This window comes from Aulonocara sp. 'chitande type north' Nkhata Bay, linkage group LG16, assembly GCF_057382095.1.
Source record: "Aulonocara sp. 'chitande type north' Nkhata Bay isolate Kocher_YH1m ecotype deep benthic linkage group LG16, A_spYH_male_GT1.1, whole genome shotgun sequence".
Classification (NCBI taxonomy): domain Eukaryota; kingdom Metazoa; phylum Chordata; class Actinopteri; order Cichliformes; family Cichlidae; genus Aulonocara; species Aulonocara sp. 'chitande type north' Nkhata Bay.
Window position 1 is genome coordinate 27613877 of NC_141359.1, and position 71911 is coordinate 27685787.

At 39.2% G+C, this 71911-nt stretch overlaps 3 protein-coding genes and 1 non-coding gene across 9 annotated transcripts; all 4 read right to left on the reverse strand.

Moving 5' to 3' along the window:
- Positions 1 to 6034: 6034 nt before the first annotated feature.
- On the reverse strand, positions 6035 to 6107 carry trnar-acg (transfer RNA arginine (anticodon ACG)). The gene has a single exon. It is a non-coding gene; the product is annotated as a tRNA-Arg (tRNA).
- A 6664-nt stretch (positions 6108 to 12771) lies between these two features.
- On the reverse strand, positions 12772 to 24124 carry arsh (arylsulfatase H). Of its 2 annotated transcripts, XM_086265499.1 has the most exons (11): positions 24010 to 24124; positions 23300 to 23452; positions 21430 to 21551; positions 21197 to 21319; positions 20717 to 20919; positions 19368 to 19588; positions 16337 to 16473; positions 15952 to 16089; positions 15613 to 15772; positions 15334 to 15455; positions 12773 to 14260 (listed from the first exon to the last, which is right to left on the reverse strand). In XM_086265499.1, the coding sequence occupies exons 1-11, from the start codon at positions 24012 to 24014 to the stop codon at positions 13851 to 13853; spliced, it is 1794 nt and encodes a 597-aa protein (XP_086121625.1). In that variant the 5' UTR covers positions 24015 to 24124; the 3' UTR covers positions 12773 to 13850. The 2 variants fall into 2 exon arrangements, with proteins under 2 accessions (XP_086121624.1, XP_086121625.1); XM_086265498.1 differs by lacking the exon at positions 24010 to 24124 and having other exon boundaries at positions 12772 to 14260; positions 23300 to 23478.
- A 2402-nt stretch (positions 24125 to 26526) lies between these two features.
- On the reverse strand, positions 26527 to 46475 carry LOC147311743 (uncharacterized). 4 transcript variants are annotated; one of them, XM_086265501.1, is made up of 14 exons: positions 46186 to 46475; positions 40513 to 40619; positions 40209 to 40392; positions 39623 to 39723; positions 39350 to 39476; positions 37398 to 37448; positions 36950 to 37003; positions 36376 to 36432; positions 35423 to 35458; positions 34540 to 34569; positions 34138 to 34155; positions 31329 to 31445; positions 29832 to 29888; positions 26527 to 29704 (listed from the first exon to the last, which is right to left on the reverse strand). In XM_086265501.1, exons 1-14 carry the CDS (start codon positions 46247 to 46249, stop codon positions 29676 to 29678), a joined length of 1032 nt encoding a protein of 343 aa, XP_086121627.1. In that variant the 5' UTR covers positions 46250 to 46475; the 3' UTR covers positions 26527 to 29675. The 4 variants fall into 4 exon arrangements, with proteins under 4 accessions (XP_086121627.1, XP_086121626.1, XP_086121628.1 ...); XM_086265500.1 differs by having other exon boundaries at positions 29832 to 29891; positions 46186 to 46474; XM_086265502.1 differs by lacking the exon at positions 36376 to 36432 and having other exon boundaries at positions 29832 to 29891; positions 46186 to 46473.
- Positions 46476 to 48643: 2168 nt separating this feature from the next.
- snx4 (sorting nexin 4) lies at positions 48644 to 56501 on the reverse strand. Of its 2 annotated transcripts, none has more exons than XM_086267098.1 (14): positions 56406 to 56501; positions 55545 to 55669; positions 55049 to 55184; positions 54731 to 54880; positions 54393 to 54440; positions 53655 to 53710; positions 53230 to 53302; positions 52786 to 52847; positions 52313 to 52378; positions 52126 to 52215; positions 51273 to 51372; positions 50949 to 51094; positions 50342 to 50456; positions 48644 to 50180 (listed from the first exon to the last, which is right to left on the reverse strand). In XM_086267098.1, exons 1-14 carry the CDS (start codon positions 56415 to 56417, stop codon positions 50133 to 50135), a joined length of 1227 nt encoding a protein of 408 aa, XP_086123224.1. In that variant the 5' UTR covers positions 56418 to 56501; the 3' UTR covers positions 48644 to 50132. The 2 variants fall into 2 exon arrangements, with proteins under 2 accessions (XP_086123224.1, XP_086123223.1); XM_086267097.1 differs by having other exon boundaries at positions 56328 to 56483.
- Between the last annotated feature and the right edge of the window lie 15410 nt (positions 56502 to 71911).

Sequence of the window (71911 nt, forward strand, 5' to 3'; positions counted from 1 at the left end):
AGTCTATCAGATTGTCAATTGTGGCCTGTGGAACGTTGGTCCACTCCACTTCAATGGCTGTGCGAGGTTGTTGGATATTCGTGGGAACTGGTACACGCTGTCGTATACGCCGGTCAAGCACATCCCGAACATGCTCAATGGGTGACATGTCCGGTGAGTATGCTGGCCATGCAAGAACTGGGACATTCTCAGCTGCCATCTGCCCTGAACAATGTGAACCATGATTCATCCGTGAAGCGCACACCTCTCCAACGTGCCAGACGCCATCGAATGTGAGCATTTGCCCACACAAGTCTGTTACGGCGACGAGCTGGAGTCAGGTGAAGACCCCGATGAGGACGATGGGCATGCAGTTGAGCGTCCCTGAGACGGTTTCTGACAGTTTGTGCAGAAATTGTTTGGTTGTGCAAACCAATTGTTCCAGCAGCTGTCTGGGTGGCTGGTCTCAGACGATCTTGGAGGTGAACCTGGATGTGGAGGTCCTGGGCTGGTGTGGTTACACAAGGTCTGCGGTTGTGAGGCCGGTTGGATGTGCTGCCATATTCTCTGAAACGCCTGTGGAGACAGCTTATGGTTGAGAAATGAACATTCAATGCACGGGCGACAGATCTGGTTGACATTCCTGCTGTCAGCATGCCAATTGCACGCTCCCTCATTGCTTGTGGCATCTGTGGCATTTTGCTGTGAGACAAAACTGCACATTCCAGGGTGGCCTTTTGTTGTGGGCAGTCTGAGGTACACCTGTGCACTACTCATGATGTCAGATCAGCATCCTGATGTGGCACACCTGTGAGGTGGGATGGATTATCTCAATATAGCAGATGTGCCCACTACCACACATTTAGACTGATTTGTGACCACTGTTTGGGAGGGATGGTTATATTGTGTATCTGGAATGAATTTTAGGTCTCTACGTCCATCCCATGGGGAATGGGAGCAGTAACAAAGGTGTTGCGTTTATATTTTTGTTGAGTGTAAAATGAACAACACATGACACATTACACATGACATATTTATTTAGCAAAAACTAGGCCAAAATAAAGAACTGCTGACTGAAAATCAGAGGATACCCCATGATTCACAAGCTTGTTAAAAAAAGTCATACAGAAAGTATGTGTAACATCCTTGCAGAAGAATTCTTGTCCACTCTTCTTTACAATGTTGCTCCAGTTCATTGAGGTTTGCAGCCATTCCTTTATGCACAGCTCTCTTAAGGTTCTTAAGGTGGAATGATGACCTTTAAACTGCCAGAAGTGTAATTTTTAATAGAGGCGATCACACTTGTTGATGAACATTTAATCAAGTGCATTTGATTATCAGCACCTTACTGCTGCTTACCCTCTTAATTCCTTTGGAAGCCATAAGGATATATTGTTTACACACATGCTTCTGCATTTTAGTGTAGCCTTTGTTGAATTAACAACGACTCGATATAATACTTAGAGAGCCCACAATAAGACAAAGCCAAAATCAAGCTGAGACTGCTAAAAATTGACTGTGTCATCCAAACACACATATGGCTATTTCCACTGTGCCATGCATCTCTATGTTGCTCCAAAATATAAATGCATCGCAAAATACAAATATAGGAATGTGATTTATTTTGAGAACGCCCAACAAATCTGCTCATATTTGAGTTAGAGTTGGTAAAACAATAGTAGCCATATATTCCAGAAATCTACTGAACCTTTTTTAATTAAAGGAAAGTGAATGTGTGGCATCTTCAGTAGAAGTGAACAGACAAAGAAGAAAAGGTAGAGACAGAATGATGCATGGGTCTTTTGTTGCAATTTGCTGAAATTAAAAAAGTATAAAATTACATATATCTTATACTTTAATATTAACCACGAGTTTTGTACCTAATTAAAAAATTATAATGATTTTGAAACAGAAAAACAATGCTATTCTGTCAGTACACAGTACCATCAGAAACAGCAAGACACTGTCACAAATTGTCCCTGATGCATCTTTTGGAGTGTGTGCACAATAGTTAGAAAAGCCATGCTATAGGAACGGGTGACTGTGGCTTGCGGTAAAAAGGTTTGAGCTTTGAGTGCTCAGCTAGAGCAGAAAAGTGCTATATGAGTACTAGTCCATTTACCAGTTTGGAAAATGCTGGTCAAATGGATTCTTTTAAAAGGGAACGACAGCCCAAAACAATCTATTTTCTTGTTCCACTAACACTTGTGCATACACGCACGTGCACATATGCACATACTCTAGAGGCCGTTTCCATTGAGTTGTCAGAATCGGTAAGAAACAGGTGGGGTTCAAGCCTGGATCATCTGAAGAGAGAAAATGAGGCATGACCCATGTGCTCTGCTTAATGACAGCAAAATCACGACCTTACCCTGCCCCTGCCTTCATCATTCTTTTCATCTTTCCTTGTTTCTAATTCTTCCCATCCTACATCTGTTCATTCCCCTTTTACTTTCCCCTCTCACTTCAGCACCCTTCGTCTCCTTTATCTCCTCTCACCCACTCCTGGCTGCCTCACTCACCCTCATTACCACCATTTTCCTCCCATTGGAGTGACTCAGCAGTTTTTTGACTGCCATCTCTCTCACTCATCTGGTTCTCGCTCGGGGCATCACATTCTCTCTCTGCGTGTGCAGAAAAATCTACTCTCAGAATCAGTTTTATTGGACATAATTAAATGCAATATTGCCAAAGCATGTTGCACAAAGTTTAGAGGCAAAATATAAGAACCTGGAATATAAGTTGTGCGCACAAAAAAAGAAAATTTAACATGTGGTAAGATTTAGTTAAATAATTTTGCAAAAGTATGGCTTCACAGAGGCTGTAGTCTGCCTTTATGAGTTTCAGATAGCAGAACTGACACGTTCTTTCTGGATGGTTTGTTTCCATGATGCCAGGTTTGTGTATCTTGAACAATCTCAATTGCCAGTGTGTAATGTCTCTCTCAGTCTCTGGCTGCTTATAGTATTCATTTAATCTGTCTCTCGGTATTATCTGCTCAGCTTATTATTGTTTTCACCTTGTGAATTTGTGCATGTGTGTGGGTGCCATTATGGCTAAATGCACTCTGGGCCAGCACAAAGGTGGTTTTAAACACTTTGGCAGGTTTTTATTTCTATTGGCAGATTTTGTCAACCTGATTTCCTTCCAACTGAGAAAGATACAGATAGTAAATGTGTACATGAAGGTCGGGTTTGATGATGGCTGTGGTCTGACCCATATCAACGTAGTGAAGTGTACCCTACTAATGGAGGCCAAGGGGGTCACTGGCCACCTCTCATTCATACACTCTTTATCTGGTGTATAAATATGAAATACTTCATGAGATTTAACTAAACCTTTACTGGGTAGTACCCTTTTCTCTCTGCCAACCTGGTACAACTAATCGCCACATGACCATATGCCCAACCCATCCTTAGTTGGGTGTTGGTTGCTTTGTTTCCTGCCTCACAACTATTCTATTTAAAATCTTGTTTCCATTAGATTTTATGATGATACTGATGAAGGCCACATGCTGAAAAGTGCTGGTCTAACAATAAGGTTGTTTCTTATACTAAAACTGTTGCTGGGATTCTTTGGGGTTTTTTGTTTTTGTTTTTGTTTTTTGCCAGAAACCCTTTTAGAGTTATTTGATTTACACCACCATCAGGCTCCCCGTGTCCTTAGGTGAACTTTGTTAACCTGTTTGGAAGCGTGCATTTTCAAAAGGGACAAATACTGTGAGCATAGCAGTCCATCAAAGACCACAAAGGGGCATCTCAGCAATGCACTCAGGTTCGATGCCCCTGAAAATTAGAATGGGTTAAAGAAAATCTCATATAACTGAGATATTTAGATGCTGTTGCTGTATGTTAAATGCACTTTTCTTTTTCTGTGGTTAATCCAGAGTGAATGTGGGCTACTGTGAGGCTGTGCATTGCCAAAGCAGCTGGTTGAGGGGACTCAACCTTCTACTTTTAGTGTCGCAGAGCTTGTGGGATCACAGGGTTAAAGTTTTTGCAGGAATTATATTGTTCTTTATTGAAAATGAAATTATGATTTGTTTGCCATTCACTGTTTGTTGTACTTTTCTTGGTACTTTTTCTATTCAGACCTTTTGATTTTTCAGTGTTGATCTGTAGCCAGGTTCAGGTGTTTGCTCAATCTCAGAATGAAAATATTGTTGTCTGGATAATATTAAATCCGTCTCTGGTGAGCCCACTTCCCTGATTTACAGTCAAGGCACAGCTCTGGCTGATTTTTTGCAGACAAAACCTTCCACGAATTGTCGTGAGACTGGGCTCTGTCTAGCCATATCTCTCTATCTCAACTCAGAACAGAAGCTTCTCCTGCTTTGTAACCATCTTTTTCCTCCTGTCTGCACTTCTCCTTTCTAACTCACAGATAAATCACTCATGTCTTTCAGTCTACTTCATTCCTGCAGACTCCCTCATCTGGATAAAAAAAACCACACAATGCTTGCTGCAGACTGAAGCCCTGGTGTTCCCTGCATCTCTCTAAAACATCAAATAACTGCCCCCTGTGCAGTGGACTTCATGTTCTCATTGGATTTTAGCTTCTCTTTTCCCTCGAACTATTATATTTTTCCTCCATATATCCCCTCTGTCTGTGACTCCTTCCCCCTTCTCTTCATTCCTCTGCTTCATCACCCCTTCTTCTTTTCATAGCCAGAGGGGCTGTCTCCATCCCAAGCTGTCTCCCTTCATCTTTCTCCTCCCTCCTCACATCAATATCCCTCAATCTCTCCTTCTCCCCGTAAATAGAGTGACCCTTCAGAGTGCTGTCGCCTCTCTGCCTCCAGACTCTTCACCATCTCTCTTACTCTCTCTCTCCTGTGGGTAAACATGACCCATGCTTCGATCATCCTCTTGTCATTTTGTCATTATTATGCCCTCTGAACTCCTCTTCATCTCTCTATATGTCCTCTCTCTTCGTTTCTTCGCTCCGTCTCTCTCCCTCTCCTCCCTTGGTTCATCTTATTCTCTTCTTCTCATCTCTCCAGCGATGACAAATACTTCACTCACTCTTTGGCTATCTCTCAAGAAAGCCGCCTCTCCTTCTTACTCCTTCAATCTGGTGTGTCATCTCGCTTTCTCCTTGAAGATGACATGGCTATCCCTCTGTCCTTTCATTTCCCCTAGAGAGAATGACCCACACATCGAAACCAAATACTCAAAAAGTACATATGCTTGTTAAATATCTTTCAAATAAGAGAGCTTCAGCTCTTCTGGGAATGTTGTTGCTAGGCCATAAGATCAGAACGGATGCTCCACTTCATCTCTCTTCGAGCCAGTGAAGTTCTCACACATAAAAAGAAGGGAAATTCTGTTTTATTGATCTTACCTTATGCACAGTATCTGTTGAAGCAATAAAAGGTCTTCCCAAACCTATGGGTGTAAGATTTCACTATTGTCCACTATTGTCTAAGATGTTATAGTAACACAGCACTCAGATTACTGGTAGTGGGCTTAATGTGAAACTGAACCAGTAGCTTAGAAATAAAGCGGTATTTTACCAGATGACGGGCTCTGTGGTAGTTTTACTTAGGTTGTGTATCTGAAGTGTTTTCCAATCAGCAGCGGCTTATGTATGAACCCAGCAGTATTAGAAAGGCTTGTTCAGATAATGGGTCAGCTGCCATAGGTGTAATGCTGATATAAAACATCAGGTTGTTCAATTTAAAACAGTTTCCAGAACATAAATGCTAAAATGACTTGGTTTCAGACAGGATCAACTGAGAGGCAGTACATGATAGGTAAGGAATCATACAAAGCTATTCAAGGGTATTCACATTTTTAAAAAAAAATTTTTTTTAAATCCATAAGATTAATCTATTAACCAAGGTCTTTAAAATAGTGAAGTAAAACGTTAAATTAGAGTGGCATAAAATATAGTTACACAATACACAAAGGCACTGACTGCAGGACAAGGGTTTATATATTGTGTAGATTTCACTGTATATCTTGAGACCCTATGTTATACTATACGGATAAAAGAACGAGGTGAGATTTGTATTTGTTAGTCCCAGAGATGGGAGATTCACAAGAAATAGCGCCGAGCCAGCCAGGAGTTGAACCTAGAATCTTCTGATCCGTAGTCAGACGCGTTATCCATTGCGCCACTGGCCCTACTGACGCACTGGCGAGGTGTGTTTTTTTTTTTTTTTAGCTCAGCTGCAGGGGCGCGATAGAGTAGAGGGTTCAGGGTGTGGTGTCAGGAGAGGCTGACCCACACAGCTGTTCTCCATCACCTGGTCATGCTTTCCTTACTTCAGTAGGATGCCTGGACCCGACGGGGAAAGCTGCGCTACAAAGCAGCTGGAAAGCTAGACGAACAAGAAACAACTTGTAAATAAAGTCATTCACGTGTCCCTAACGCTGCGTGCTTCCGGTCATTTCTACCACAGTCACACTTCTTAATCTTTGAATTCAGGTATTTGCAGTCCCTTTGCCACAGGTGTATTAAATCAAACACCTAGGCATGCATTCTGCTTTTATAAACATTTGTGATAGAATGAGTTGTTCTTAATGGCCCACTGAAAGTGTGGTGCTGTAACAGCGTGCAGCTATTGTAACAAATGAGTTCGTGGAATTTCTTCCCTTCTAGATATCCACAATCAACTTTAACAGGTATTATTGCATAATGGACGCAGCTCAACCAGAAAGTGGCAGACCGCATAAAGTTACAGAGCGGGGTCACCGAATGCTGAGGTGTAGATTATGTAAAAGACTCAACAACTGCAGAGTTCCAAACCTCCTCTGGCATTAACATCTGCACAAATACTGTGTGCCAAGAGTTTCATGACATCCAGTTTTCCATGGCAGAGCAGATCCTATAGGTGTGATGTGTAGTTGGCCCAGTCCATATATAGCCTATCTCACTGTCTCATTTCCACTCTTTGTAGTCTTACAAATATATAGGACTACTTTCCTTTAACTGGACATTATCCCTAAAATTAGAATGATGCTGAAAAATGCATTCATTCATTAATTCTAGCCTGAACAATTGTAATTCATTATTAGCAATTTTTTTTAATGTTCTTTAGAAAACCCTTCACTTAGTCCAAAATGCTGCAGAGTTTTCTTCCTCTTAAATTCAATTTTTTCCTTCCTACTATTGCAAAGCCCTTACTCAGGTGGCTCACTTAATACTGTAGGGTCTTTTATTTACAATATAAAGTGCTTTGAGGCAACTGTTGTTGTAAATTGGAGTTATATAAATAAACCTGAATTGAGTTTATCTGTCCCTGTCTGCTTTTGAAGAGATCAACCTCTTCTTACGATCTGTGACACTTTTATTTCAGCTTTCTATCCTCCACCCTTGTGAGACCTTGAGTTTTAGGTCAACAAGTCACAATTTCTTTTCTCCCATCCCTTTTTCACTCTTACCCACAAAATCATTACAGTACTTTCTCTCCTATTACATGTTCATCTTTTTGTCATTCTCTCTGGTATGACAAAGGCTGGCCCATACTTCAAGAACAATTTCATTCTCTTTATTCCTCCCTCTTACTCTTTCCCTCGCCTTTAACTCTTCTATAAAAACATTTTTTGTTCATTTTGTGTTCAGCCGGTCCTCCTCTTGTTGGTCACACCTCAAGCACCTCTTGTATTGCTGTAGTTGCCATCTTCTGTTCCCATTATCATATATTTCATCACACATTACCCATCCCTCCTTCACTGACCATCCACCATTTCTACATTACTCATTCCTGCTCTGCTTCCTATTGCCTCAGCTCTCCACAAGCCTGGACTGTCAGGATGAGTTATAGAGGGGATATGTGGTCAGCGGGGTTATGAATGATTCAAACAGCATTTGCTTGTTTTTTCATATTGTTGGACTAAAATCGTAACATTATCAATCTATAGGGGCGTGTTGTACTTTTTGTTTTTTGTTTTCTTGTAATGTTAACTTTCTTATTTGAGTTTTAAATGCAAGTTGCCCTTGGTGGCATAATATAATAATATGTGTAAATAATACTAAAGTGCTGTGTAAGTATTCCTGGAGCTACTTGCAGTCCCTCCACATTGTTTAATTTTGATAATTTAAATTTCTGTCCTCCTTAAGTAATGAATCTTGGCCCCTTAGCCGGTAACTGTGTTTGCTAAACAATACACAGATTCCCTGGGTGGATATTGTTGAATTAATGGCTGTTTTAAAAGAGAAAATAGTTTTTGCATCCATTCCTGTGAAAAGAAAATTCCAAAGAAAATCACTGTGAAAAAAGAAAGATTGCCTTAAGTTCTCAGAAGAAGAGCTGGTTCCAAAATCCTACGACCATATGGTATTTTTTTGACCTAATTGATGTCAGAATAAACCGAGTAAACAGCCTCTGGAAACTAGAATCCAGGACAATAAAATGAAAAACCCTAAAAGCTGTCGTGTCCCACCTTAATGAGTGAACATATGTTTGCAGGCCATACATGTAATTTTTAGGCCTGACTGAGATCACTATGACATCTGCAGCTTGCACTGCAATTGTGCTGGTGTGGGCTGCGTGTGTTTTTGTGTGCAATGAGCTTGATGTGTCAGGCATATGGGTGGGTTGTGCTTTGAAAAGTTGTAATTCTCCTAAATTACATGCACAAGTCTGAAATGTCTACTAACTTTGTGTAATTTTGCATTTTGCTGCTGCTAGGGTTTGATTTTTTCCTACCGAGTCAAAGAAGCATGTCTTGGCAACCAAACACTAGATAACTGTTGCTCTTGAGTGGTACGCTGAAAAACAAGTGAAAGTGCTACAGCCAAACTCTGTTGGTTTAAGAGGCATAAGGACAGGAAGAGAGGTTAAGTACAGTGTATGTATGTGTAATGGGTTACAATTGCCCTATTAGCCCAGTTATTTAGCTATCTGCTTCTCATCAAACCCCATTTACAGCACCATCTTCTCTCATCAGAGGAGCTAGATGTTAAAGCCGTGTGTGTAGATGAGCGCATTAATGACTGAAAGTGTTTGTCATTAGTAGCTATACTTCGTTAGTGAGAAAATGTGTGTCTATAGGTTGTGTGTGCTTGTGCATGCTGTGTAAGCTTTATGGTTTAATTATGTGTGTAAAGAAGGATATGTGTGTGTGCTGTTGACATGCCACTACAAATACTCTATTCCCTGCCTGGAGACTTGTCCCCTGCAAGAGGTAATTTTAAACATATGGTATACAACATGACACATACTTAAACCACAGACTCTCTGCAACACCATACACACACACACACACACACACATACACATGCATACAAAAACCTAGCATGGTCTTGTGCAGCACCACTTCGCTGCAGGTCTTTGGGATCAGTATAAGATCTACATTTAGATACAAGGGCAGCGTGCAGACATGCAGAGATTGAGAAAGGCTTAGAGTCAGTACGAGTTTGAGTGTATGTGCATGTTTGTGTGCAGTGAAAGTTCCCCAGCAGAGATGACATTTCATCTCCTGGAGCCTATCTCACGTGGTAACAATTGTGCCCAGTCCTGCTGGCACAGATTATACATACATATGGTCTAGGTGTAATATGTAATGCACACAAATGTGCCAGCTGCATGGACATTTGGGGTATAAACAAGCACACAGCTATGCATGCAAATATATTGCCCTTTTTCTCTGCATTAACACATACACAATGCACACACAAATCCAATCAGCACTAATAGCAGCTCGAACATCTCTTCTGCACTAAAAGCCTCATCTATTGACAAACGTGACTCTCTCTCTCTCTCTCTCTCTCTCTCTCTCCCTCTGCCTGTCTCTTCTTTTTTTGTGCTTCCTAATGTAATAGTGTTGTAATGGTGTGTAATTGCTGCTTTACCATGGCAATCTATTGTGGTAGATGAAACCACACTTGAACAAAGCAGATCAGAGCAGCAGGCAGCAGATGAACCACAGAAACTTTCAGATGTGTCCTGTTTTCAGAGATAAGTAGATAAATTAACCAGAAGGAGAAATGGATAGTCACCACTAACTGGTGGAATAGCAGTGGTTTTCTTTTGGACTCACTGATCAAAAAAATGTTGCCGCTGGTCCTGGGAAACATTGCATTTGTAAAATCTTGACTTTGCTTTCTTCTCTGCCCACTTTTTACGATTATGCTGTGTGCGTTTGATTCAGTTCCCTGGTCATTTGGCTCCAGGCCTTTGAACTCATGGCTGATAATATTAGAATTCCTTTTGAGGAAATATTAAAGGAATAAATTGATATAGGAGAGCAAAGAATACATGCTGTGCTGCACTTGAAATGTTGAATGTAATGGCATATGCTGTTTTTTGCTCTCCAGAGCAATAATATTGTTAACAGTTTCAGAGTCTGCATTCATTGTCATAAATTCATGTTTGTTAGCAGTTCTTTTCTTTGAACTGCTAACAAACACCTTCTATGTTTATGGGTCTGCTTAGACTGAAGCTATTAAAGGTCGAAAGGGGGTAGGTGGTAATGATTATGCAGACAGCTGATGGTTGTTACATAAGCTGATAACATCAGCTGTTGTAACAACTAAATGCTATTTCACATTAGCTGACGGTTCAGCTGACACTCTTCTGTGCAACCTATTGGCAAAACCTCATATAGGACACACAATTGACACACAAAGTTGCTTTAGCCTGGCTGCTGTTCCTGCTGCACCTGCAAGCAACTTTGCAACCCACCTCCTGCCCAGGTTCACTTTTTCTGCTGTCATTGCTCTTTTTTGTGCTGGGGGTATTGTATTGGTTTCAGATTCCCTGCCTTGTCTTTCTCTGTATGTGCATAATAACACATATTTGGCATGATGGGTCTGTCCTTAGACCCATCATGCCAAATATAAACTATCACACATGGAATAACTGTCCTGCTTTTACAAAACTGGTGCTAAGCGAACTGGCTCTAGGACAACTTATATGTTTTCAGTTGGTAATTGTTTATCCATCTGCTTACAAGCAGCTTCATGAAGCCTCCTCTGTCACTGAGCAAGTTGCGAGATATGGCTGGTAGGCAAAGGGTTTAATATAGGTTTCTGTTCCTTCCTCCTGTGGTACTAAACTTAGTAATTTCACTGTGGCATCTCTATAATCATTGAACTGCACAATCCCCTTCTTTTTTTTCTGAACCTAAGTATCAAATCACAACCTTTTTTGTCTCTTTTTGTGTATATATACAAGTGTTTATCATCCAGTGATTGTTGTTGTGAATGGACACTAAAAACATGTAACTGAATTGAAGGTATCAAAAAAAGTGTATTTAGAATAAATTATGAGTCTTTTTATCTGCTGCATTGTTCGTATGCTGGGGTAAAAACATAAAAAATGAGGCAGCAGTATAGAAAAACTAATTTGAACAGAGCAAATAAAACAGTTTTGGACAGAATATATATAAAACACTTCATAATGTGACATTGAAATGGTCAACATATGAACATTTTCAAAACTGAAATTTTAAATGTCATAAACAAACATATCTTCATTTGACATATCTCTAAATTGAAATATTAAACGAAACCAACTGACAAGACATAAAGCTGAATTTCAACAGCAGATTGTCGGAACGTTGTCTTTTATGCTCAATATCACCAAAGCCAAAACACCCCATATAGATATTAGTATTTTAATACAGGAGAGCTATTTCCAGTTTGCTTACGTTGCCGTACAATTTTCCCATCATTTCATGCTCCACATATGTTTACGTGTGTCAAGCAGTGGGTTGTAAAAATGCTTTATGGCGTCCCAGGAAACACTGACCTTTCCAGAAAACCACTGATCTGTTCCAAACAAACATGATATACCGTGCGCATGCGTGTTCGCGAGCGTGTTCGCGAGCGTGTGTGCTTTTGAGCTTGGGCGCACGTTCATGTTTTTAGGTAGTTGTGTGTGACATGATGTACAGCCAGTAACATTCCACCCCACAAGCCATCATTAACTATGATGTACAGCCAAATGTCGTTATGTATGGTCGACTGCATGATTTACTGTTAGAGACATAATGGAGTGGCCACTGTAATGAACTTGCTGAGTGTTTGATGTACGGGTCTCTGCTGGAGGGAGAGAAGTAAATACTACGGCCATGATGGCAACAATTACTGTGATGATGATGATGATGAAATTTCTCTCGTCGCAGACGCAAGTTCAATTTCTAGAGGGAGAGAAGGAGGACAAAAAGGAGGAGGAGATGAGTAGACGAAGGAAGTGGGTAAAGAGAGGAGGGAAGGAGGGGGAGCAATTATAGTGCTGCTGTAGCAAACTTTGATGTTTTGACAGCCAGCCACTGCTGGAGGGAGACAGTGGTGATGATGAAGATAATAAATGGTGATGACACTGATGATGGAGAAGTTCACACAGTCTTTAAAGTCTTTTATTATTGAAGATCTGTGGAGCCAGAGCGTGCCAAACTAGGTCAACCACCCACCCTGCCTCAGTGTCCTTGAGCACTGGAGTTCAGCAGATGACTTTGTGCTCTGATCTTAATGAAAGGGTTTTAAGTGTTTGCAAGATCAAAAAGTATTATTATGTAACCAAAATGGCACCGTTGGGAAGGAAGGAGTCACAGGTGAGGATTTCCGAGGAGAGCACAGACTTAAGGCCACGAGGAAACGTCAAATGATTTCTGGTAATGACTAGTGTTAAAATCTTAATTGAAGTTGATACAATATACTTTACCTCATTTGCGTATTTAAGACTTACTTTTGTAATGTAAATATACATAATATTCCTAATTATAATAATTATGATCATTATTCCACAGCATAGCAGCCTACAGTGGCAGAACTATAATCTCACACTTAACCCTTAAGTCTTGTTTTAAAGCTGGAAAGCGCTTCACCAAACCAAACACAGTCTGACTTTGCCCCCTAATGGAACACAGCCTATATTACCTTCTAGAGCAGTTTTACCTCCATTTTCTGCACTGCTGGATGAATGAATTAACTTCATTAAAAAATTAATTAAAAAAAAAGACAAGAAAAATACAATCAATTCATTTTTATTTACATAGCTCCCAATCACAACTTTAGTCATCTCAAGGTACTTCCCATTTTACGTAATGACTCTAAAACACAATAATGCCCTCTAAGCAAACACTTGGCACAGTAGATTAAAGCAAATAAATAAACATTCCCTTTTAACAGGAAGAAACCTCCAGAAAAACCTGACTCGGGGAGTGTGGACATCTGCCTCGACCAGTTGGAGTAAGGAGAAGGAGAAGAGCATAGAGAGAGACAACGAAAAACAGACAGGGTAAAGCACAATGACCTCACCAGAAGACTGAATGCAGGCAAAATCATTAAAACTCACCGAGCTTTTTCTTTTTCCTTCTTTCATATAACAAGCACGGCTAATGTTTTTCCCATTATAAGATGCCCTTTATTTCTCAAGGGCTTGTCAAAGTGGATGAATGCTCACGCTTGACTTGGTGCCAAATACACTTCCTGATGCAACCCTCTCATTTTTCCGGGCTTGGAACCGGCACTAAGGCTACACGAGCTTGTGACCCCGTGAAGCTGGACTTGTCTCATTGCATGTAAGGTGAATGTGGTAACCACTACACCACGAAGCCACTTTTCCCAATACAAATTAAAAGCACTAATTCACTTCACTGAATTATTACATAGCTAAATCTTCCTTGACTCAACTGCACCAAAAATGTAGATTACGGTATCACAGGTATAGTCGTGTGGAGTCCTTAGTCCACTTCAACACTAATACACTTGGTTCTGGATTATTTCTAATTAATTTAATTAGTCATTTTTCAGCTTCTCTCTTCATTTCCACACAAAACATTGGTATCTTTAAACTGAAAATGCTAGAAATCCAATGAAAAACAAAAGCACTAATTAAATTATTAAACTATTTTATTCGATTTTTTTAAACAGCACCTTCATGAAACCAAAGTCGTTTGTTTCAACTTTTGTCTTTCTTACATATGAGTTGTGTTCTCTTTGCATCCACAGAATGGAAAAGTCCCACAGCAAGGCTGAAGCCAGGGTCTCCACAAAATCTTGTCCCAAGTCAGTTGCAATTCGACGCCCTGTTCAGCTCTATTGGCCTCTGAATGAGCACCAGCAGGTGCCTGTTCATCTGGGAGTGTGCCTTTATGGCTCTCCACGGCTTTGGCGGTCTGCTCAAGGATTTCAGCATATCGGGGCTCAGTATCAGGAGTCAGAGGCCGAGACTCTGAGGGATCGTGGAAGAGGTTATACAGTAGCGGCGGGTCATGGTGAGTCACATGCTCTCCATGACAAAGGCAAATCTTTGTGTCATAGCAGCCACCGGCGCCCGGGGGGAAAAAGTTGGGAGTGAAGAAGTGCACCTTGAAGATAGAGTCACCTGTATGGAAACACACATCGGTGAAGATATATCAACATAGAGTGGCAAGACAAAAAGTGAATATTTAAAAATTATCTTTATATAGAAATGTACTGAAATCAGGTCAAATCTTCATCGAGGTCATAATCATGACAAAACCATCAATTTGAACTAGTAGCACACAAACCATTACATTGTTCTTATAGAAAAGATTATTCAAATTAAAAAATGACTAACTAGAGTCAGGAATTAGCAAAAAGAGTCAAGAGTCCAACCAATGACACGTAATTATTTGCAACAGCCTTACTTTGACCTTTAAAAATAAACATTTCAGGGTTGGAATTTACTAAGAAAATAAATAAAAAACACAAAAAACAAAAACCATCTTCTGCTGTGACGCACGCATCCCAAAAATTGATTTGGAAAGACTCACTGTCATCAATCATTGATTTTTATGAAGCTGGAAAGGTTGCAGCTCTAGAGTTTAGATATTAATCAGTCTACAGTGAACAGTGAACCAGCTAAAGGCCAAAACAATCACTGAAGCATCTATTTTAATGAGTCTAACACAAATATTAGGGAAGGTTTGTATATGAACTGATGAACTGTGCAAAGTTGATGTTCTGAAGTGGGACAAAGTTTTTGCTGCACTAAGAAATAAGAAAGAAGTTTTTTATGTCCCTCACTGTATTTATTCAGCTTACAATATAAGACATAATAAGAGCACATATAATATGGATGTACTTATTTTATCCTTTAGCCAAAACACCAGACACACCGTCAGCTATTGCTACTACTGTAGGCTAATCCCATCACGTGGTAATAAAAAACAGGCTGATGTCAGCATGTTGCGATAAAGCATCAATGTTTTATTATAGCCTTTGCCCTTCGGGGAGCAATTGAGGTCTCTGAGTGCTGTTTTCTATTTCAAGTTTTTGTTACTGAGCACTAAAATTTATTTTGTTTATATTTACAGATCACATTATTTAAAAACTTTGGGAATTTTTGGCATTAATATCCCTAACTGTAACAAGAAATAAGGAATAAAGAATCAAAAATGTTGATCTTCTAGGTTTATATATGTGCAAACTTACTGCCAGGTGGGTGCCAGCGCACTGCATTCAGGTAGATGCCACAGTAGTGGAACATGAACTCGTGCTCTGATCGTGCAACTTCCCCCTCCAACAGCGGCATGAGGTTATAGCCATCGGATTGTCTGGAATAGAATCACAAGAAAAAAAGAGGTCAGAACGATGGGGTAAAATACAATCGGAAACTGTTTTAACCTTTTCAAGAAAACAGGAAAGAAACAAGACTCAGTTAATACAATTACACACAATTTAAAAAGCACTTGTGGGAGTGAATTGATATACCTGTCTGGTTGTTTGTCCTTGGCTAAATATTTAAGGGTGGGATACAGATCCATGAGGCTAGTGGGTTCATCCACCACTTTTCCTGCTCTCAGCCTGCCTGGCCAGCGGAAAATGCCAGGTACCCTGATCCCCCCTTCCCAGCCCCCCATAGCTTTCCCACCTACATGTGAAACAACAGGAGATATAATAAAACACAGAGATGTGATTTTTTTTTTGGTTTTGTTTGTCAATAGTACGCATGAGATTTAAAATTCTACAAAAATGTCTGAATGCCTGCTATAAAATCTTTAAAGTTTGCAATTTAATATCAGCAAAAAAACAGCTTGACACATTGTTTACCTTTATAGATGCCGTTCCAGCCTCCTTTCTGCCCAGTTCGTGAATCAGAATCTTCCAGATGCCCACCATGATCGGATGTAAAGTACATGAGAGTATTGTTGGCAATGCCAAGGGAATCCACCGTCTCTGTAATTTTACCTAAAAAGACAAGCGGCATAGTAAGATAATAGGATGAGGTTGATTTCAAAGGAAAATTAAGAACTGCACAGATTCCTAATTGGTGCAGAGCAACTGATTCATTGAGATCTTGCTTTCATACATTTGGCCATATTTTGTCGTGATTATAAAAACATGGATTGCTGACTGCCACAAAGCTACAAGCCACTGGATAATATTTAACATTGCATGCACATGGTGGCACACTTATTTCACCACCCTCACTCACCAATCATCCAGTCCACTTCTTCTAGGTTGTCACCGTAGGCACCATGCCGACTTTTGCCAGCAAACTGTGGTGTTTTAAACATTGGCGTGTGGATATGGGCCAATGAGAAGACTAGGAGGAATGGACGATCCACATTCCTAAAGAGCAGCAAAAAGGAGTTGAACACTCTCTCAAAGGCCTTTTTTTATCTTTTTAATTATTGCCTGTTTTCTTGTCATGGCAATGGGGACAAGCAATTTCCTGTCATTGTCAACCATAACCAACAATGATCTAATCCCACTCACATAAATTGCCCTGTGAAGCTGAAGTCTGATGCAAACTAAGCCACTAGCATTGTCTGTGTGACATTTGATGCTCTATATAGTTTTTTTTTTTTAAATGGCTTCAATGAGTTGAAAACAGTTCAAGTGAATCAAAACAACACAGGTCCACACACACAAGAATCTCAGGGCGTTTTCACACCCAGAGTTCATTTATTCTGGTGCGAATCAGTTTATGAGTTTATAAACTTGCATCTTTTTCCAGTGTTTTAGTTTGTTTTCATACAGAAAAAAAAAAAAAAAAAAATGACTAGTTGCTAGTCCATACAACCGTTTGTGTACTATTTTTTTATAGATCCTGTTTTATGATTTCTTTTGATACGATTTATTTTGGTAATGATCCCTGTAATAACTATCTGAAATAATGAATGTCCTATCCATCCATCCATCCATCCATCCATCCATCTTCATCCGCTTTATCCGAGGCCGGGTCGCGGGGGCAGCAGCCTAAGCAAAGAGGCCCAGACCTCCCTCTCCCCAGCCACCTCCTCCAGCTAATCCGAGGGAACACCAAGGCGTTCCCAGGCCAGCCGAGAGATATAATCTCTCCAGCGTGTCCTGGGTCTGCCCCGGGGCCTCCTCCCGGTGGGACATGCCTGGAACACCTCACCCAGGAGGCGCCCAGGGGGCATCCTTGTCAGATGCCCGAACCACCTCAGCTGGCTCCTTTCGATGTGGAGCAGCAGCGGCTCTACTCTGAGCCCCTCCCGGATGGCCGAACTTCTCACCCTATCTCTAAGGGAGAGGCCAGCCACCCTTCGGAGGAAGCTCATTTCTGCCGCTTGTATCCGCGATCTCGTTCTTATTCCATAGTTCTTTCGGTCACTACCCACAGCTCGTGGCCATAGGTGAGGGTAGGGACGTCCTAATTAGTAAGAATCATTTGAACGTGCACTGATGTCAGTCTGAGTTCAAATGTTAAGGTTAATTTCCTCACAAGGGAAACAGAAAATTATTAGTATTGTTGGAGATCAATCAGCTGTAACTCTAACATACAGTGGGGCAAAAAAGTATTTAGTCAGCCACCGATTGTGCAAGTTCCCCCACCTAAAATGATGACAGAGGTCAGTAATTTGCACCAGAGGTACACTTCAACTGTGAGAGACAGAATGTGAAAAAAAAATCCATGAATTCACATGGTAGGATTTGTAAAGAATTTATTCGTAAATTAGGGTGGAAAATAAGTATTTGGTCACCTCAAACAAGGAAAATCTCTGGCTCTCACAGACCTGTAACGTCCTCTGTAAGACGCTTTTCTGTCCCCCACTCGTTACCTGTATGAATGGCACCTGTTTGAACTCATCATCTGTATAAAAGACACCTGTCCACAGCCTCAAACAGTCAGACTCCAAACTCTGCCATGGCCAAGACCAAAGAGCTTTCGAAGGACACCAGGAAAAGTATTGTAGACCTGCACCAGACTGGGAAGAGTGAATCTACAATAGGCAAGCAGCTTGGTGTGAAAAAATCAACTGTGGGAGCAATCATCAGAAAATGGAAGACATACAAGACCACTGATAATCTCCCTCGATCTGGGGCTCCACGCAAGATCTCATCCCGTGGGGTCAAAATGATCATGAGAACGGTGAGCAAAGATCCCAGAACCACACGGGGGGACCTGGTGAATGACCTGCAGAGAGCTGGGACCAAAGTAACAAAGGTCACCATCAGTAACACACTACAACGGCAGGGAATCAAATCCCGCAGTGCCAGACGTGTTCCGCTGCTGAAGCCAGTGCATGTCCAGGCCCGTCTGAAGTTTGCCAGAGAGCACATGGATGATACAGCAGAGGATTGGGAGAATGTCATGTGGTCAGATGAAACCAAAGTAGAACTTTTTGGTATAAACTCAACTCGTCGTGTTTGGAGGAAGAAGAATACTGAGTTGCATCCCAAGAACACCATACCTACTGTGAAGCATGGGGGTGGAAACATCATGCTATGGGGCTGTTTTTCTGCCAAGGGGACAGGACGACTGATCCGTGTTAAGGACAGAATGAATGGGGCCATGTATCGTGAGATTTTGAGCCAAAACCTCCTTCCATCAGTGAGAACTTTGAAGATGAAACGAGGCTGGGTCTTCCAACATGACAATGATCCAAAACACACCGCCCGGGCAACAAAGGAGTGGCTCCGTAAGAAGCATTTGAAAGTCCTGGAGTGGCCTAGCCAGTCTCCAGACCTCAACCCCATAGAAAATCTGTGGCGGGAGTTGAAAGTCTGTGTTGCTCGGCGACAGCCCCAAAACATCACTGCTCTCGAGAAGATCTGCATGGAGGAATGGGCCAAAATACCAGCTACTGTGTGTGCAAACCTGGTAAAGACCTATAGTAAACGTTTGACCTCTGTTATTGCCAACAAAGGTTATGTTACAAAGTATTGAGTTGTATTTTTGTTATTGACCAAATACTTATTTTCCACCCTGATTTAGGAATAAATTCTTCACAAATCCTACCATGTGGATTCATGGATTTTTTTTTTCACATTCTGTCTCTCACAGTTGAAGTGTACCTCTGGTGCAAATTACTGACCTCTGTCATCATTTTAGGTGGGGGAACTTGCACAATCGGTGGCTGACTAAATACTTTTTTGCCCCACTGTAACCATCATATCAAGGTTAACTTCCTTGATAAGACTGCAAACAAAAGACTACCAGTAAAAGTCTCTGCACAAAAGCCATGTGATTATTTGTTTTGCTCCACCACTTTTACCTCTTTATAAAGTTTTGTGCTTCTCCCAGCAATCTCTGGGGCAGAGTCTCCACGGTCATCGGCTGTTCGATTACTTCTTGGTTCCTCATAATGATGCAGTTCCATGTTGGCAAGAACTTAAAGGGCACATACCACACAGCGGTTGCTAGGATGCAGAGAAAGAAAAGTAGTACCAGGAGCCACAGGCCGACTTCAAAAAGGCCACACACACGGGCACACACCTGAAAACATGTAGCACATAGACACACAAAGGCTGGATTCAGAAAGATTTGTCTGTTTGTTTGTTCTTCCCTAATGACAATGTTCACAGTTATTCCCGGTTTACTTCTAGTGTTTTTAGAAAGCCTTTTGATTTTATAGTGGTTTTCTCACCTTAGGTTCTATACGCAGGAGAACAGATTAGGTACTCAGGTAATTAGGTACTCGCTATGTAATGTTTGCCAGCAACACCTGATTACCAACTACAACTTCAGAGATTATATATAACTCAGTCCTCTCTAACATTTAACCATATTTTCTTCATAACAGACATTTTATTGTACAGATATTACTCCTGGGACCCTTCTCTATTAATTTACTTTTGTGCAACTTCATGATACAACCACTAGATGGCATCAGAAACTACCATGAAAGTTTATTATTTTCCCTTAGTGAAACAAGTAGTACATTGTGTCCTTTGTTCACACTAGAACAGAAAATAGAAAATAGTTGTATTTGTTAACATTTGACGAGGATGAAGTGGTTCCTGGTTTTTGTATTTGCTTTTAATCATTTTTAATGACACAGCTAACTGGTACCCCCTGGTTTCTCCTGGGAATACCAATGCTGCAGGTGAGGTAGCATCAATAAACGTTCATGTGTTAACCAAATTTCAATAATGACGTTATTCTTTTTTTCTAGAATAAGTTTCTGGGCGGCGTAACTGAATTTCACATTTGCAGTTTGTGTTTCCAGTTTGTGTTTTTTTTTTTCCTCCAACCTCTTAAGCACATGTCTAAGTGATTACACACATCAGTTAATTTTGCTTTGGGGCAACTAGCACAACGACTCTTTGTTTTCCAGTTTCTTACTCATCGTCTAACAAGGATGTTGTATCCCTCAGGATTTCTTATAATTCCATTCTTTTCAGTAAATATGCCTCTGTGAGACTTCTTTAAAATAAAATGTACCTCATTATGATCTTGTTGTTCTTGTTACGATTATAATTGTATGATCATGCCAGGTCTCTCTTGGAAATGACATTTTTAATCTCAGTGAGATTTTTACCTGGATAAATAAAGGATTAATAAATGAAAAAAGAATGTGTGCAGATGAAAACAAAGATAAACTGACAGAAAAATCACACTTACGATTGTGAGAAGTCCAACTCCGAGCAACATGGTCAAATTTTGGAGCGCGTGCTGGAGATCTACCAGCACGTCGCTGCCCTCTCCAGGCACACAGTCATTGAACAGGGTGAATGGTAGACCATAGAAGTAACTGAAGCCATGCTGGTTCGGGTGATGACAGTGATCCTCTCTGTGTTTGCAATTCACACCCAAGTGCCATTTACCTGTAGATATACAATGAAAATGAGATATAGAGAGATGAGATACCAGAACCATAAATCCTGGGTATGTTTCTTCAGATGAGTTACGGTGCATACCAAATGCAAACCATATGAATTTCAAGTGCTGCGAGTGCCATCAACCTTTTCTCACTTTCACTGGTAAAGTGAGGAAATGCTGATGTCATCACAAATTGCCTTCTTGTGCTCAATAAAACATCCCCGGTGTGCAGACCTTTAAGTGCAATTTTCCAAAGGGCCATAGCACATTATGTCATCTCACCCACTAGACCAGTAGTGTATCCTTGCTGCTGCAGTCTCTTAGCAAAGGTGGTCTCACTGGGTGCAAGCCCTCCTGAACCTCCGAGGAACAGCAGCACCTGGACACGCCCTGTGCTGACCATTCCTAGTCAATAGATGCACACATGCACAAAAAACAAAAAAGGTTAATCAAATATGGAACATGGAGTTTGTCCAGGTTGCCACTTGCTGACTGAGCGTAAATATGTCTGTTACCTGAGCGGATTGCATAACGGCCCGTCATAAAAGCAGTACGACTTGGGGTGCAGAGTGGAGCAGCTGCAATGTGCTGAGTAAGCTTCACCCCGTCAGAAGCAAGTCTGTCGATATTTGGAGTTCTAAAGACATTGAACAGATATGATGAAGGGTCTTATCAAGTTTAAACAGAGACACATTTTTTTTGGCTGGATCCACATTCAGATTATTGGTAATTCTGCTCTTCAGACTGAAAAGGAATGGGAGATCAGCCACAGACAAGTGTGCTAGTTTAGCCTGTCCCTGCTGCAGATTGCACTGTTTTGAAATCAGTTACAATATGGCACGTATTATATTATTATACACATTTAGCACATTGTAGTAGCAAGTAAATGAGCAGATCACACTGTGTGTATCACCTCTACAGGATTTTCTTCCTGCTAATCACCATTGTGAAGATGTGTGATGATGAGGATTTAGGATGTAGTGTGAAGGAGTATCTCATTAACTCCTTTAGCACTTTAACAAGGAAAGACTTGAAAGAGAGGGTTTATATGATGGCGCGGGGACTGAACTTTCAAACGATCACACGTGAGAAGTCACTTAGTTAACAGGTTGTGCTAACTTCAGCGAATGCTTTTGCAAGTTACACCACCAGGATCTGTCATACGTAATATTATAATAATATTATATTATTTTGGTTTCCATGTACCCCAGTTTTAAGAAACTAGAGACACACAAATATTCGTGTATTTAACAACATTTTCAAAACTAAGAAAGCTGTATTTCTGTAAAATTAAACAGTGGTGATAACAATATGGCCTATTAAATTTTTTTTTAATGCTACATTACATAAAGTCTGGAATGGCTTTAAAATTGAATGAACAGACATATTATTTGGTATGAAGATTAAAATTAACTTTAACTACATTACATGCCGTTTTTAGTACGGACTTAAAAGAGAGTTTAGAGTTTAATACAATTCCCAAATATTTATGACAGCCTACAACCCGCAGTTTTTTCCTCCAGATATGTAAACATTAGATTGTACAACTTGGTGAAAAGCAAACACACTAACTGAAAACAAGACTAATTCAGCCATATGGAAACATTTAAGAGAACATCTGCAAGTTTGTTGGTTGTTTCAGTTTCATTATTACTATACACAAAGAACAGTTCTTGCTTGTGTGTAATTAGCAGTGCCATGACATTCACCTGTGATACAAGACTGAGAACAGGAAAATGTTTATATTTGCTTTCAACTGAAGGCCAATTTCACTATTACCACTGACAGTGTGTGACTGGCTGTGTGCTTTCACACATATTTGAAAAACATTGGATTGAAAACATTAATGCAATGCTGGACGGCATTAAGGTCAGTGTGAGATCTATAGTCCTGAGTGACATAAGGACAAACTGCTTTGATGACCTGTCAGAGCCAGAGGAGAAATGCATGAACACAATAACAAAATAGAAGTGAAGTGCACGTGCAGACAATAGCAGTGTGCACGAACACAATGAGAAAGGCTAGCATGGGTGGGGAAATGACTGAAGTGCATCAAAGAGATCAAGAACAACTGTAAAATGCCCAATAGTGCTCAGACACTTGTAATTTTATTAAATGCCTGACTTCTTTACTTGCTTGGGTTATGGGCCATTCTCATGGTGTGGCTTTGCAACGTTTACTAAAGGATCTGAAGTAATTCCTCAATTGTAGTTCCTCACTATCAGCTAGTGTTTCAAAGTGTATAATTACTACAGAAGGTTTTTTAAAAATGCATATGTCCTTTAAAATTTATTTAGCCAGTAATGAAATTCTAGAAAGGTGAAAAAATAAACTTAACAAAGAATAGTGGAGCGAAACACACAGCTACACACATTTCAGACTTACCTAATGGTGTCATTACCGTAGCACCCTATATCACCAATTCCTAAGTCATCAACAACCATTAGAACAAAGTTGGGCTTCTGGTCAAATCCCTTCCCTGTGACATCACGTCCTGTTGTCAGGAGCAGGAAGAGAAAAGGAACCAACAGGACAGACCTGAGAGCAAAACACTGGTTATACATCTGAAGTTCTCTTATATGTGATTTTAGACACCCCCCCCCCCCCCATATCTTGACAATCAGGGGTCAAAGAAACACTGACATATTTTCCGAACCCAAGGTTAGTATTTTTTTATCATCATTGGTGATTAAGACGTCGTTTATTCGATATTTAAATAAAACCTATATGAATTCATCAGATTTCTGGACTCCGTATTAGGTTTTGGACTTCGAGCAAATAAAACTTTTTCTTAATGTATCAACGTGATAACGATTCTTAGTTTTGGTTATAAAACGAATCCAGAATATGACGCGTCTACTGCTGTGATACGTGTTTTGCAACAGTGGCAAATGTGTAAAAAAAAAAAAGTGACACATAGGTGCTGCTGCTCTGAAGCTCGAACTGTCGGGAGAGCAAAAGTGAAATCAGATAGGTGCCTTTTATCTTTTGTTTTAATTTGAGCTCTTTCAACGGGCTCTTACCGTAGCTCGTGTGAGAGCAATTGCATTTGCAGTTGTCTCGATAAGCAGAATTTTTTTCCCATCCGAACTCACCTCATAATGGGCTTTCACATTCATGAATCCATAAACACAGGAGTTCCTTCTTAGCTAAATTCGTTGGCCCCGCCTCGCTGACTGTACAGTACTGTTTCAAGTATGAGCGCAGAACCTTTATTTGTACCGTAATGTAGGACATAAAGGCACAAAAAAACTGCTGTGGCCTGCAAGTTACTGGTCGACACCCCTTGTTTTTGTCTCATACTTTAAAGGTGCACTTTTTTAGGGACATGGGAGAAAAAAAATTACGATGAACTTTTGCGAGATCTCGCAAAACAAACTCGGGATCTCGCAAAAGTCCGTCTTAATTTTTTTTTCTGCCATGTCCCCTGCGGGGCTCCGTACTTTTTACATATCTTTATCTACTATTATTTTTTCAAAGTTATGATCAATGAATAGTTATTCAGTCCAGTTTAAAGAATTAAGTGGTTTAAGTGTTATGGAAATGCAACATGTTGCAAACTATAATGGGAAATAGATGTCAAAAACACAACTATAGCTCTTTTATAGTATATAATAAACTCATGGACTTATAGGGCATTTGTTATACCTCAGAACATCTATTTGTGAGGGATATTTTTTACACTAAATTATTCTCTTGTATTTTTCATGACTCATTTTATCTCGATACCAAAACAAGACCTTTCATGAGAAATCATTCTACCTGATTAACTTGTTGGGCGCAAACTCTATTAGTCACTACCTCGTCTCCATAGTCACCTTCACTGCTTTGTTTAATTGGACGGCTTACGGTTGGTGTGGGCGTAATGCCTTGGGGGGAGGGGGGGGGGGTACCAAATGTGCTCATGAAGATAGGTGTGTTTGGCTTACTTCCCACATTCTATCTCTGAGAAACTGATCAGGTGTGTCTTTATAGACCTGTCACAATAAATCAGTTGCAACGGGAGAATTATTATTGTGTGGCTGTCCTTCTATAAATACCTTACATATCTTAGATTTTTTTTCTCACTGAACTTTATTAACTTTTCGACAGATCACATACACAAAAAGCCACAAACACAAAATAGAATAACTTTTACTGTATTTATATCGTATGTATGGTAAAATAACAGTAATTGAAGCTTACTCATTGGTCACAACCACATGCTCATAAGACCCATAGGGCATTGGTGTTTACCATACAGAATTGCACTCCCTGCCCACTTCATTAGGTACACCCTACTACTAGTTGGACCCCCTTTTGCCTTCATAGCTGCCTTAATTCTTTGTGGTATCAATTCAACAAAATGCTGGAAACATGCCTCAGAGATTTTTGTCCGTACTGATATGATAAAATCATGCCGTTGCTGCAGATTTGTTGGGTGCACATCCATGACAACAATCTGCCGTTCCACCACATGCCAAATGTGCTGTATTGGATTGCGATCTGGTGACTGTGGAGGCCATTTGAGTACATTGAACTTATTGTCATGTTCAAGAAACTAGTTTCTGATGATCTGAACTTTGTGAAATGATTTGTTACCTTGCAGGAAGCAGCCATCAGAAGATGTATACACTAGTTATAAAGGGATGGACATGGTCAGCAACAATACTGCGGCAGGCTGTGGGATTTCAGTGATTCTCAGTAGGTATTAAGGGCTGAAACTGTGCCAAGGAAATATTATATTCGTTATAACACCACCATTTGGCCTGAACAGTTGTTAGAAGACAGGATAGATCCATGTTTTCAGTTTCAGTTTTCATTGTCCAGTTTTGGTGAGCTTACATGAATCCTAGCTTCACTTTACTGTTGTTAGCTGACAGCAGCAACGCCTAGTGTGTTTTTCTGCTGTTAAATTGCAGATAAATTGCACTTTTGGAGATGCTCTTCTGTGTGGCTTGGTTGTAACAAGTGGTTATCTGAGTTACTGTTGCCTTCCTATTACCTCAAAGCAATCTGGCAATTCTCCTATGATCTCTGACATCAATAATGCATCTTCACTCAGAGAACTGCTGCTGATTGGAACTTTTCTCTTTTTTTGGACCATTCTCTGTAAACCCTAGAGATGGTTGCGGTGTTTCTGAGTTTCTGAAATGCTCAGACAAGACTGTCTGACACCAAAAGGGTATCTTAAATCACCTTTCTTTTACATTCTGACACTCTGAATTTTAGCATGTCATGTTGACCATGTCTATATTCCTAAATAAATTAAGTTTCCAGCATGTGGTTGGCTGATTAGAAATTTGTGTTAACAGGTGTACCAGATGAAGTGGCCAGTCTACATGTTTGCCATTAGATTTGAGCACATTAACAAACAAAACATACATTTTAGAATTAGCAATAAAAACAAACACTGCTTTGACTAATGGGAAATCTAAATACTAATGTATTTTGGCATAAACCAAAGTAATTGTCAAACTACAATAACTTTAGATGGTGCTAATTCAATTAATCTTCTGGTGACCTTGAATGTCCGTTCTACAATAATCCATTACATCACTGAAGAGTTTTTGATGTATACCAAAGTGATGAACTGGTCTATCAACAGTGGCTAAAAATGAAAGAAAAAGAAATCCCACAAAAACTGTTTAATTGATTCCTCAAACATTATTTACACAACTCCAGAAGAACACAAGTGCCAGATGACAAAAATAAAAAGGACAGTTCCTACACAAAAACCACACAGAATATTTAAATAAACAGGAAGTCAGAAGAAGAACAAATGAATTGTCTATATATGTGTAGTAAATCAAGATGTATACAGGATAGGAACGTGCTTCTCCCATTGAGATTACAAAAAAAATCTCTGCTTGTGTCGCTGTGTCGTTTTTTTATGATGACATTATTGTTTGTTTTCCTATCAGGAATATTCAAGAGCATATAAGGAATAAGGCAGGACTGGTCAGTGCCATGATTGATGCCCTAGTGTTATGTGGCAAGTGCACTTCAGGACCCAATGAGTTTACAACACTCAAGGTTTACATTCTGGTTTGAATGCTGTGTTCTGATACTTTGTATTGCTGGGATCAAGCACCATGAGGTGACTGTAGTTGTGAATTGATATAATATAAATAAGACTGAATTATTGACCGAGAGTGTTTCGGCAAAATGTATTGTTGACCATGATGTCCTCAGTGCAAGCAACGCATATCGAATTTTTCTGGATTATTGTACGAGTCTCCATTACAGGAAGTTATCTAAAAGAGCATCGCAGGACATTTCAGTGCTTTTGTTCACTGCAGGGCAGTACTGCATTTAAAGAAAAAATTTGTATTTTGAAGGCATCGGTGGCTAGTCCTATTTGTATTATTATTATTGAGTGGGTATTTTTTGTGCATTGTCACTCCTGATACACTATCTACGTAGTTCAGTGTTACAAGAGAAAACAGCTTTTGTCTGTCACAGATTACAGGTTAAGAAGGCAGATCGCTGACACTGCGTCTGACCCACAGTTTGTAGAGTGGAATTGATCACAGATTATTAACATTTCTCAGCTTGAGGCTAGGCTGTTAGCAACAGTCTCTGTCCTGTATTGCAGCTATATGGTGCTTTACAAGTAACACACATTACATGACCTGCAGCACTATGCAGCCTCTATAGCCATATATCAAAGTTTAAAGGGAGCAGGGCAAGTACAAAACTTCAAGGAAACAAAAAAGACATTCAGAAGTTACGATTTTTTTGTGTGTGTGCTACATTTGGAAAAAAGCCGTAGCGCTGCATTCTTTGCATTTTACAATAATATTAACAAAATAGCACAGCAAACAAGCTGACTAAAGACAATCTGTCGGCTCCGAGGCACGGCTGCTAAATGTAAAGGATTCCTATAAAAAAATCACAAGTGAATGGCGTTTGTAATGTGGATACATGAACAATAAAAATACACTGTTACAGCAGCTGGCTTGCTCAAATAAAGAGACACACAATGAGAAGAGTTTTACATCTGCCACCAGCGGAGGTGGTTGAAAGAGTTTAGATTGCAAGATTAGCTAAAATAACTAAGACTGCAAACGGCCCGACTGTGGACACACATACAGCAGCTGTTATGTTTGTGTTATTATTTTACATGCATGAGCAGTTTAATTTTAAAAAATGTAATTGCGTAAATGACAGATTAAGAATGAATACAGAACACTCTTTCATTGTTATAGCCTCCTACTGGTTTGCTTGTCTTCTCAGTAACAGATGGGTAAAAAGTTAAAGGTTGACCCAGCATTAAGGGTGTTTAAAGTGTTAAGCCAGTTCATGTCTCTGGAACTATTGGAGGAATAAAACAATATTCTTCTGAAAAAATATTCCCTCATTATGTATTTTGATAACGTTGTTGGAGACCTGGGGGGAGATCTCAGACTGATAAGTCCATAGTTTATGGATCCCATTATTTTCATTCTTACCAAGCAATTAAACAGGCAATTTGGATGGGTGTATTTTCATCTTGTAAGAGACTTCAGGCATCAAAGTGAAATGTTTTAAATTTAGAATAGCTCAGAAATTTGAAATTTGAAACAGCAACAAAAAAATCTCCCTGCAGCATAAACCATCCTTTAATTTGTCACCCTGTATATCTTCTCTGTGTGTCTGTAGATTGCTCAAGCCAGGCTGTGTCAGTGAAAGGCACTATAGAGAAAAAAAAAAAAAGACTGCTTCACAACTACACACATACTACATCAGAACAAAGTCTAATACATTACTACATGACCTCCATTGAATTTGTCCATGTCAGGTGTACCAGGTGACCATTCATCCATTTACAGAAACAACACTGGATTAGACTTTACTTCATCGTACTTTAGTAAGTTTACACAATATATTTTTGTTGGCTTGTTTTTGGTATTTCCTAAATTAATATGACTTGAATCTTAGGCTGTATTTGATTTGTGTCATCTTTTAATGTATTCAACCGACCGAGGAGAAACGGTCACTTAACAGGATTTTAAATCAAGCCCCTTCACCTATCAGAAAACAAGCACACACATTCAGTGACATCGGTGGTCATCTAAACACATTTGACCACGCATCCCAAGAATACTCGTCTTTAAATCCTTTACCACAGCTCCTAACCAGACTCCACAAAATGCTTGCTACTGTGTCCCCCTGTTATCCAGTTAACCTGCATCTGTACTATAGATAATTGAAAAAGAAATGTCTTATCTAAATGATTTAAAATCATACGGGCAGTTCAACAATGGCAAAATTGTATAAAATTCCAAAGAAACAATTACAAGTTAAACACCTACAACATCGATTTCAGTTACTGTTTTGTATTTACATTGAATTAATAGTAGCCATATAAATAAAATTAAAAGGTAGGTATATAATTAATCCATTTTATGGTTATACGTAAATTGAGATTAAATCTCTTTAATGGCCACTCTGAAAAAAATTATAATAATTTGGTTTAAAGTAGAGTGTTTGACCAATTATTTTAATACATTTTTTTAACAATAATGAAAGCCCTAAAGATCACATGATCTTTTTCTAGCTCCTTCTTTCCACATTTATGCACACACAAGAATGAACGGATATTATTCACACGCACACTGAGACACATCCACGCAAGCTCGTGTAGAGCAACATACAGACATAGAAATTCAGACTGAAACACGCAGCCCTACTCTGGGGCCTCACAGTAATTTAGCTCTACAGAGGACAGAGCCGAACAGTGAGATTGCCACTTTGTTAGACTGTAGTTGGCCCGGGCGGTAAGGTGATCGTTTCAGGTCTAGGAGGAGTTCAGAAGGTTGCTAAGAACTGTAAATAAAGAAAGGAGGGAAAAAATAGATTAATGGTTAACACGTTTAAAGTATTACATGTGAATATTTATATCAAAAATGTGTTCTTTGCGTTTTCGTTGTGTGTGTGTGTGTGTTTGTCATACCCTGGGGATCTGACCGAGCCTCTGCTGCATCAGCTTTGTGTGGAGCCTCAGGGTCTGCTTCTAGTCACAAAGATTGACAGTCAGAGAAAAGCGAATAAAACAAACGTGGGAACTCATTGCTCAATTGCAAGGTTGTACTGCCAAGTTGAATTTCGCAAGTATTTAAGCAACAACCTCCAGAGCAGAAAAAATGAAGCCAACATGCAATTGCCCAAAAAAATTGCAATTCCTTAAGGCTACAATTAAAAGTGAATATATGCTCATAGATCCCCACAAGGCTTATAGTTTGCATGAAAAAGGACAGCTTTGTGAGCACTACTGTATTACCGCCTGTCTGCTAGGCTTCACTTTCGCTGACTCAAACAACTGAACTGGACCCAAGTTAATCAAGATCAAAATGCAGAACTCCTATACAGCTATACAGCTATACTATTAAAGTTGAGGTTTCAAAATTAAGATTCGCAATCTGTGAATCTGTGACATCATGGTGGATATGCCCATCCTTTGTATACAGTCTATGATTTAGCTTAATAATGTTTCTACTAATTAGCATCAAGTTATTGCGTCCCTTCTCTCAAATATGAGGAAAAGCGTTCATCTTCCTTCAGTGTGAAACTGCTTCACCAGCTGTACAGAAGTGTGAATTTCTAAGGATCTTGATTTCTTGGGGTAATTGCATATTATCCAAACCATGAAAATTAGTTTCTTATTTTTTGTGTCACAGAGGAAAACTTATACCTATTCGTGAAGTCTTTTAAATTATTGTTAGTGAAGCAGAAACAAGCTGCAATTACTACCTCTGCTCTTTACAGAGGAAAACTGCATGTCTAAATATGTTTAATCAAATTAAAAACACATATTGTCTATTACTCTAAATGCTCAAATTATAAGAGTTACTTTGAATCTGACTACTGGCCTGCACTGCTATAAGTGGATGCCCTATTACTCATGTTGACTGCAAATGAAAACTTTGCTGAACTGGCAGTAATAGGATGCAGGATGCGAGAATGGTGTGAGTCGTATGTCACTGACAACAGTTCATGAAAGGGAGCCAAAAGCTGAATTTAAAAGAACTGGTAAACTTGAAAACCCGTGCTTTTAGGACTACAAGTAACAAACACACACCTTGCCCACTGGACACAGTTAGGATGAAACTTGATTTAAAGCGGAGATTCAGATAAAAGATGAATAATTTTCTTTTGTAGCGTCATTAAAGCTTAACAGATCTGAAGCTCTGATGGGGGTTGGCATTCATTTCAAAGAGCTTGGACATAAGCAGTTCTTCTGTTGCTAATGTGGGCACCAAACTGAACAACAAACACAATTTTGGCATACACTTCATTCATTGTTGATGAGGGTCAAGAAGAATTTCTTGTCTGGTCAAATACCAAACCTTGCGTACAGCAGTTAAGGTAGCTACTGTATAAATTGAGTTTTCCCTTTGATTTATTATTATTAATTAGTTTTCCACCAGCAACAAAAGGATCAGATAATTACCCTGTCTATTTTTGAAGCACAGCTTCTTCTGTTGATAGGTGAAGTATCCAGCGATTGCTCCCACTGCAGACACAACAATCGCACTAAGGATTGCTGCTAAAGAGCTTGAGCTGGCCTCTGTAGCACAACAAACAAACAAAGAGACAAATAAAGATAAGTCATAACAGCAGAGAATGTGCAGTCAAGTTCAGCAGTATCCTATGAACATGCCACTGGAACTGTAAACCTATTGGTCTGAGCATTAATGTGATCTGTGAAAATCCATCTATGACAACTGTAACTGTAACACTGAGTGTCAGCACTGGGTGCCATTTTGCAGTTGAAAGAATGAATATCAATTTAGCAAAGAAGCTCACTGACATGACATAATGTGTGAATTATGTGTGTATGTGTGAGACAGACAGGGGGAAGGGAAGGAGAGATGAAGTGCAAGCAACAGTGTGTGTGTGTGCGTGTGTGTGTGTGTGTGTGTGTGTGTGTGTGTGTGTGTGTGTGTGTGTGTGTGTGTGTGTAAGCGAGAGAGCGAGGCTGCATCATCTCGTTCCAGAATTTTCTGATTCCTTTTCATTCGTCTGTCATTTAAACTTCCCACAGCATTCACAGTGAGCATTCACAGAAATCTGTCTGCACCTGTAACCCAGTTACTATGACAACACCAAAATGAATAGTTTTCATGCTGTGTGACAGCACACCGCCAAGTATAGGTACTGGCACATACATCACTAAATTGGCTAAATTGTGAGTAAATGTAATTAATTGTGCATCTAAATAATGTTTTTAACAAACAAAAAGGTTTAAGTAACCCCATCAAACTCATTGTAATAGGTCGCTACACTAACACTACATATATCTGGCACATGATTTCATGCTGTTGTGTTTCCAACTTAAAGGCGAGGCTTTTATTGTCTTGTTGTGGCCTGAGTCGACAGCGAGACTTTCAGCGCTACAGGGGTGAAATTGATGTTGAGGCATAAAAGACAAGTTCGGAAAAAAAAAAGAATAAAAGAGGACAGGAGATCCAGAGCTCACGGCGAGAAAAGCAAGGGAGTGGCATGAGTCAGAAAAGTGAGACGAATAAAAAGTGGGAATTAGTCAGTTAAATTAAGTGGAATGAAACCGGAGAGTATAGTGAGTCAGAAAAAGGAAGTAAAGGTGGGTGGAAACTGACGTGTATGAGCATGAATGCGCATAAACGCATCACATACAGCTGGGACACAACTGTTTCTTGAACAGAGGCATTGACATGAAATAATACTAAATGACACTGACTATCATCGAAATATGTTTTAGAGTCGCTCCTGTAATTAAACATTTGGGCACTTGTGAGTTAAACCTTGAATCCATTTGGTAGATTCTACAGCTTTTGCTTCTTTTATAAAATTATTCTTAGATGTTTTTTAAACTTGAAAGGAAGGTTTAACCATCAAACCTACCAAAGCTACTTGACTACACATAATAATTAAAGTTTTACCTCCCTTTACCACTACAATGGATTCTAAATTGAACAATCAATATGCGATTGAAATGCTGACTTCAAAGCATTAACTGTTTCGGAATTACAACCTGTTACAGTCAATCGAAGCCACTATACTTGGTTAATGAAAACACTTTACAACATCTAGCCAAGTCAAGAACACTCTCAAGGAAGTAGGTGCGCCTTTCTCAAGGTCTACAATCAAGAAATGCCTTCACGAACACAGCATTTACAACAAGGTGTGAAGCCCTGGTTATTCTCAAGAACAAGAATGCCAGATTAGCTTTGCTGGAAAACATCTAAAACTGCCTGCAGAGTTCTGACAAACATGGAACAGATTAAATAAAGCTGAACTAGTACTATGAAAGCATGGAGTAAAAGAGAAACAGCTCATGATCCAAAGGTATGTATGGCTACCAAGGGGAACGGATCCACTGGTATTTACTGATGATGTGACTGATGAGATAGCCCGTCACAGTGCAAATAGATAAAAACACAAAGCATACTGCAAAGCTACCCAAGAGTTTCTCAAGGCAAGAAATTCGATAGGGCCAAGTCAGTCACCTGATATCAACCCAGTAGAGCATGATTTTCAGTTACTGAAGACAGAACTAAATGCAGAAATACCCACAAAAAAGCAGCAACTGAGAGTAGCTTCAGTAAAGACCAAGCACAGCATCTCAAGTAATGTGACATTTGGTGATGTCCATGGATTCGGGGCTTTAGGCAGTCACTAACTTCAAAGGATTATCGCCCAAGTAATAAAAACAGTCTTTGTGAGCCTCTAAAAATAGGACCTATGTATAAAAATGTTTCTAATTCAAAATTAAAAGTCTGACTCTTTAATTTAAAATCCACTGAGCAGTGCATAGAGGCAAAACTCCAAAATTTAACTGTAGTGTTAGAAAGACAATGTAAACAGACTATAATTAAAAGTGACTGAGATGACCCGATCAATAATGGGGTTGTAATTAGGGTGTTGCTGTGGGGCTTGAATTATTTGCTACCAAAACATTCTGGTAATAATCATCACAGTGAAGTCATAGTTGGCCCAGCAGCGATTCACTTCTGAAGTCTGTGTCTTGTGCACACAGACTTCAGAAGTGGTGCTCAGGACGCTGTGAGCCCCAGAAGTCAGTGAATATTTAGCAATGCTACAAATGAGTAATGCTCATGTGTATGTGTGCAGGTTGGGAACTGAATAGATTTTTGATCAGTGAATATGGAAAGAGATTATGGTGAAAGGTTGAGAGTCTTAGCCAACTAAGTTACATGTAGGTTTGTGGCACACGTGGATTGTTACTTTAAAATAGGAAAACAGAGGAGAGAACTCACTTTGGGGCTGTTGATCTGCTGTAAAGAAGAGAGAACACACAAAAAGTTAGCAACATAACAACATCACATTCAGTTGTTCATGGTAAACTGTTTGTATCCTTTCATCTGCTTTGATATGAACATTTAATTCTACTGTTATTTCCAATAAAATTCGATGTGACACACCCCTAAAGACCAGCTTCAAACACGAGAGAGAGGCATTTCTCTGTGACTCTTGTATCCTGTTTGCATTGACAAAGGCATGCCAGTAATATCCTGTCTGTTTCAGAACCACATTGGGCCTATTTGTGCTGCTGCGGCTACGATCCTATGTACGGTATTTGACTAGGATTTGCACTGTAATATTTTGCTATCATGCGTATTTTTGATCTCAAAGACAAACAGAAAAAATTAAATCCTTACCATCACTCCCTGAGGCACCCAAAGCAGGCACTAAAGAGAGACAGAAAGACAAGAAAGGAGAGAGAAGGTATTATTTAAATGCTCTAATGATGCATGTAAAGCATTGTTGCTGAAATGACAAAGTGGAAAAAAAGAAGAAAGGTGAGATTATTCTCTTTACAGTGACTTGTAACCTCAGGGGCATTAAGAGTTCTAAAGTTTCTGTCCTAACTAGACTGTACAAACACACACACACGCTCATGCATACACAAGATTGTATGAAACATCCCTTATGTACAGTTACAAAGATGGCAAAGATACTTTTATAGCATCAGAGCGATAAAATATCTCACAGAGAGAGAGCGAGAGAGAGACAAACACTTTCTCCAGCTCTTTCACAACCTGATCTTTGATTTTATCCACACTCAAACAACCCTGTTATCTCCTTCTGCGCTGCCTGTCTGTATATGTCTGTGACATCATCCTTGCCCTTTACTTGCTTCGACTTGAAGAAGCTGCTAATAACAGAGTACTAAAGAGGAGTCTTTCACCCTTCGCAAGTATATAAATGATTATACTACTTTTGAGTTTTCACATTTCAGGAGGGAACTGAGAAGCTGCTTCAGGAAAATCTGCTGTTCCCACATTTCTGTCATATTGCCGCAAGGTTAGTGATTAAGCTTTTGTAAAACAAGTCAGTTCAGCACCTTGTCATGGGAGCAAGGCACTGAACCGACAGCCTTCTTCCAATAGAGAGACAAGAGGAATGAGAAGAATGTTTTATGAAAACCAAACTACACCTTACTAGCCCCTGATTGCAATGCTAACTTTGTACATACACAGGACATTTTTAGTTTGGATACAACAATAAATTCAACCATAATAGTTATGAATGAATACCAACCATCTTTGCTTTTATTTTCGTCGTTTGACAGAGGTGCTAAAAAAATAAATGAAATAAAATTAACAAATACCGTGGATCAATAAAGAAATGCAAAATTATTCTCGGAATGGGAATTTCTTATCAGATGTTTATGAATACATATCACAAATCTAACACACTATAACATGGTGTTTCTGTCCCCCTTTCATTGGATTTAAATGGGAGCTGCCAGCGTCTTGAGCTCAGTCACATTTAACTACACAGTAACGATTAGCATTTGGTTTGTCTTAAACAATATCATGCATAGTTTATACACTTCTTGCTGGTTATGTTGTACAGGAGGTGCTAACAGTATGAACTAATTTTGCACTGAAATGCATTAGTGTTAATATGAATACATTCAGTGGTAGATGTACTATACAGTAGGCTAAACACCCACTAAAATATTGACCACTATTCACAAATAATAAGTACTCTAAGAAGTTTCAAATCCCAATTTAACCCTTGCTCAAGACCTACTGTGAATGTGGTGCATTAGCCCTGTTGTACCAGGCTCTAGAGCTACCAGAGGACCATCTCAAACCCCAGTCTGTGATGCAGTTTTCAAGTGATCAAGTGCTAAAAAATTTTTGGTAGAGGAATAACTTTGTTATTTTTTTTTAAACCTTTATGAAGATGACAACAGTCTTGTCACTAATTTCCCCTGTAATATTTTACATCTTAATGGCTTTAAGACTCTAATTTCACCACTTAAAAATAATAGATAATTAGATGATGGCAGCTAAGGCAAAAGCCTCAACTGGATATACAAATACAACTATTCATAGTTGATCCCTAAGATCTAGTCGCTGTCGTAAACAGGGCTAATCTCATTGCACTGGTTGTGTTGTTTCATATCTTTATTTATTCTGGACATTTTCGGTTATTGGTTACAAGAATAAACTGAATTTTAATTGTTATGAGCAATTACTAACCACCTAACTCCTGGTGTGCTACCACCCTCTTCTCCACGGGACTTTCCTGGTTTAACCCTGTATATAGTAAAATAGTCAATAAATGGGTGAATAAATGAATGAATTAATCAATCAATCAATCAATAAATTAGACAATCAATAAGCCTGTTAGTCAATCAATCTTGCCAATGTGTTTTTAAAAACATTGAAGCAAAAAGCATGTAGCCCTCCATGTCGATGGGGCCATGACAGTTGATCCCTAAGAGATGGTTATTGGTTACGACACTAAACTGAATTGAAATTATTATGAGCAATAACTTCCCAACTTCCCAACTTCCGGTTACAGATGGGAAGCGCATCTGTAACCGGAAGGTCGCCGGTTCGATCCCCGGGTGTTGGGCAGAGGGGCCGATGGCGCAATATGGCAGCCTCGCTTCCGTCAGTCGGCCCCAGGGCAGCTGTGGCTACAACCGTAGCTGCTTCCACCAGTGTGTGAATGTGAGAGTGAATGAATAGTAGCATTGTAAAGCGCTTTGGGTGCCTTGAAAAGCGCTATATAAATCCAATCCATTATTATTATTATTATTATTATTACCTGAATTCTGCCGTGGTCCCATCCTGCTCTTCACGGGAGTTTCCTGGTTTAACACTGTATACAGTAAAACAATGAATAAATCAATCAATCAATCAATCAATCAATCAATCAATCAATCAATCAATCAATCAATAAGCCTGTTTGTCAGTCAATCAATCTTGCCAATGTGTTTGTGAAAACACTGAAATAAAAAGCATGTAGCCCTCCATGTCGATGGGGCCATAACAGCTGATCCTTAAAATCTACAGTCACTGTGGTAAACAATGCTACTCTCTTTGCATCGCATAGATTGTACTGATTTGAAGTTTTCAGTCAAAACTACACTTTAGGCTAAATCTCCATCAGTATCTGTTCGTGCTGTATTGGACAGGTACTTCTGTGCATCTCCATTTTTTTTTATCAATAGCAACAATAAACTCAACAGCAATTATTATGAGCAATTACTGACCATGTGTTTCCTGCTCTGCAATTGACGTCTTCTCAATGTTAAACCCTGGATCTGGTAAATAAACAAACAAATAAATAAATACATACATACATACATAAACAGAAACACAAAATCAATCACTGTACAGGAATTTTATCTAGATAATGCCAAAACATATTGAAACACATGTAACACACTGTAACACTCTGTTCTCAGTCCCTCATGACCCTCGTGAATGCCCTGCAGAATGTGTTCTCAGTACTGAAATACTGAAACACAGCCAGCTCCAAGGGTGTAACTGTGATCTTGTGAACCAATGTTGACTTAGATTAAGGGATATTGTCTGTCACGAACAAAACCTTACCCTACTATATATTTATTGGGGAAAACCCAATTGACTTAAATAACATGTGGGACTCAGTGTATAGTGTTAGGCTGGCCAGGGCAGGGTGGGGTGTGATCACCGCATTAATTTATCACTGATAGAAACCTCAGTGACCTATTTTCTAGGGACCTATTCTTTCTGTTAATAACATCATGAAAACAAATGCAATTAAAATACCAAAATAATTTATTGATAGGATGGATGTTAAATAACAAACCTACATTACTCTCATTCTGACCCCCACATCTTTTCTTCTTGTCTGAATAGTTCTTCCAGGGTAATTGGTCCAAATTACTAACTTCCTTTCCCATCTCAGTGCTTGCACTTCTAGGGACAAGCTAAGCTAAAGCACAATGTCTCTGTCTAAAAAAAGGTAAAGCCAAACATAACCTTAGAATAGGACATACTGACATGAGGTCAGCATAACATTTAGTATGAAAGAGCACAAACTCCAGTTTGAGAAAGAGGGTGTTATAAGATAAATAGAAATAAATTAAGGGAGACACTTCTATTTTCATAAACCTTTACTCGGGTCATTTGGCAGGCTCATGACATTCATAATTTGGAAGATAAAATCAGCCAAGCCAAAATCCCACCTTAGAACCTTCCTAAGGGAATTGTATTTCCTGATAGAAAGGCACAGATGGATTATTTTGTTCAGAAAACAGGGAGTTGCAGAAAAAAATATAGAGTACATTACACCTCAAAAAAGCATTACAGCATGTACATATTGTTTAATGAGTGACAATGCAAAAGTTCTGTCAGGAGTAATTTTATTAGTCCCAGAATCAAAGAATCTCTCAGTTGAGATCGAATCTCAAATTTAAAATATGTAGTTATGGCCAAAATCTAGAAAACAAAACTGCAAGAATGAAAGGCATTCTTCAGATCTGTTTGATTTGAAGTCTTTGCTCAGGGACAGGCAGCGCTGCCGTATATTCAGAGATTATGGGAAAACCCCAAGATTCAACTGATCATCTTAAGAAAGCTCTAAAAAATGTTTCTGCTCAAATGATTTTCAAGCTATGCAGATCCTCATCTGTCGTTTCTGTAATTATTTAAAATGCTGTAAATGAACATTTCTGAACATCAGCTTAACTTGCAAGCTTCTGTGTATTTCATATAACTGAATTTAAGGAAAATAAAATGTTTTTAGGTCTTGTTTAGAGGTTATATGATCAAAAGAAGAAGGAGTCATAATGCCAAATAATAACCGACCTGCATTTGCAAAGGGAAAATACAGGTATGTTTATTGTCTGTATGCTATTATTTGTGTATATATGAGGCATATAAAGGTCTCTTTATACTACTTGTTATGACTTGCAGTTCTACTGTCACACAAAATACATGCTTATACTGGAAACAAGGGACAGCAGGTGACGTTTTACTAAGAAGTTTGTGTAATATCCCATCATAAAAGACACTCAAGAGATGGCCTCATCTACAGAATACATGTGCTTGGCTCTGTTTACAACTTTTTCTCTGTGGTCTTAGCACATACTCATTTTCAAAACTCAGGTGCATTTTCCATATTCATGAATGCATGTACAAGAGTGTGCAAAATATGTACTTGAATATCTTTACTTACTTATAGTGACAGTTTCATCTGTGGTTGTGAAATCATCTGTGGATGACTCTTCATTAGCAGATGGATCAGTTGGTGCCTCCTCATTGGCTTCTAGACCTACTGTTGTTATGATGTCATGAAGTCCACTCTATTAAAAAAATATTATAACACATATGAACCCATAGTACAGGACACATTTACTCACTATCATAGCAACCTATTAATGACATCTGTAAAATACAAACCTTAATAGGTGTGAATAAGAAGTTTTACTTTTAAAAAAATGGTATTAACCTCGTCTTGAGCAGGTGTTGTATTCGCATTTGTGGTGGGTTGCGCCTCCTCATTAACTGCTGTTTGCGTAGCTTCTGGAGTGTCATCCTCAGAATCAGCAGCTGGCCATGGATAGAAGTGAAACAGAAGTAGCGAAGCATTAGTTCACTGATTTTTCCTTTTATAGCCCAATTACCACATTCTGTGGCATGGGCTTTTAGGGCTTGTTTTGCTGCACAGTTAAAAACAATACAAGAAAGACATGTAAGAAACATTTTACATTATAATAGCCATTCCTTCAAAGTTACATCATTTTTTTTGATGTAATAGTGCAAAAGTTGAACCTGCTTTTTGCTGCAATGAAGAATGAAGAATTTTATTTTTAATAAACTGCAGCTTTGCTGTGAGATATTAACTACCTGAAACATTTTACAGCAGAGAGGTAAAAAAAAAAAAGAAAGAATAAAAACAACAGTGTAGTATGAATGCCAAGTATTAAAAAGTGAGGAAACTGACAGCAGTTTATTTATCTAACAAAAAAAGAGAAACAAAAGCACCATGTTTCATTATTGCTTTAAATGTGCATATATGCAATTCTAATAATCACCTTGTGTAGTTGTAGGCGCGTCAGAAATAACTGGTTCTGTTTCTCCAGTCGTAGGACTCGCTGATTGACCCTCCTCCCCTGCAGGAGCATCTGTAGGCACTGGCTCTGTGCTTACATCTGCAGCATTTGCTTCTTGGATTAATTCAGCCTCAGGGTCAGCAGTGGGCTCAGGCTGCAATACTTCCTGTTTGGCACAACATTTTATTTAAATAAGCAACGGTCTATGTAACACTAGGTGAGATTTTCAAACGGCTGACAGGGACCCAGGACTGAACAGTTCAAACAAAATATCTCAACTTCTCACCTCAGTTGCAGTGACCACCTCCCCAAGGTTATGCTGGTCGATGACCTCTACATCTGCTTTAGATGTGGGAGTTTCAATAGATGGCTCTACTGTTGGGATTATATCATCTGCACAAAGTTAAGTGAAAGACGCAAGTCAGAGAATAATACAGTGTGGGATTACATACTGACAATCAGTTGGAAACAGATGGGAAAAAGCCAATTCATGGTGCCACAGCTGGCAGAACCTGTACAACAATCAAACAAAAAAGGCAGACATGGCGACTCAAAGTCCACCTCAGTGTCTCAAAGAATATTTTTCCATGCTTTTGAACCCATAGAACTTCCCGATGATACAATTCCCTATTTTGTACCTTTTCTGTTTGAAAACCAATGCAAGGAATATCGCATTGGTTTCTAATATAATAATATAGATAATAAAGTTTCTACTAAAATTTTGGCATGATTTGTGTAACCGCTGATTATTAAAAAGCAGCACGCCTTAATCGCCTTCCATCTGTTGCTCCTCTAAGTCATTAAAGTCATCTGAGTGGTGTTTAAGATGACACATACATAAACTTAGAACCACACCCTGGCCTGATTGGTGCCTGATGCTACCGATCCAGCCAAAAACAAACGAAAAAAACCTGCTTCACATACACATCGATCACTTGTGACCTGCTTCCACATCAAATGCAGTCTTAACCTCAGCACTGGCATTGCAACTCTGTGCTAATGAGAAAATGACAGAGATGTGCTCTTTGTCAGTCTGTGTGTGACAAGCAATGTGTGCGTGTACGCCTGTGACATTCCCCCGTCGCATGTGACAAGCTCAAGCAGTAAAGTGAGCTCTGGCTTGATTGTTCTTTGCTTGCTGACGTCAGCAGCACCCTGATGCTGGTTTATCTGAGCAGATCTTCTTTCACAAAACACCCAATATTAAGGCAGGACTGATTAAAAAATGTAATCAAATACCTCTACCACTTTTTTAAGAGCTATTCATTGCAGGGTGGATTTTCAATAAAGAATCACGGGGCTTGCCAAGTGAGATTGTATCACAATGGGAGAGCAGCAACACATCTAAAGTATTTCCATCGGGGTGAAAATCTTTTAGTGGTAACAAGTACTGGCTACACCCTGAATCCATTCATCCACACAAATATACATTCATATTGCAGGAAAAAAAAATCACACACACAAACAAAAGCAAGTGCACACACACACTGCAGCATGAATATTTGACATGCAAACTCTCATGCACCACTGCATGGCTCCTGAAACCATCATAGAAAAAAATCTCTTTGTTCCACTGAATATCACTGCACCAGTTTAACAAACATTAATCAGTTTCCATACATTGTGCGCATGGATATGTGTGGTATGTATCAATTTCACTATCTTAATCAGTTCTTTGGAAATTACTGTCTTCAGCAAAGATGTGCTGTAGCATGCCACTTCAGGCTAATGGGGTGGAACACAGTTAAGATTGAAGTTGATGAGTCTCACCAGAACACCTATGGTGAGGCACAGAAAAAACACTACATTCATCAAACTGTTCCTTAGACAGCTGTCAGTAACCTTCTGCCACAATCTTATTAATAATCTCTCAAACCATTAACTCTAATAATGAGTCTCTATTTGTGTGAGAACGCAGTGTGCATGAGACATGAGGATAAAATATAATTCCCCCAGTTCTTGTGCATGTGTGTTTGTGTTTATGAGTGTGTAGAGGCTACCCCTCTATGCAAACTCCTTCTTCATAGAACATTCTGTTCCCATCTATTAGTTTGCCACTTCCTCGTTTAACTACCTCTCCCATAAGCATTGCCCAGTCCAGCAACACTTACATGCATACATACAAACTCATGTAATGTTCCCTCCTCCCCTCCTGTCCCCTATCATACAAACAGCTACATGTTCACACACGTGTGAAGTTCATGTGCACACATGTTCCCATTCACCCTCTCTGAGTAAGGGGAGCCCTGTTTTGTGTTAGCACAGCAGTGAAGCCAACTGTTGCACATCCCAAGCGCTCTCACTCCTTGCCTTCCCTATCGCCCCTTCCATTTCACCAAGTCTTGACTCTCTCTCTCTTTCATTGTCGCTACTTTCCCTTGAGGCTGATGAGTCATCTGTGTCTCTGACATGGCCGCACGCTATTGTGTGGCGCAAAACAACTGTGCTAAACTGCAAAAATATTCCCTGAGAAAGAAGTTCCTAAGTTAAACCAGTTCACCCATGTGGGAACGTATCTTACTATCAATTAGACTGGCGGAAAAATCTCTCTAACAGCACCTAGAAGCTCATTAATTAACAAAAATTAAAGTGTAATAAAGAGAACTTGTCTTGTTGGGTTTATGCCGTCGCTGGAAATGAATGCCGCCACTATTAATTTTATTATTATTATTGATTAGACTGCTGATTGATTTTTTTCAAATACTGACTAATTTAATTGGGTAGAATGAAAGCAGATGTGGGAAATGCCTGATATAATTTCATACAGCCCGAGTGACATGATCAAATGTCTTGTTTTGAATATCTGTGCAGCTACAAATGGCAAGTATTCAACATTTTAGATATAAGTGAATTATTACTTAATCATTCAACTGCCAACTACATTTATATCAAATAATATACTGGCAATGAGCAGGCAGTTAATTGATTATTTCTAGCTGCTCTCCTGAAAAGGACGACTCTTGGAAAAGACATATTTCTGCCTATAACTCCTGGCAACTTCTAGCTCCGTGAGAGAAATTTTATAAGCATCTTTCCACACAGCTCATTTCGAGTCCATCTTCACCTTTCCGTGTTACATAACCGGCAGTTTGCTTTACTACTTTTTTATATGACATGTATCTAGAAAGAAGAGTGATTGATAACAGCCTTCTGGATCTATGCCAAAATGTAAGAGTTCATCCTGAAGTATGCTGTACCTCGCCTATATAATTCAACCAAGATGAAATTGTAATATAGCACTTAGGATAGCAAACTGATATGGGCATCAGCTTTGTCATGGTGGCACTCTGGCATAAATCAACATGCTTTAAAAAAAAAAAGAGAGAGACAGAACTGTCATGACAAGGAACCAGGAAAAGTGGTTCTTGGGAAATAAGGTAAGAACTTTAATTAAAAGGAAATTCCACTTAAATATATGTGATTGCAAAGAATGCCACAAAGAGGTGTGGTTCTTATGAACAATTAATATACTGTGTTAAATAATGATGTTTCTGTAGTTTACAGCATGTTAACTAGTTTCAATGTTTTCAGGAAAGGGGACTAGTATAAACATTTGCCACATCAAAGATAGCAATCTATATACTGTGAAAAGCCCCTTGTAAAGAAATGACTAATAAACTTATCTTATGTTATCTTATGTTATCTTATCGTAGAAAGATAAATAACATGGACAGTTGGGAATTATACTAGTATGTGGATATGTCCAGTGATGGAACTCCTTATCTTGGCATTTTATATTACGCCCTAGCAAGCCTGACAATAAAAAGCTGAATTTGTTTTAATTCCTATTACGTTCTCTTTTTGTTTGTTTTGGAAACTGAAGAAGAGTAAAGGTGTTTTTAATGGAGTTTTAGTTATGTAACACACAGGACAGTGCATTACATAAATTGGAATCTGAAACACGTTACCAGCACCATGAAGTAAAAAAGAACATTACTCTCGAGCTTTTCTGGTTCCTACCATGAGATTTTGTGCGATTTCCTGTGTGTAGCTGAATGAGTAATAATGCGTGTGCATGCCCTGCCTTGTAAAAATACACATGAACTCATTTGTGCATGTGTGCCAGGTGACACAGGTATGGTTCTGTTGTGTTTCTATGGGATAGAAAGTGCTGTGTTTACCCCAATCATGTGTCTTAACAATGCCCCCATAGAGATAATGCATGTGTGGAGTGTTTGTGTGCATGGGTGTGGGTTTCCCTTATCCACCGAAAGAATGATTTATGTGCTAGCAGTTGAAGGTGTAAACACAGACAAGTCTGCACACACACACACACACACACACACACACACACACACACACACACACACACACACACACACACACACACACACACACCTGGCTCACATCACAGCTCTTTTTTCTTTTATTTGTTTCTAAGGCAAACACATGTTCCCTAGCTGAATTGTGCACACCGATAAATAAAGCACACCCATACTCCCACATGTTCTGTACATTAAACTTCTACCCCACTCCCACCTACACATACGCACACAGATGCTAAGGGCCCCCGGGAAGCGTAAGGCGCTGAGACTAGTTCTGTAGATGGGTGTTGTCTACAGCTGGTGCTGGATCTAGTTACTGACACTCCCTATCATTCAACTCTATAAATCGCACTATAACTGATGTGCACATATACAGCTGAGCTAGCGCCCCATCTTTTTTGGTGTGACTAAGAATTGGTGTGCACACATATGCAAGTCAGCAAACACACCCATTGAGATTTTCTGTGATTGAGTAGTCCAACATTTACTGAGTTTAAAATCACATTAAACTTCTGCAATTATGGGCAATGTGTGTGAAAAGAGAAGGGAAAAAAGCGCTCTCTTTCTCTGTCTGTCTGTTTGTGTGTGTGTGTGTGTGTGTGTGTGTGTGTGTGTGTCTGTGTGTGTGTGTGTGGGTGAGAGAGAGTGTGCGTGTGTGTGAAGGTGGTTCCTCTCTGATGGTTTATCTGGTGATAACCGGTAGAGTGAGATTTTGCCAGATTGCATCCATGCGCACCAACGTCCAACTGAATTTTTTTGCATAAGGATAATAAAACGAATTTGTCTCACTTTTTCCATGCTTGTGTATCCTTGTTTTCCCTCTCAATCAGCTACATTGTTCCTTTATCTTTTGCCAACAGCTGTCCACTTTTCTCTTTAGTTTTTCCTCACTTTATGTGTTTTTCTCAATGCTTCTTTCTATTCCTGTGAGTTTTACTGCACATTTAAACAATCTGGAATCATTGCATGTGCCGCAGGGAAGGGCAGAGGCCCATGGGCCAGCTGAAGGAGAAGGGAAAGGAAGAGGAGAGAGAAAACACGAAGAACGAGAGATGCAGAGGAAAAGAATAGATGTGGCTCAATAACACATTGAAACAGAAACAGGGAAACGGGAATCAATTATAATTATTTATGTAACAACAATGGAACCACCACACCCCTATGGACCCAAACTCCAGTCCAAAAAGAAATGGCCACATGACAAGACACACCTTTTTTTAATGATGATGTCTGGGAAACAAAGCTGGAACCCCAATATAGTAATAAAGATGGAGGGCTTTTCATTCGCTTAGCCAGAACTGATAATAACAATAATAACATAGATTTTTTTTTAATCAGCTAAAGGTTAATTGAATTGAAACATGACAGGGATTCGGGCAAAAGGCACAGTGGTAATTGTACTCACACAAGCAAAGGCAAGAGGAGAGAAAAAGACAGAAAAGGAGAAAGACAGGTGAGAGCCAGAGGGGAGTAAAGGTGGGGGGAGAAATGGAGGCAGTGAGATAATGACCAGCACAGTCAGTTAGTCAGACATACAGACAGACAGACGGGGGGAGAGACAGACATAGATGGATAAATAGATAGACAGACAGATAGATGCACAGATAAAAAGATAGATAGAAGCCACCATGCACACTAACACATGAAATGCTCTGCTGAAGAATGCGCTGAATTAACTGGAAACAAATTATTACCTTGTGCCTTGGCGTGCGTAGCCAGCAGGCTTCCTAATAGCAGAATCCACAGGTATGACATCATGGGAACACGGCGAGGCTGCGAATAAAATCGGGGTTCAATCTCCCTTTTCTCGCCCTTCAACAATGACAATTAACTGGCGTGGAGGTTTCAGGTAGATCTGGAGGGCGTGCTCGCGTGTGTGCCGGTGCGTTCTTGCGCGTCGGATCAATCCAAGGTGCTGAGATGCTCAGGCTCAGTGCGCGCCGCCGCGGATCCGTCGTCCCCTTTGTCTGGATTGGGAGAGAAGGTTCGGTTTTTATTGGTAGGCGGTCTCTTCTCTCAAATGAAGGGAGGCGGACTGACTGCTAGGTACGTTGCTGTGCTGGCATTCACATGACTTTCCGCGCTAATTAGTGGGCTTTTTGTCTGTATCTCTCTGTTAAGTATTGCGAACATTTCGGGTGCATGCTCTTCGTTATCAAGCGCGATTAGTGCCGATTAGGACTTGTGTCATTCATGATAGCAGCCGCCATGCACTATTTTAACTCGAAAGTGCCACTAATGAGTATAATCGTGTCATTCATTAAGTATTTCCCAAATTTTGATAAAGGGTCCAGCAAGACCTCGAAAGGATCTATCTCTTATGTGCTGAGGTCATAGCTGTGGGGATGGTACTATGAGTTGGGTAGGGTAGTATCATCAGCATTTAGATAAGAGCTGTATAAATTATATATGTTGTAAAATGTACTTTGGTTACCATGTTACCTAATATGACGATTGCCTTTAAAATAAAGTAAAAAAAACCCCAACAAAAATCATACAGAACGGCTGCGAGATGAAAGCCAGATTTATACAGAAAACATTAATAAACCTGTAACCATCCAGACAGCAAAGACAACACTGCACCTAAGCCTCACTCTTTATCACAACTGCCTCAAACACTCATTTCCTTTCAAAACCAGTGGTAACCAGATAACAAGCACGCCATGATTTACCCACAGAATAGTAACAGCCAATAGCAGCTCTGAGCTGGCTCTTATGAAAGCCACATAAATATCTTGTCGATCCGGCCATGCTCAATTTACAGGCCAAGGAAACGCATCGGATCCAACTAATACTTAATAACAGGTGATGTTTGGTTAATTTATTGTGGCAGAGCACGGAAGGCCTCAAATATTCTCAATAATTTCAAATATTACCCAAACCCCAAAAGTATGTTTCCAGCCACATACTTTTCATCATGTCTAGTTTCTAGGTTGGTTTTCTGCTCCCTTGAAGCAAAGAAATAGCCAACCTCCTTGGGCTGTCTTCGTGAGTACTGTAGGAGCAGCATGCTGATTCTAACGATGTTTCATGGGAAATTCAGTTTTGCATAGCCATTTTCATGTGCAGTCACTAATCTGTGGTCAGGGACACAACTTAACCTATGCAAGATACACACACACCATACACTACTAAAACTTTCTTAAACTAATAGAATTTAAATGGAAAGTAAATAAAAATAACAGAGAATCCAGGATGTGCTGCAGGATCCTCAGTACCCCTGCTTCCCATGGCCTTGGCTGAGACACCTAAAGGGATTTTTTTTTGTCTGTTTTGTTTTCTTACAGCAGCTTATCCCTTCATGACTTAATGATTTCCACATAAGTTTAATCATGATTTCGATTGTGTATTCTACATTTATAAACTTATGCTAAGATTTAAGATTAAGTCTGTAATTTGCTTCAATTTATTAAAAATATCATTTTCTGAAGAGGACAGAAAATCACTGATGTAAGCCTTAGGTCTGTTTTTGATGTTAAATTAATGTTAGGTTTCCATTTGAGAAAACCACACATGACCTCATGCACACCAACCAACCGACCAGAAGGTGGATCTGAAAGGGGAACATTTTCCTTTCCTCACCATTAAAAAAAACCCCCAAAAAAACCCTTTCCTCTCTGCCAAAGTGAAATGCGTGTGCTTTTATTAATCCACAGGTGGCGCCATTAATTCAAATCTTAATAAACTCCAAATGTTCAGGGCTGTGTTCAGATATAAAAACACAGAAGACAACATGCCACCATCTAGGGCCGTTTGTTGACATTTTTAATGAATTTTACACTACATTTTGTGTGCTGTGTAGTACATTTGCATGCATTTGACCCATGTACCCACTGAAGACACTAATATGAGCACCAACAAGTGTCATGGAAAAATTAAAAATTAAAAAAAAACCTGAGGGGATGGTTTTGAGTTATCTTGGCAGAGATGAATCACTGAGGTTTGACCTTTAGACTTTGGTAATAAAAAGCCTGTTTCTCTTATCTTTTAACGGCAAATAAATGTAAACAGGAAAAGCAAACATGTCTACGTGAAGAATCAAAACACCCACAGCCACCTTTACATGCTAAGCAAAACCAGCAGTCACATTTCATCCCGCTTCCCCGTTCTCTTTGGTTCCTCTGCCAGTCGGTATAAAAACACAACAGTAAGTTCAAAAAAGGGAAATGTTTATTAGTGTCATAACACAATGATTACATCTGACACATTTGTCATTTAGAAAAAAAACAAAACAAACATACATAAAGCTTCAATTTGAGATTCTTTCAGTAAAACAATTGTTTATTCTGGGGAAAAATTTTTGCTGATCTCAGCACAACATTCAGACGTCAGATCCATTATGCACCAATTTTTCTCCCCTTCAGATTGATGTCATCGAAGAAGCACAAGTATGCGTGTATGTTTATGTAAGCCTAATGTGAGGATCTCAACCAAAAAACAGTCTGTATCTGTGTGTAGCTGCACTCAGGTCATATCAGAATAAGTGGTGAGGCACATTGACAGTGGGCTGAGTTCTATATGGGTTTTTTTTTCTGTTGCATTAAAGCTACAATGCTTGACAGCAAATAAAGGATCTGATTTTTCGCATTTACGGTTAAATTTTGTGTAAACAATTAAACTATGAAACTCAAATTGTGAGAGTGATTTCTTTCCTCAGCCAAAAAACAAAACAAAAATCACATAACCGAAGTTTTTCAACCCTTCTTCTGTATTTTCTACTATAAATTTGTAGTATAAAAGCACTTGGTCGTCAATACTTTGGTCAGCAACAGATTAACAATAACAAAGATTACTTCTGTGTGACGAACATAAAATGACTTTTAAAAAAATAAAGAAAAAGAAAAATGGAAATGTAAAAAGTGTAGTGGCTTTCTAAAGCTCGGTCCATGTTTACAGTCATATTTCTTGCAGTTTATTTCAAATTGAACATTCACCAGTGCACTCTTCTGCTTTTGTTTGGTTCGACTTGCTGTTGCAAATGTGAAATTTAAACACAAACGTAAGCATAACATTAGAAGTTCTATCAGAAACAAGTTCCCCATTCTTTAACTCATCACTATTGCCATTAATCACCTAAAATCAAATAGTATGAAAACCTTTATGTAAGGAGATTCTGGAGAGGGTTGAAAGGTAACACGTAAAGATCCTTCCATCAAGGCAGGCAACTCTAAAACGAGTCACATGAACCACTGTTTGCAAAGTGCAGCCTGTGTCAACTCAAACTAGTATATTGCTCTGTGTTATTCATTGTGACTGATTGAGAGAGCTAACAACTGAAATATACTGCATGGATAATCCCATGGATCCATTGTGCAATGATAATGCCACATTTTCTTCTTGGACATGTTAATGAAAGCGCAACTAAGGATGAGTGTGTAAATTTGGACTGTCTGAAGTACGAAGGTCAGAAAATCAAGGAAAAGGTTCTATTAAGACACTTGACGTTAAAGAGGCATTGTTCCACTTTCACTTTTTTAATGTGTGTGTGCTTCAACTGAGTATAGCAAAACAAATTAAAGGCAGCATTTGGGTTCCCATCTTTTCTCCACAGGACTACAGTATAATCACTGGCTGTTGGTCCTAGTCTGTACAATCAGAGTATAGTTTTGGTGCAAAGTACGATCGCTTTGGAAAGTTTGGCTCACATTTTGCTGAAACACTCCTTGGCATTGGACCACACCTGGATTCCCTGTAACAGTACACAAGTACCAGAGAAAAGGAGTGACTTAGAGACATTGAAAGACAAGACAGAAATACTAAACAGTTAAGGAGTGGTACTGCTGAACAAAAGACCACATGCTAGGAATTTATATAAATACACAAAATACACACAAGAATAAATGTCCACACCTTCTTACACATACTGATCTGCATAATGGCGTAGCTTATCAGCGCCTCACGCAAATCTTTGTCTTTCTGCTCTTTAAAATGTTCGATGTCATCCCATGCTGCTCGCACAAACTCCCTGGTGGCACAATCACAAAGACGCATGATACTGTTAGTCTGTTTGCGTGGAGAAGAAGCACAGGGAGAAGAACAAAGGAAGAGGTAGAGGAAGAAGAAAAGAAAAACAATGCAGCATTTGCTTTGTTCCTTATTCTTATTAGGTTCTAGTTCCTGTATTTTCTACTGATACCACTGGCTTTTGTTTTTCCGTTGAAAAAAACAAAAAGAAATTGAATAGAACTACTTTTTAATTACACACAGAACCTCAATTTGTCTCTCAACACTTTCAGCAAATACCTCAGTTCACCAGTTTGTGCTGGGGAAAAAATTATCTAGTCTCCTGTTATTATTCTTTGCATTTATGTTGTTCAGTTGCAACAGTTCAGTCAGAAAACAGAGTCAGATTATGTGCTATATTTTTCACACAGAGGAAGAACAGTGAGGAAGAGAAATTTAAAATAGGGATAATTTCAAAATAGGTAAGTGGTTGATAAGATAGTGTTGTGCTTACTGGCACTCGGTGTTCTTCTCCTTGACCGTTTCCTCTCCTTCCTGAATACTCTGCTCCAGGGCTGCTAACCTGCTCTCTTTTTGCTCCGGGCTCTCTTGGCCAAATAATTTACTGGTCATTCCCTTCAAAGAAAAGATTCGCACCGTCTGCACTCACACACAAACAGACACACACGGAAAAACAAATGCACGCATTAAATTATGTTCACGACAATTTGGATCACAACGGTGTTTTTGAACACACGCCCACTTCTGGTTCTTAATTTGCACATATCGTGCGAGGAGAAAGACAGATTATAAGCCAGAGTGTGTGAAAGTGTGTTACCCCGGTTGCCAGCTCTTCTTTCTGTTGTTTCTTTTGGGCAAGGTCCTGAGCTGCCATCTCCAATTCATACTGAATCAGCTCATGTTTTCTGCACACTGACCTTAACGCACACACAAATTCAGACATATTTTAAACCCTGACAGTCCCAAAACATGAATGCATTCTGCTACAAAGGCTATAACAGTCAACAGAATGTATTTACATTTACTGTAAATAAAGATGTGGGCTGCGTCTGATCTACAAAACTGACACTCTTTTCTCTGCTGAATGATGTTTTAATGCTTACAATAAAATTCAATTCATTCAGAAGAATAGATTTTTAGCAAACATAAAATAAGAGATATAGTGTCAGAAATGTGTGCTGCATCACTACAGACCAATTAAGAGGAATAAAGCATGAAGTTACACACTGACCAAAGCAACCCTTGTGTGTTTGTGAAAGAGGAAAAACAAAACAAAATAAGGAATAGATGAGGTGGAAGGTAAAGCATGAAAAACAAAATGTCCAGGCTTTCCAAGTTATGCAAGCAGAAGCCTTGTTGGTATGAAGTCTCCTTTTACTGTTTACATGACTGTGCTATGGAAGACATTAACCTTTCCAGATATTAACAAAGATAATGATGGCTTCCTGTTCCTGCTATAAATCACTGCTGCATCGGTAACTGAGCTAGAATACCTGCTTCAGCACAGTGATTATTGTATTATGCCTAACGTCTAATTCCATGTTTTTACATATGGTGAGATTCATGTATGCAACTTTTATGCAAAATGTAATAAAATGACAGCATATTCAGAGCATCTGTCTACCCTGATAAGTGTGTTAACAAAACCATCTTGTAACACAATATAATACCTGACGGCGTCAGTGTAGAAGAGGTATTCTTTGAGCTGGTCTGCAAAGTGCTCTTCCTCCTCCAGAATGTCGTCAATTGATGCAGCATAACTGAGATAACACGCAAAGTCACTGTACAATTGAAGCAATACCAAACAAACATTGTGTGTTTGTGTCCATCACCAATTCAGGTAACACCTTTACTTACGTGTCCATGTGGTGTCCAGCACTCTGCAGTCCATCTCCCATCTCTTTCTCTATTGCGCTCCACTCACTAAAGACAGAAAAATGTTCATGTATACTTGACTTGAATGCAGCAGCTCTCTTTGTTCACTAAACAGAAAAATGGCTGTCTGAAATAATGATTGTTTTTAAGTAGTTAAGTATCTATTATATCATGATTACCCAAACAAAAGGAGATTATGTGGGCATACAGAAACAAAGAAGGCAATTGAGGCATATCTATGAAAAAAGGAATTCCCTAATGACCCACAACAATCCTTTAATACTAAATGCATTATTGCTGCAGGGAAACTTTTTAAGTGACCTAATTCAATATAAGGTAAAATATCATCTGCCTAAAATGTGTTTTTATTCTGCTTATATAAATGGATACAGTAATTTATGCTTGTAACTATAATTTGATACAGTAGAAAACAGAGTAGAACAGGTGTTCCTCACCTGAAAACTCTGCCATAGTTACCATGGACTTTGTAAACTCCATATAGCCTGTCTGCTACTCGCTAGAAGAAAAAAACAAAACTAATCATTAGAAACAGACCTTAGACCGTCTGCTTTAAAAACCTTGAAGAGATACATTTGGCATTAGAGTGCAATTCAATAACTTTCTATTATTCTCAATGTCTTGGATGCAGCCAGCTTTTAAATCACTTTTAAATAATAAACGTTGGCATGCTATGGAGTAGACGTCCAAGATAAAATGGTGAGTGCCCTGGAAAAGAAAGTCAAAATTCTAGGAAAGTAGATACAGATTTTTGTATTTCAGAGACAAAAATGTTGGAATTTGAAGTTCCACAAGCAACCACCAACGGATGCCCACGGCTTGCACAAAGCATCAACTTAAGATAAACCTCAGTCTCTCTAAACAAACGTGCCAAAACTTACCGCTCGAATTCTGAGTAACTGAGAGATGACGCTGTTCAGTTCATCACTGTACTGTTTCAGTGCTGTAAACCGCCTAGAGGCAAAACAAGAAGAAAAGTAACTGATTGAACAGTATTTTCTTTTACATTATTCACTCTAGAAATTTGTTCTTTCAGTTTGCCTTGGAACAGAATAAATTATTACTTAATATGGTGGTAAAAATAGAATTTTCATATTTGTGCTCATAAATATATCCAAGTGATTATCACACATCTTACACCCTGTTTTTGCTGCCTGGTTTTATAATGAATATTTCATTTATTTTAGTTATTAAAAATTCCTGAGAAAGTATTTCACAATAGTCTTAAATCTGTCTAAGTTGTGTAACTTGCATAAATCCTAGAAAATGGAAAAATTAGGTTAGGTTTGGCTGTTTTTACACCTACTTGTCAGGATTCTTGACTCTGAACATGGCACTCAGAGACTTGAGTCTGGAATCAGCCTGTTAGGGAAAAGAATTACACACAGCAAAATATACGAAGAAGTGCTTTAAACATAACTCAGTTTGAATTTGTAAAACACACAAAAAATGCGGATATGAAATTCAGATTAAAATGATGAAAACATCAACAGAATCATTTACAGTGTATAAAAGATGGAAGGAGCCACAGGCTGGTTTGGTTTTAAAGCTCTGAGCTGAGATTTGCCACCGTCATGTCATTGTCACCTGCATGCTCATATGCAACTTACTTTTGAACTGGAAATTAGTTCAAAATAAATCACACAGTATTAAGCAGACATGTATTTCTGTCATGTTTGCCACTTGGCCATTAGTTTGTGGCAAGAACAGTTTATACAGGCAAAAAAGCTTACCCTGGTTTATTGTCCTTCTGGACACTGGTGGGACCAATAATTTAAAAAGGGATAATCATACTGAAAGTAGTGATTCAGCCCATAAGCTCATCAGGAAAGTATTTACAGGAGGCATTGATCAAAAGAGTGGGCAGTGGTTTTCCCATGGTCTTCCATGAAACCATAACTTTAGATGCCCCCTGCTGGCCATTAGAAAGAATGCCAGTTTCTGGCACTTCCAACATCAGCTTTCCTTGTCAGACCTGGAAACTACTTGCATCGTTTACACATGTGACCTGAACTTGTGTCTTTCACACTCCATCTGGTTGTACCTTGTCTTGGAAGCCCGTTTCCAAAACCGCATCTCTCCATCCCTTTTCCTAAAGAAATGACAGAAAAAATACATGACAGACTCGAAAGTCAGCCAGATTGTATAACCCCTCTCCAAAAAACAAAAAACGGGGTATTCCAGCTACAAAAGCGGCTGCAATGAAGAGACAAATCTACCAACTATGGGTGCATAAATAGCTCTTAAATTCTTTACAGTTCAGGGTTCATCTTTAACGTCAGTTTGAAATCTGTTATACTGTGAATGTGGAAGGCGTGAATATACTACATGAATGGCAAAAGATCTACACGGACATTATGCAACTTATGTTAGGCTGCTAACCTCTGTAAGAAAGAGGAAGAAAATTTTGTCATTGGAGAGGACCGGATGTGATGCAACACGCAACAGGAAATTTTCCAGGCCAACTCGCCGCCGCTCAACAAAGTCTGGATCTAAGTTGTCTGCTGAAAGCTTGTGCCACACAAACTCGGCCTGTAAGAGACACAAACAAGGGTGGAAACAAAAAAGGTAAATGGCTGAATATTATTTACTATGAAGTTGAAGGTAAGCTGTATTAGTAATAGTCACTTAATAATTTCCATTTAATTCTTTTTTTTAAATTATTGATTAGTCCTTTCCCACCACCTACGCATTACTCACCCTTTTCTCTGGTAGCGGGGGGATGATAATGTAGGGATAGGTGACCAGCAGGTAAGTTCGGAGAAGCTCAAACTCACTGTAGCGTCTCCACAAAGTGTCAGGTGCCGCTGGTGTCCCTCCCTCTGTTTCAGCAGGCCTGGACAAAGACCAATGAGAAAAAAAATTGTATTTCAGGTGTGTCAAAAAAAGTGGTAGATGCTTGAGCTACTACACTTTCATTCATAGCAACTTGCCAGTTGACACAACTGTACTGTACATGATGTGACTATATTTTCCCAGTTCAATACTATAAAAATCAAGACAAAAAGGCAAATTTGTTGTGCAAACTGTAATATATCTGAGGTAAAAAATAAATAAATAAAAAAACACGCAAAAGAATGCAAAAATGCAAGTGTTCGTACTCCACCTCTCTCTACTTTTTTATAAGCACTAAATATTTGCATATGATGCACCTATGATGCGGACAGAAAAGTGAATGCTTCACTTTACAACCTACCGTATTTCAATCAGGTACACAGTGTATGTTTCCTGCATGTTAACAGTGTTCTTCCCTGTTCTCTTCTCTGCCTCTGCCACATTTATCTCCAGTTTCCTCAACAGAGCCGTCCCTCTTTCCACCATCTGCACACACCAGAATAAATTATGAGTATGGAAGTCAAAAAAAGGTAAACATATGGAAGAGTGTTAGCGGCAACGGACAGGGGCTAAAAGAACAGAAATATGCATTAAACTTGAGTATAAAATAAGGGTCATCTGTTTTGGTTAGCTGGAGATACTATAACAATAGTACAGCACACAGAGTTATGGCAGGCGTGTGCAGGTCACAAGACAAGACCATAATCACCGAAATACTGGGGGGGAAAGTTGCTTTAGTATTCGGAATTCAATCTTTCTAACAGGTTAGCACTCAAAGAGCAGAATGGGCAACATGGCTAACATAAACTTAGGTTTAGCGTTCAGACTTAATAGCTAGCAAGCTAACGTCAGGAAGACTAAAGTTTAGGACTAAAGTTTGACACAGTCTTCGCAGAAGCAACTTTAAGTCATTTAATTAATTTAACGCTAAGCCGCAGAAGGGAGTAAGCTAAATCTAGCGGGGGAAGCCAGTGAACGTTTCATAAAACTCCGCAGGCTTTTTGTAGAAACAGTGGAAAAGTCTTCGACGCTCCAACTGGCTAACATTAAATTAGGCCCTATTTGAAAGGTTTTCAGCAGTAAAAACAAAAAAGATTTTTAAACCTCAAGTATGGTTATTATGAAGAACAACAAAGGGTACGACCGTATTTATGATGTTGTTCTCAGATTCCGTGGAAGTGATGTCGGTATTACTAATCACTGCTACTTCTTCTCTACTTACAGAGTCTGCCATGGTTATAGGCTGCCAGAGTACTGCCGCCGCCGCTGCTGCTGTCAGCTGAGCTGGCAGTGGACTGGTGCCTGTTTTCTGCGCACGCGCAGTTCACGGCTGGGAAAATGGTTTGCTTTGGGTCTGTGCTTTTGGTTTCGGTGATCATTTGGGCGTTTTAGTATTTGCATCTAGGCAAATTATACGTACGTATTAAGCTGTTATTATCCCACACTCGATCTCACGAGACTAAAGCAAAGACAATATATATATATATATATATATATATATATATATATATATATATATATATATATATATATATATATATATATATATACAATAGCAAATTACTCTGCAATCAATGACACCGAATATATAGGTATTTTTTTTAGTTTTAGCATAATTGTTAATGTTCAGATCTTACAGAATTAAGGGGATTTCCCTCGTGATTATGCAAAAACATAAAAAACATAACATGGTTGCACGTGTGAAATAGTTGCACAAGGTGTGTCTACAAGTTGCAAAGCAGCTTTCCATGCAATACTCCTCATTGTTGAACCCATTACCCTTTGCATAGCTTATTCGACACCTTTTTTTTGGCAATACTGACATCTGCTGGTTGGATTGTGGCACTCATTCGTTTCCACCCTATACTTTGTAAACGGTTGGTCTTATTGCAAAATCCCAAGTGTGTAAATGTTCTCCTAAGTGTAAACGTCCATTGAATGATAATAAGCAGTGAGTGTGATATATGTAGACAGTTATCTGAATTTTTGCATTGTGTTTTTGGAACTTTTACCTATTTTGCGTTAGTCTTATTTCAGTATTTCTCCCTTTAATTTAGTCTTGAATCCAATTCTGCTTTCTTTCTCTTGGTTTTATGGGTTTTTTTTTAAATATATGTAGGCTTTGATTTTTTTTCTTTAATTGTGTTACATTTAGCTCTTGCTTTGTATGCTGTGTATTGCCTATTGCAAAGTATCTTTCAACATTTTATTTCGTAAAAAAGGACTGTGCAGTTAAAACAAATGCTTGCTTTCTTATATGGCTAGAACACTAGTTTGTTGGTTAAACATGATATAAAATGTGCTTTTAGCAAATGAAAAAGTAGCAGCCATTGCCCTATACATTTACAGTATTCCTTGTCTTACACAATGCCTTCTTGCCATTGTTTTTATGGTCACAAAAATGTGAAAAAGGTGTCATACATGATGAGTTTCCTCACTGTGGTCATATCTTTTCGTGCCTCATTTTTTTTTGTAGATGGTTGTGGGCCCAGTTCTGAATGAGAGGGATGTGGTATTCCTCAGGCTAGTAAACAGCACAGAAACACGGCCTTTTAGTTCCTGTGGTCACGCTGTTGTTCAGTGTTTAATGTTTAAAGAGAAGGGTGGAGCAGGATTTAGTAAGGAAGCAGATGCCACTGGGCATAGAGTGGTTTGATGGAGTGTTATGGGATGTGGGGTGGATGGAGTGAGAAAAAAGGCATAAAAATAGAGAAACATTATGATGGTAAAATGAAAAATATAATCATTACTTTTAAAATTATCGATGGCACAAATGCACCAGGTATGGGCGGATGGAAGGAGTGATGGTGTGATGCGGTTTCAGGCTGCAGTGTGTCAGGAAACCAAAAGCTTGAGCTGTGACCAGCCGTTGTCTGAGCAACAGCATAGCTACCATTCTTTCCTGCCACTGACCTCAAACCAGCCACCACCACTTCCTGTCCACATATACCCGCACGCACACAAATATATAGACACACACACCTCCAGCCCTATTTGGCTGTCTATAATTGGCCATTTGACAACTTTTTAGAGCTCGCTGACCAATGTTCTTGAATGCTGAGCTACAATAAGCTTTGCACAGTTTCTGTGTGTACGCGTGACTGTTGATATTTGGAGATTCTGAACAAAATCTGTTGGGTTTATCATAGATGTAAATATAGATATATAGACTTATAGAGACTCATTATCTCTTTCACAATGACTGCTAACTATTATTGTTTTGGGAAGTGAATATTGATTCTACTGATAAAATTAATATTGCGCATGCCAAAATCAATTAACTACTGCAGTTTTAATCTAGTTTTAATGCAGCTCTGTTGACCAGAGAAACATCTTTCATATCTACTAACTGAATATTACCGTATACCCACCTCTGTACTGCCTGATAATTTGTAAATTCATTTGCTAGAGAAAACTGTTCTCTGTTGGTGTTTTGACTTTTGAACAGCAGATGGTAGCAAAAATCAAATAAAGCAGGCTACAGTCATCAATATGAATGAATATAACTGGTTTCTTGACCAATCACAGAAGAAACACTGTAGTGGTGCTAATTGCCTGTAAATGTCAAATCATGACAGACTAGAATTTGTACTCTGAAAGTGAAACAACTAAATGCAATTTTCCCTGACATAATTTGTCTATTTACAAATTTCAGATGTGTTATTATTGCATAATGAATACTTTCAATGAAAAAGCATATTACTGTAATATTAATGGGTTTTTGGTAATATTTACAGTACATTATGTAAAGATCTAGCAACACAACATCCTAAACACTACAAGGAAACGTGTATTGTGTAGTTGGCCTGCACAACCAGCCATTACACACTGCACAAATCTCTGCACAATTCACTCTGATGTACAGCAATATACATATGCACGGACAATCAATATATATATTGCATAACATAAATATACATGTGTATGTATTTTTATTTTCAAAATAGACTATTTGAAGACAGTAATATAATATCTCACTGTAGAGGTGTTTTTGGGAGATCTGTTGGGGCAATCTGCACCATTGTTATGGCCTGTTCAATACTTGTACAGTTAAGAGCATGATTTGGAATACTAGCTATAAGTCAAACCTGTTTGCTGTGGATGTTAGATTCTGCCTGGGCTACCCTTTGCCACCAATTATACATCTGACTTTTAGGACAGAATTTTTAGGCGCAGCCAAGCGGTGGAGGGTTTCATGTTTGGTTGCCTCTAGACCACCTTTCTACATTTCTGGGTACTGGCGAGAAGTTCAGCCCCAAGCAGAGGAATTCAAGTATATTAGGGTCTTGTTCAGGAGTGAGGAGGAGTGGACTGGAAAGAGGGAATGGTGCAGTGTCAGTAGCAATTGATAGGTTCTATTGGTAGGTTAAGTTGAAGAAGGAGTTGAATAAGAAAGCAAAATTTTGATTTACTAGTTGATCCAGTTGTTTCTTAATTATGGCCACAAACTCTGAGTAGAGAATAAGATCACAGATACAGAAGTCAGTCAGAGCTTCCTCCCTAGGGTGTCACCTTAAGAGATAGTGTGAGGAGTGGGCATAGGATTCCACCAGGTTCATCTTAGATGTCATGTTTCATGTATGTCCAATCTGGAGGAAACCTGTTAGAAAACTCAAGATATGCTGGAGAGCTAACATTTCTTAGCTGGGAATAACTTCAGGTCCCCCCTGGAAGGGCTGGGGGAAGTGACTGGAGGGATCTGGGCATCTCTGCTTAGACTGCTGCTTCTGTTGCAGAAATTGGATGTATTGATAGATGGATGGAAAAGATTTACAAATAATTTATCAATAATTGTTAAGGTTTGAGTGACATCTGTGATTGCATATCTTTTATTCATACTTTGTCTTTATGAACTAAAATCCTGTCAGAATATGTATTTTTGTTTGCCTTAAAAAATGTTTTTCATGGTTTTGAAATAATTGCACGATTGGCTTAGATACAATCATTTATGGGATTTTTAAAAAACCAGATCTGGTCAATAACAAGTTTTAGGAAGTTGCATTTTATGTGTATGCTTAAGTGTGTATGTGTGTACATGCTGTATGCACAAGGCTGGTCACGAAGATCATAAAGAGGAAGTCCTTGTGGTCAGTTAGAAAGGAACACATGTTTTGCTCCATGTCATAGTCTCCATCCTTCATTTTCCTCTCATTCATCCTTCTATTCTTGCCTTTGAGAGTGGTGGAAAACTCATGCAGTGTGTTTATTTGCGTGGGTGAGTCTGTATAGCACACACATGATGATGCGGTATACTTGGGATTACCTACAATTAAAGTATGCCCCTGTGTGTTATTCCGATTTATATTAGGTCTTCGTGTTTTTATTTTTTAAGTGACCCCCATAAACCTAATTTTTGACAGTTTATTATAGTTATACTCTTATAGTAGCATTAGAAGCTTCTAGTTCAGAGTTGTCTATTTCAAACCGAGCCAAATGGCATGTATACATATCTATCTATCTATCTATCTATCTATCTATCTATCTATCTATCTATCTATCTATCTATCTATCTATCTATCTATCTATCTATCTATCTATCTATCTATCTATCTATCTATCTATCTATCTATCTATCTATCTATCTATCTATATATATATTACTGTCTTATATATGTATATATAATGCTGACTTTTACAAACTTTACCACTCCTTAAACACTCACGATGCTTGCATGAAATCCAAAAAATATTATTTTCTTTTTCCTGCTGTCCTCCTGATTCCCTCTCTCTCATCCATCACCAATGTGTTGACAAATTAAGACAAGCAAGTCTCAGTGCAGCCTTCTCTGCATGACTGCCACAGCTTTTCAGCAAGCATGTGTATGCTGTTACCTTAGACTCTCTCTCTCTCTCTCTCTCTCTCTCTCTCTCTCTCTCTCTCTCTCTCTCTCTCACACACACACACACACACACACACACACACACACACACACACACACACACACACACACACACACACATATATGCAGTGTGAGTGTGAGCAATGCAGTATAATAAGCAGCATGGCAGAAATGTGGTCAGCTTTGCCCCATGTGCAATCGTTGAGAAGCCACATTAAAGCTTCTGGGTATTAAAGGACAAGCCTTGGTTGGCTGGGAGGGAATCTGTCATGCAACACAAAAACTGTGTTTTTCACCCTTTTCCCTCTTTCATGTCTTCTTGATCCTTTTTTAAAAACTTCTCTTTTCCAAGTCTTTTTTCTAATTTCTCTCCCTCTCTCTTCCACATTTTTTCCTCTTCTTCATTTCTTTCATTCTGTGGCATATTAGACTTGGTTGTAATACTCCAGTTTAAAATGCTTAGACTGCTGGAATGTTCCGTCAAAGAGGTAGGCGGACCCAGGGGGCGGGACAGACCAACATAACCAATTAAGGAGGAGATTGAGGTAAGACGGACAGCTTCTAAATGGTGTAATAACAACCTACTAAAATGTAATTACAATGCAATAGCAATAGACACTTCTAATGACAGGATGTATATGCCAACGTGATTTCCTAATTATGGCCTTGGCATAATGGGTGACTGTTAACATGGCGTGGAGATTATAGAGAGGTGTCTGAATACAGAAATTTAACCACACTGACTTGTGCGGTGTTGAAGGGCATAATGACCTGGTAGATACCTGGTACCTGGTAGAACTCAGAAGTTAGGAAGTTCTATCAGGTATTGATCAAAACTAGAATTGCATAAGGATCAGTACTGAATGATATAGTTAGTGTGAGCCTGACTGACTAATATGATTAAGTAGTTAAATATCCACAGTCCATCTTGCTTTCAGTCTATAGACTAGGTGATCCATCCATCCATCCATCCATCCATCCATCCATCCATCCATCCATCCATCCATTCATCCATCCATCCATCCATCCATCCATCCATCCATCCATCCATCCATCCATCCATCCATCTCTAACAGGAGGAGTGGATGGTGGCGTCCATTATTACAGAGCATCCCAGAATAGAGTCTCGTTTTATTACAAGTCCCTCTGGTTGCCGTGGCTACCCAAATTACAGGCCAGTCTTCTCACACATAAAAAAGGTTGCGCTGCCGAAAACCAGCCACCTCAATAAAGGATGGATTAGAAAATCCTTTGCTTTTTTCCCTTCCTTTCCTTTTTGAAAGGTTTTCTGTACATTTTTTTCCCTCTGGTGTTTTGTTTTATGTTGGGGTGCAGCGGTCTTCTTCAGTGGTTCTGCTCCCCGACCCTGCGGCGGGAAAATACGCTCACTTGTGGGTTTCTGGGAAGGCAGCGGTGAATGAAACATCTGCTGGGAGCAAGATGTATGTAAGTGTGTGTACATGTGTGTGAGAGAGAAAGAAGAAGAGAGTACGTGCATATAGGGACATGGCCTTTGCATCATGTTTGAGTTTGTGGATCCTTTTAAGTGATACCAAAACAGTAAGACATAGTAAAAAACAATTAATATTCTATAAGTTTTACTTCATAGTTTTTTTAAATGACTAAAACTGTAGGAAAATACAATATTTATTTATCTCATTCTAATGAAAGATTTTGATAGTTGAGTAAAAACAAAATTAAACAAATCAAAAAACGAATACCTTTGTTTTAGGTGCTATGCCAAAGCAAAGACAGTAACAATGTTTCAGCTGGAAAAGTAAAAATATTAACTTCATCAAATGACACCAAGCATCACTCACTTAAACACATACTGCCAGTTTGAGTCTTAACATGCTTTACTGAGGTTATGTCTGCATTGTGACATCCCAGATGCTAGCAAATAGCTAGCATCTGGGATATTATTGTTAAGCTATGTTTCTGCAAAGAAGAAAGCAGTTATGCTTGGTAAACCTCAGAAGAAATTATCTATTTTGTTGTCTGCAGAGCAGACATTAGCACTTGGGACCATCATTTTGGGCAGTCTGAAAGCCTACCAATGACAGCTTGCCATGCTTTTGGCATACCTGCTTCCTGGTCCATCCGTCAAAGTCTTTCGGCCTAGGTTTAGCAGAAACTATGGCTTAAACTAAGACAGCAGTACTTTTTTCTTATTGTTACCTTTGTGCAAAATGTTAAAACTAAACAAAATTATCAAAGTTGTTAACAAATAGAAGTTGAGAATGAAGTAGTTTATTTATACTGTTATGGTAATGTTAAAGCTGGCTAGTGAATTCAAACCATGGATATTTTTGGTGTGAGGTGACGGTGCTAACCACCAGTGTTGGTCAAGTTACTTGAAAATAGTAGTTAGTTACTAATTACTGATCCTGTTACTTTACCGATTACTTATTTTCAAAAGTAATTAGTTACTTTATTACTTAGTTACTTTTCAAAAACACGATACACAACCTGAATACTTAATAAAGCAATAGACCTTTCAGCCCAATTCTATTTTTTCTGTATAATCCATCATATAAAATTAAATCAAATGAAAAAGTCTCTTTGTTTTATTAGTTTTAATCTTTTAACTTTTTGCACATTGCATCAAGCAAAATATAAATTATATGCAACAGTCTTTGGCTTGAAGAAATTTGTTTAACATTTAAAGCTATTTTCTACATATTTCATCATATAAAATACAATATGTTTTGTGTTTACACTGACTCTTTCAAATAGATGCAAGTAAAACACAGCAAAAAACCATGCTCTTAAATCTATTTTCACCTGTTTAGCAGGAGTGGGGTGGATGGAGGTTTTCCTAGTGCTACAGCGGTCATGTCAGTGGGGGGGATCTGGGGGTTTCTGTGTGATTTCATGTTCCCGTGGCAGTGTACTAGATGCTTGCTCAGATTTGAAGTTAAATTTTTTTGCTGCAGAAAGACAAAAACATTAGTGTACAGTGGACACTAATGTTTTTGTCACTTTCAGACAAACAAAATCACGGTTAAGTAACACAGTGATGCAGCGTGCTCACAGGAAAGTAACAGTAATCTAATTACCTTTTTACAAAAGTAATTCCTTACTTTACTCATTACTTGAAAAAAGTAATCAGATTAAAGTAACACGTTACAAGTAACACATTACTGTAATACCATCTCTGCTAACCACTGTACCCCATGCTCCCAGAGCAGACAAAGGTCCCAGCTGGCCTCTCTGGAGTTTGCATGTTCTCTCTCTTTCTGTATGGATTATCTCCAGGAGTTTCGCTAGGTATTTTATTTTATTTTAATTATTTGGAGGGGTCTTTAAGGGATATTTATTCCAGTTTGCTAAAATCATGTAAAAAAGGTTATAACGAACAGTTTTGAGGTACAGTTCACTGAACAGTTTACTGAAGGAAATCTGTACCTTTATGAATATTCAGACTGTTTTTAAGTATGATGAGAGATGGAGCTGCTTTTAAAAGATCCTCTCTTACATTTCAACTGTGAAATACATTCTAAGGATCAGATTTGGTCAAATTTGACTCAGCAGTCTCATTAGAATGGTTGCATAAGGCCTTGCTGTTTTCAAAAAGGGATACTCTCATTGCTCTGTGACTGTTGTAAATACAAGCAATATCTTTACATTTTATTTAGCTATGTGTTTTTTTCTCTGTGCATTTTCTGAATTGTGGGCAATTAACTAAGTCTTACCTTTGTAAGACTGGCTGGTAATCACAAAACACACTATACAAGCAAAAGTAATGAGCCACTTATCCACTACTGGAGCTTTTATGACATCCCACTCGAAATCCATCGGCGTCAATATGGAGTTGGCTTTTACTCTTCTGAAAAGGGTTTCTACAAGAATTCGGCGTGTGTCTGTGGGAATATTTGCTTGTTCATCCAAAGTGCATTTGTGTCAGACTCTGATGTTGGACTTTGGGGTTTGGCTCACAATCTCCATTCTGCATCATTCCAGAGCTGTTTGAGTCAGTTTCTTCCATGCATAAGTCATCCAGCCATGCATCCCTTTTACCACAAAAGGGATAAGGGGCACAGGCCAGCCCCAGAAAAAACAAACAAACAAAAAACATAGCATTGTTCCACCTGCACCAAACTTCACAGCTAACACATTGCAGTCAGGTAGGCAACATTCTGCTGGCATTCACCAGAACCAGACTTATTTATCAGGATGCAACAAAAATAGAGAAAATTAAGTTGTTACTCCAGAAAGCACATTTCCACTGCTCTAGAGTCCAGTGGTGACATGTTTTACACGACTCCATCAGACATTTAGACATTTATTTGGACATCAGAAATTTGCACTCCGCTTGCAGTGGGTTGACCATGAAGACCTGTACCACAAAGCTCCTAACTCAGTTTTTGCACTGTTAAAGCCAGAGTAGGTTTGGAAATCTGCAGTGACATTCATGTTGTCACGGTCTGGCTGGCAGACCGTGGGGAATGTTGGAGAAAGGACCCAAACGCTGGACTTAGTGCAATGAACAGTGCATTTATTTACAGTGGGGGTAAATGTACACCACGCAATAGGTCTCCAGAGTGCTCCCTCAACTCCTGTGTTGTGCCTTCTCCCAAGTGCTGGTATTCCGTGCTCTCTGCTCCCGTGCCTGCGCACACCCTGTGCGTCCTGCAGTCCCGTGTTCCGCTCTCCTGAGGAAAAAACAACAGACACCGCCGTTATGGCACCAACTCCAGCAGGCATACACTGACCAGTACTTTAAACACTGACATGGAGTCTAACTCAACGATCCTGCGCCGGAGGAAGCTCCATCGCTCTGTTAAGTAGCTCCCCCGACGAGCCTGATCAGAAGCAGGTGTGTGAGAACCTAGGCGTGACCGGCAGCCGGCAGGGCCACGCCCATCAGGTCTGCAGGTGGCTGTCCTTCATCCTTCAGCCACACCCGCAGACACCCACACGTACACACACCAGCATGGAACACAAGAGCACAGTGCAGCAAACATACATCCAATACAATAATAATAACAATAATGGTCCTCACTGTTCACGGACCTCGAGTCCCCGGAACCGGGTCCGTGACACATGTGCTACGTTCATCGGGACTAAGCAACCCAGCTCTGTGACTTCACATGTTCTGCAACTTTGTCAATGAGTTGTTGAGGTTGAGTTTATCATAGAATATCTAGGAGGGAAGAAATTTCATAAACTGACATTACTTTATATTACAGTACCAGTGGGCTCTTTAGGAAGGCCCATTTTTTCACAAATGTTTGTCGAGGCAGACGCCATGGCTAGGAGCTTGATTTTACACACCTGTGGCAATGCGACTGATTGAAACATTTGGATTCAACAATTACACAAAAGTGTGGTTTAATACTTTTATCCATACAGTGTAACTGTCAATGAATTTGTGACAACCCCACACATCCTCAACAAGTTACAGCAACTTGTGTGTTGTTCCTGATTGCTAATACTAATTTCTCAGGATCAAATCGGTCTATTACTTTTTTCACAGCAGAAGCAACTGAAGCCCATTATAACCTATTTCATCTTTCACCAGGGATTCAGAAGTTATGCTTTTTGGTAAAAAATGCTGAAATATTATTTATGTTGGTTCACCAAAAACAGATTAGTGACAAACAAAACCCTGACTGTCTAATTGAAACTTTGTCCTCAACCTAGGCAATATGCTTGTGCATGCAAGTCCATTTTGAACAACTGTGCTCTGTACAGCCGTGTATGGTAACCCCTTCCTGTAATAATCAGCAATTATGCAGTCTTTTCCATGGTTGTGGTATATCTTGAGAGAGAAGGATTATGGAGATTCAAAGGGAGAAGTTAAAGCTAGAGACCAAAACATTTTGGGGATAGATGAGAGATGGGGGTTGGAAAGCTCTATCATCAATAAAAGAGGATGTTTTTAACTGTTTTTTTTTCTTTCCTTTAAACCAAAATGAGAAATATAGTGTGTGATGCTTACTCTTTAAACAATGTGAGGACTCCTTATCATGTGGCAACCCACCGGAAATAGGGCTGTGACCCATCTTGGGTTCCTACCCATCGTTAAGAAGCTAGGGTTTTACGGGAAGTGTGAATGTGGTGTGCGATGAAAGGATGGGATGAGATGTGTGTGTGCATGTCTGCTTGTGTGTGTGTGTCTGCAGTGCATGCTGTTATTATGTTGCTGTGGTTGTAATGATGTAAGATCGAAGGGAGTAAACAAGAGCAGCACGCTATCTACAAGCAACATATGAAAACATCATGTCTCTGTGGGTCTTAACTGATTAAGAAATAAATGATAAATATGTAAAAAAAAAAATGAGAACAAATTGAGTACAAATTCACTTTGGTTGTTAAACATGACTGATGCTTATCTGAACACAGTACAGCTACAAATCTAAAGCTTACCAGCAGGACTCCAAGTTACTTCTTTGTATAAGGAGCGGCACAAATTGAAGTTAGTTGAAGTCTGGTCATCTCTATCAACCCTGATAAATATGCCATAAATGTATTTTGCTTTCCTTGGGCTACTTTTTTACTTGCTGTAGGGGTACAGACGCCCACTAGTAAAACATAGCACGTGGTTAAAAACCTTCAGGCAGACTTCAAAGGCGTATAACAGGAATGACTAGCTGGTGTCTCCAGCTGTCCATGTGTAGAGCAGAGGACCCAAACCATCCCAGCTTAATTTGGCTAGGTTGGTTTGGGTCCACTCCTTAGAGTTAAGCGTTGCTTCAAATTAACAAAAAATTGTTCTCAGTGATTGCCTTTAACCTATGATGGAATATTCCTTTTTTGTATAGGACTGGTTTCCAGGCTGATGATTGAGGATGACAGCGTCCACATCCACGGGGCATAAGGGGTCACTAAAGATTTGATGAGTATCAACTTGCGATCACACTCACCAGATCATAATCCAGTTCAGTGCCTGTTGGAGATTTGGGGTCAACATTTTAGATAGTTCTCTCAACCACCATCATCACAGGAAACTCTTTTAGAAAATATGTTTCACTCATTGAAGTTGATCTGTGGTTGTTTGGTGGGCCAGTACCACTTTTTTTTCTCCTTTGATTTGTTACCCAACTGTACTCTCCGTGAGCGGGTGAATCGAGGGAGTGTCCACCTGAATGAGTATGATGCTCCAACCTTTTATTTCAAGGGATTCCGAAGAGCACGGTGAGCCGGATAGCAGGCAGGTGAAAGTGATTGAGTAGTGGTGGCTCTGAGGAATGAGCACACAGACTGAAACAGTGAGTTTGATGCGATGTGACTGGCATTCAGGAGAAAATCGTGCAGGTGAGTCAAGTCTGGGTCTAGGAAGAAATTGTGGGGTTGTAGACGAACTGGCATTGAGTGGAAAGTGGGGCTGGTTTATAATGCTGGCCTGCTAATTGTCATTCCTGGAGGTGGATTATGCAGGTGTGAAAACAGGGCTCTGTGTCCCCATGGGCGGATACAAGAAAACCAGAGCCAATGCAGAAAAACACCAAAAGAGCAGACACTCACTTGGATGATGACATGTACTCCTGTTTCCTCCTACAGTAAAAAGACATGCAAGTTAATTGGTAAGTCTAAATTATCCATGTGTGAATGTGCATGTGAACGGTTGTCTGTCTCTCTGTTAGTCCTGTGATATAATGGCGACCTATCCAGGGTGTACCTTGCCTCTCACCCTATGACAGGATAGGCTCCAGCCCAGCTTTAACCGTGAATCAGATAAGTGGATGGATGGATGGATGAATGGATGGATGGATGGAAATCCGGTGTAAATGTGAATGCTTGTCTGTCCCTCTGTGTTAGCCCTGTGACAGTGATGTGTCACAGGATGTGCCCCACCTTCTCCTATGATAGCTATAATGGCCCTTACCCCTCCATGACCCTAAATTTGATAAGTGGAAGAATATGGATGGATGGATGGTTATTATGAAGTGTTATCACGATCTGTCTGGCAAGCTGATCACATAATACAGTAAGTCTACTGATGGGACAATAATAATAATAATAATCCCCAGTTAACAAACATCCAGATTTTTTCCCTCCCGAAATAACACAGTAAGACTTGTGCTCTTTCTCTCTTGCTGCCTTATCCAACCATACCCCCCTTCATCCTTCTGCCTTGTCAATCAGTAGAAGGAGGAAAAAGTCATTAAATCTCTCTGTTGGCCATATATGTAATTACAGTCTGCCTGTATGTTGCTAAATACGCCCCGGCGCTAGTCTGGTCTCCCTGGTCATGTTTTTTCCTCCCACCGGTCGTGTTTGAAGCCCTTATAATTGGTGCAGGCAGCGTGTCAGGATTACAGGCTGCTAGTTTGAGACCCCGAAGCCCCCTCCTCCTTCCCTGCCTGGCCCCCCATGCTGATTACCACAAGTTTAAACCCTAAAATCCCTCTTCCCTTTTTGTGTTAGAACTAGATCGGAGATCATTAAAGTCTCATAACTATAATATTTCATCAATTTTAGATATTGTGCAATTTATTTATTTGTGAAATTTTTTTTTTTAATTTTTTTTTTACAGTAGGTGCCATTTAAAGTTTTAATTAAAATGTCTCCAACGTACATGGTGTACTGTTTCAGTCTTATGTGGCTTGTTATCCTCAGTTTTAGGCATACCTTAACAAATAACTCCAGACTGTTTCATTCAGCCTTTTTCACTACTTTGTTATGCAAAAAACAAACAAACAAAAATATATATAAATCTTTAGCACAGATCGTGTGACACAAAATGACGCAAGGGATAGAGTGAGATATAATGAAATCATCCAGTGTGGTGATTCCTAAAAGGAGGAGCTGAAAGAAGAAAAAGAAGATCTATACATCCGTGTTTCTCTCCCGCTATAAAAAATTATCAAGGATCACATTGCTACACTTGTAAAGGTTTTTTTTAGTGTGTTAATTAAGTCTGTGCATATTTGACTGGTGCCTGCAGGACGCCTGTGGTCAGTTGTCTACCTCTCTCATGTCACTCTACAGACCTTTTATTCAGAGCACCCCTGTCTAACTACGCAGTCAGTGAAAAAAAAATCCTCCTTTGCTGATGCCAAGCTCATCATTTAGGTTTGACCACGTTTTCACCCCAAAACTAGAATTTAGCATTTGAGTGAAATCATTTGACTTAAAAAAAAAAGGAAAAAACCCTCTTAATGTGTTTGGATGTAGCATAAAGTTTACAGTGCTATAGGACTACCTCTGTCTCACTGCCAGTCGTAAAACTCTTGTGGGTTGAGACAAATGAAGGTTGTTTGAGCCATCAAAGCGTTTAAAGTTGAAATGATGGAGCTGATGGTCAGTGATGTCAGAAAAGATGTTGACTTTGTCTGAGTCACAGCAGTTTCTGGTCAGTAGAGCCCCTAATTTTTCGGTCTGTCCGTTGCTGTCTCTGAGTTTGTGTCTCTCCCTGTTAACCTCTCTTACTCTCACATCATCTCACTCTGCTCTCTCTCACATCTAAAAACTGCTGCTCGCTTCTCCAAGTCAAAAGTGCTGAGTGGGGCCAGAGATTATTGGTTTATATGTTATGTTTCTGAAGACACTTCAATGGAAAAATCTTTATTCCAAACACGATCAAATTAATCAAAAATGAAAGATTTTTGTGCCCTACATAACAAGGGCACCTCTTCTTTTTTAGATGAAATATTAAGAGTAGCGGTGCTAATTTCCTTCTCCCTTGTTGGCCACTGCCATATTTGGATGCACATATGACAACACTGTGACTTTTGCAAAAATTTGAAGAAGAGTTGGGTTTCCAAGATTTCATACTGTACTGCAAAGAACTCAGATATGATTCTTCTTCAGCTTAAAATCAGAATGAAATACAGTAGTTGTGCTAATTCCAATATGGCTATCTTTTTCATTGATGCTGATATGCTTCATGGAAAGTGAGTTCAGATATTGTTTTGGGGAATGGAGGTATAATTATGATATGGGGTAATGAGGTTGTTGATCATGTATGAAGTCAAAGCCATGTATGAAGCTGTTGTTTGCTGTCTTGTTTTCATAGGCCTATGTGTGCAACATGTTTTAACAGAAGCCTGGGGGAAGGTAGAAGCTACTAAAATATGTATTGCTTATGTAGCTTAGGTAAGAGATCATTTAGAACCCTAAGGGGCTTAGAATGTAGTAAATCATAACAGTTAAATACTTCAACCCATCTGTAGCCTTTGTCTTGAAACAGGCATTTGAATGTGAGGACCTTAATTCTCAAAACCATCTATAAATGAGCCTCCTCTAACATAGATGACGTTTTTGGTCAAACTTAATAAAGTATCCTGATGTGCAATTGTGGTCTTGATGAAAAATTGTATGTATAACTTATATAAACTGTACTGTCACATGTTAGGTCTGCATAATGACTTGTGCTTTGATCAGGTCAAATGCACACTTATGCCGTATCCTTGAATGAAACACTGTCCTGTGAATCCTGTACACTAATTTCTATTTCAGACAGACTATAAACGAATCTCTGGAAAAACTGTACAGTTTAATATTGTGAAGATGGATTAAACACATTCATTAAACCAAAGGACAAGAAACTTTCTAAAGCAAGAACTTCAAACCTCGATTTGTGATAGTGCTACCGCTTTATTGTAATCATCCTGATGTGTGTTGTTCACCAGGAATCTGTGAGATTAAGTGAACATCACAAAAACAGTTTAATGTGGAATTCATTTTTTAACATATGGTGCATGCTAAAACTCCCCCTTCTTCATTAACTTATTTTTCAGCTTTGGGTTTCCAACCAGCAGCTTCTAAGAGGGTTCTCTGGTGTCTCTGTGGCCTTTTCACCCTATTTGCCGAGTTCTGGATGTCACGTAGTGGTACACTGGAGTTTTCAATGGACTTTATGAAAACCATTGTAACCATACAAACAATAGTGAAGTATCCAAAAGGGCCTCTGAATGTGAATGTCTTCATTCAATAAACA

Excerpts from the sequence above, each read along its gene's own strand:
- arsh (XM_086265498.1), bottom strand. The coding sequence starts at position 23,478 with ATGTATAACCAGTGTTTTGCTCTCAGGTCTGTCCTGTTGGTTCCTTTT. Across the intron at positions 16,474-19,367 it reads GCACAAAACTTTATAAAGAG|GAATGTGGATCGTCCATTCC; the intron begins GTAAAAGTGGTG and ends GCTGCTCTTTAG. Across the intron at positions 15,456-15,612 it reads AAGGACAAACAACCAGACAG|ACAATCCGATGGCTATAACC; the intron begins GTATATCAATTC and ends ATTCTATTCCAG.
- LOC147311743 (XM_086265500.1), bottom strand. The coding sequence starts at position 46,249 with ATGATGTCATACCTGTGGATTCTGCTATTAGGAAGCCTGCTGGCTACG. Across the intron at positions 40,620-46,185 it reads TACGCACGCCAAGGCACAAG|ATGATATAATCCCAACAGTA; the intron begins GTAATAATTTGT and ends AACTTTGTGCAG. Across the intron at positions 37,004-37,397 it reads TGCAGAGCAGGAAACACATG|TGTTAAACCAGGAAACTCCC; the intron begins GTCAGTAATTGC and ends TACTGTATACAG.
- snx4 (XM_086267097.1), bottom strand. The coding sequence starts at position 56,417 with ATGGCAGACTCTGTAAGTAGAGAAGAAGTAGCAGTGATTAGTAATACC. Across the intron at positions 55,670-56,327 it reads AGAACAACATCATAAATACG|ATGGTGGAAAGAGGGACGGC; the intron begins GTCGTACCCTTT and ends TGGTGTGTGCAG. Across the intron at positions 51,095-51,272 it reads AAGAAGAGCTGGCAACCGGG|ACGGTGCGAATCTTTTCTTT; the intron begins GTAACACACTTT and ends GTGTGAGTGCAG.